The sequence below is a fragment of the Cajanus cajan genome, chromosome 5 (genome assembly GCF_000230855.2).
Source record: "Cajanus cajan strain Asha chromosome 5, NIPB_CcT2T_4, whole genome shotgun sequence".
NCBI classification, from domain to species: domain Eukaryota; kingdom Viridiplantae; phylum Streptophyta; class Magnoliopsida; order Fabales; family Fabaceae; genus Cajanus; species Cajanus cajan.
The window spans coordinates 66994135-67048512 of NC_138521.1; the positions used below are offsets into that span (position 1 = coordinate 66994135).

General features: G+C 31.1%; 5 protein-coding genes across 8 annotated transcripts; 3 read left to right on the top strand and 2 right to left on the bottom strand.

Annotated features, from left to right (window-relative positions):
- Window positions 1-2781: 2781 nt before the first annotated feature.
- LOC109808452 (CwfJ-like family protein / zinc finger (CCCH-type) family protein) lies at window positions 2782-8357 on the bottom strand. 3 transcript variants are annotated; one of them, XM_029273445.2, is made up of 12 exons: window positions 8175-8356; window positions 7811-8084; window positions 7604-7733; window positions 7118-7237; window positions 6480-6597; window positions 5313-5764; window positions 4810-5095; window positions 4390-4483; window positions 3982-4127; window positions 3549-3792; window positions 3403-3463; window positions 2782-3279 (listed from the first exon to the last, which is right to left on the bottom strand). In XM_029273445.2, exons 1-10 carry the CDS (start codon window positions 8244-8246, stop codon window positions 3664-3666), a joined length of 1821 nt encoding a protein of 606 aa, XP_029129278.1. In that variant the 5' UTR covers window positions 8247-8356; the 3' UTR covers window positions 2782-3279; window positions 3403-3463; window positions 3549-3663. The 3 variants fall into 3 exon arrangements, with proteins under 3 accessions (XP_029129278.1, XP_020227052.1, XP_020227051.1); XM_020371463.3 differs by lacking the exon at window positions 3403-3463 and having other exon boundaries at window positions 5322-5764; window positions 8175-8357; XM_020371462.3 differs by lacking the exon at window positions 3403-3463.
- An 8043-nt stretch (window positions 8358-16400) lies between these two features.
- Window positions 16401-17495, top strand: LOC109808780 (uncharacterized). Its single transcript, XM_020371919.3, has one exon. It carries the CDS (start codon window positions 16691-16693, stop codon window positions 17360-17362), a length of 672 nt encoding a protein of 223 aa, XP_020227508.1. The 5' UTR covers window positions 16401-16690; the 3' UTR covers window positions 17363-17495.
- A 7196-nt stretch (window positions 17496-24691) lies between these two features.
- LOC109807518 (cytokinin dehydrogenase 3) lies at window positions 24692-29233 on the top strand. The gene is made up of 5 exons (XM_020370055.3): window positions 24692-25421; window positions 27494-27621; window positions 27858-28124; window positions 28271-28539; window positions 28746-29233. The coding sequence occupies exons 1-5, from the start codon at window positions 24815-24817 to the stop codon at window positions 29032-29034; spliced, it is 1560 nt and encodes a 519-aa protein (XP_020225644.1). The 5' UTR covers window positions 24692-24814; the 3' UTR covers window positions 29035-29233.
- A 3125-nt stretch (window positions 29234-32358) lies between these two features.
- On the top strand, window positions 32359-34262 carry LOC145958435 (uncharacterized). 2 transcript variants are annotated; one of them, XM_083075762.1, is made up of 2 exons: window positions 32359-33848; window positions 34100-34262. In XM_083075762.1, exons 1-2 carry the CDS (start codon window positions 32648-32650, stop codon window positions 34123-34125), a joined length of 1227 nt encoding a protein of 408 aa, XP_082931888.1. In that variant the 5' UTR covers window positions 32359-32647; the 3' UTR covers window positions 34126-34262. The 2 variants fall into 2 exon arrangements, with proteins under 2 accessions (XP_082931888.1, XP_082931887.1); XM_083075761.1 differs by having other exon boundaries at window positions 32362-33848; window positions 34091-34262.
- Window positions 34263-41023: 6761 nt separating this feature from the next.
- On the bottom strand, window positions 41024-44960 carry LOC109807493 (cytokinin dehydrogenase 3). Its single transcript, XM_020370024.3, has 5 exons — window positions 44083-44960; window positions 43132-43259; window positions 42075-42350; window positions 41602-41870; window positions 41024-41497 (listed from the first exon to the last, which is right to left on the bottom strand). The coding sequence occupies exons 1-5, from the start codon at window positions 44708-44710 to the stop codon at window positions 41188-41190; spliced, it is 1611 nt and encodes a 536-aa protein (XP_020225613.1). The 5' UTR covers window positions 44711-44960; the 3' UTR covers window positions 41024-41187.
- Between the last annotated feature and the right edge of the window lie 9418 nt (window positions 44961-54378).

The following is a 54378-nucleotide window of genomic DNA, read 5'->3' on the forward strand; positions in this document are numbered from 1 at the left end:
ATAAGTGCTCTGCTCCCCCTCCCCCCTTTTCTAAACCAAATGTTTTTTATGGCAGTTCAGATTGCAGCATCTAATGAGTTTTTAAGGTTGATTATTACCTAACTATTGATCTGTGAATTTAACGAACATTGCAATCATAAAACAGTGATTCATTCTTTTAAATTTTAATTGACGCAACCAAAAGAAATTTGGGACTGAAGAGGCTGAAATCTGATGATGGTGGTGAATTGACTGTTTCCATCACGTGAAAGGTTCTCATAAGGTACTGAATGTCACAAGAGTCATAACCATTTAATACTTATTAAGATTTCAGGTACACACCAAAGTCAAATGTTAGTTGTAAATGAATTTTGTATGATGTTCCAAAATTAAAAGGAGACTGATAAGAAAAATATGATAAACTAAATTATGTAAAAATTATTCCAATAATTCATTACATAAATAATATAACTCCGTAAAAGGAAAAAAATGGTGCCCACAATAAGACCAAAAAAAAATTGACGGCTAATTGTATTATCTATCTCCCACCAAAAAAAATATCCGTGATTGTGTTTTTGGATTGTAGTGACAGTGAGTGAGTGAGTGAGTGAGGGGCACTACCCTCGAGACGAATACAAGTGGAAGCCTTGCTGTCATGGCCACCATAACAGGATTCATACCATTCCTAAACTTATTAAAAATGTCTTTCATTCACAAAATTGTCTCACTAAGCATCATTATCTTAGTGGAATCCAGCTCTTAGAGCCTTAAACGCTGTTTCCTGCCATAACTGATATTAAAAATGGAGTTAAGACAAGATAACATTTTACAGATTTTAAACGCATAAAAGTTTTTTTTTAATATTGAACGCATAAAAGTTTTAGACACAATCTAATTTGAATTTTTTTTTTTAACTCATGCATTAATAAGGCATAAGAAGAAACATTGCAATTTAATGTGTAACTTAATTTCAATTTGACCCACAGGAGCCAGACAATTGAAGAAAATATATAGCATGTGCTTTGATTCATATTTACGAAATTAGGGAGCATGATGATGATAGAGTTAGTCTGATGAAAGTTATTAAACATGGTGGTGGAGTCCCAAAATTTACTCAACGGGACTTAACGACAACTAAAAGCATTCTTGACATCCACCGACAGCTTCACTCGGGCTATCCAGTCACCAAATTCAATTTGGCACCTGACACCACCCTGCTGCTAGAAAAATTATTAACAATGATTTTAAATTGATATTCAAATATACACCATCTTTAATTAATTTATATATGATATATAACTAAATATTATTAAATTTTTTTGTGAATTAAAATTTTAAATAAACATCATATAAAAATTATATTTACAAGCTTTTTTTCTTCTTCATTGGAATACATGTTTTTCTATCGAACGATGATTTTAAATTGATATCCAAATACACACACATGATCTTTAATTAATTTATATATAATATGTAATTGAGTGTTATTAATTTTTTTAAAATTAAAATTTTAAATAAATATCATATAGAGATTGGTTAGGAACCATATAACTATTGTCGCATCATTTCTATTATTGCTATCAGCTTTGCTAGCAGTAATCACAATGATTGTAATAGTGATAGTGACAACTATTCTAATGACAGTAATCACAACAACTATTACCACCCTTACCATAATTATTGGTAACAATAATAATAATGACAATGACAATAATAACATCAATGATGATAATAGTATCACCAATTCCTATGAAAGTAGTAATATTAAAAATGATAACATATCACTCTATAATCCACTATTCTAATGTCAATAGTCACAACAACTATTACCACCCTTATCATAATTATTGATAACAATAATAATAATAATGACAATGACAATAATAACAACAATGATGATAATATTACCACGGATTCCTATGAAAGTAGTAATATAAAAAATGATAACATATCACTCTATAATCCTCATATATATATATATATATATATATATATAAACGAAGTCCATTCCTGAATTCTACCTTAGTGAAATGAAAGAAGAATAAACCCCAAGAAGTCCCCTTCTTTGGTCTTCAAGCCCAACCCCACAGAATATCCATTTTTCATATTTCAGAGCCTTGCCACATGAACCCAAAGGAACAAATTGTAGAGAACAATGAACGCAACACACGAAAGATCCCCATTCCTGTGTTTCCTACTTTCCTTGCTACTAATTTACGACTCTTGAACCTTACTTTTCTTTTACCTTTGCTGCCATTCCTTACTGTTTCGGCAAATACGCTAACAACCTTCAATGCATCATCGTCTTCGGGGTAGAAGTTTCATCCAACGATTCAAACTACATGCAAGAACATAATGAATTGCTTCCTCCTTTTCAAATATATATAGCATGGATACCTTCCTGCTCTTTTCTGAGTTTTGTTAGGTCTTTCCAACAAAGCCGAACACGGAAGAAAAATTAGCCTCCAGCAATACAATGGTCTAATTAATCATTAATTTTAGTCCGTTTAACATATTTATACTATGAATCTACATTAATCTCAGCCATAAATCTTTTATCGAAACGTGTACACAATCAGAATAATTGATTAAAGAAAAGGCCAATTGGTTGGTGTTCGTTGAAGCTGAGTGGAGAGGTTGAACAGGGTCCTTCAGGCCCACTGGAATAACATCAAGTTCAAGTAAATGTTTTGTAAACATCAAAAAGTTAACACTCTTAATTTTAAAATGCATATATATATATATATATATATATATATATATATATATATTAATGATTTTTTAAAGAAAAAATACAAGAAATAAAGATAACTACATACGATATATAAATAATGAAACCGATAAGTAAATTACATCGATACAGGAAAAGTTTAGAATTAGGACCAGCAGGTTGAAAATGGAAGCTGTTATAGTACCCAGAAGAATGAACAAAAAGGCACGGTAATTTGATAACAAAATATACCGAAAGGAGTAACGTCTAGTGAATTGAATTTCCATAAAAAGGTGGAAGCCCAACTTAAAGAAAATACACAAATTATAAAAAAACTTCAACACTACGCAAATGCAAGTACAAAGCTTGTAAGATCTCATTGGATAAATCACTAGCTGAAAGTCGAAGTGAATCTCCTCTCACCCTCAACCCACCTGCCTCTCGAAACAAATGTGAATAGCTTCTCAATTACGTACAAAAAGCAGGTGAAAAACCAGCCTGTTTCAAAACTTGAATGCAGCAGGTGCTTGTTGACTGATGCATATAGCGCCTAATGATAGAATAGCAACCTCGGCTAGCTGATTCTTGGCCTGAAATATAGCATAGCAAGGTTGCAGTGTCTGTATATAATGTGCATGTAACTTCTCATAATAAAGAAACAAGGTTTATACACACAAACTACAGGAAGTATGGGAAACGAAAGTGAAGCTTACCACATGACCTGTGGATGGAAACAAGGTTACTAATTGAAATCCAGCAAGACTATAAAATCTCCTAAGCACCAATTAATAGATAAAAATAGTTCACTCCAATAATCAAGTAAACAGGTTGATGATTACAAAATTGAACAAATATGCACCTTTCAGTCTGCCATCCAGCACCGAAGCAATTAGGACATATAACCGAAAGATGCACAAGGAACCACCATAATCATGATAGCATTGCAGTAAATTAAGAATTCAATGCATGAACAATCAACAGTTTGGATCATATTCTTGAAATCGTTTCTTGAAATCTTCAACAATTTTCATTTCTTCATCTTTGCTATGTTTGCGATTCCTCCAATCAGCATTATCTGCCATATCAAGCAACCCAGCCAGAACCTGATTCATGTTTACAAGTGTAAACTCTTACTAATAAATACAAAAGATTTTCTCTCAAAAAAAATAGAAAGTTGCAATCTTGTAACAAAAACATCTAATCATTGAAGACCTCTTCTTAAAAAGGAAATTGTTAAGAAATATATTGATACGATTCTATATTTACTCAGTGCATCACTATTGGACGGGTACCTCACGACCAAATTGGGCAGGAAACCTCTCTTTCTCTTCAACATGATGCAGCAGAATTGTGCCACCTGGGATTTGAGCATAGAACAAGCTTGAATCCCCATCAATTTGCGTCTTTAAAAACTTTCTTCCATCAGAAATACTATCAACTGGGTTGCATTAAAGACCAACATAAGAATGTAGCAGAATATAAATAAAAAAACCTCAAAAAAAAAATGTAGAGCATTTTCAAAATAAATAAATTGAAGTTTTTTTTTCAAGTCAGGTAATCAATGACTGAGAATTGGTAAAGAGGCAATGAAAAACAATAAAGTTAAGGGGAAATAAGGGTTAAGAACTAAATGGATCCAGGTCTGAAGCAGACCACATAAACAATGAAATATGAAACATGCTCTGAAGAATAATACTTACATTTCTTGGCCACAAATTTAAATCCCAACTTCTGTGCAGCTAAACTGAAAACTTTTTCAACCATAACTGCTTTTGAAGATGGAATGGGAATGGCCTACACAAAGGGTAGAGACTCAATAAGAGAGACAATCTAAAGTAACAGTCAATCAAATGAAAATTGAACTAATATAATCTTCCACGAGAGAAAAAACAAAGAAAACCAATTAACAAACTACTGTTGATAGAGCTGAAAATAGCTAATCAACAAAATGGAGAAGAGATTGAACATCCAGAGTGGAATTAGGCAAATTATAAAAGGGGAAAGTGGACAGGCAAGAAAGATAGGGAAGAGGGGAAGGGAAGCCAGCTCATCAATAAACAAAGAGCCAAGTGCAAAGATCATGCCCTTTTGAGAATTTCAACTATCAATAAAACTTCTACCTGAAGATTGGCATGAGTGCCACGTATGGAGGCCCACTCGAAAAAGATAACTTCCTTCTCTTGGCTCTTGCAGTAACTCTTGAGACTGTTCTGAAACCTAGAGAGTTCAATTTCAGATTCAGAAGACATAGATAAGGTACTAGGCATGTGCTCAACTGGTATTATCAGTACGTGGTCTTCAACAAGTGGACCTTTAGCCATTGCCAAGTAGTAATTTTCCCCAATGCTTATGATTAAATGTGACTCCACATTCGGGCTTGACAAACAAAACCAACATTCTTTTGATCTGCAGTTGTATTTTAGGATAGATCTGTTAATGACTAAAAGCCTAAAAGTTCAAGGGAACAGGGAAGAATCAAATAAACAAATAAGAGGAATAACTGAATAACAAAATCAAATTTTTATTTCATTAATATAATTATAATACAGAAACTTACAAATCGAGCATCACTAAATAACAGAATTCACATTGATTACAGAATATAGTAAGTCCTAAGACAAACCTGCCAGACCTAGTATTTTCAGATCCAGGCCTCCTAGAAGGATGTCTGTCACCTTCCTCCAGCAAGCTGTGTTTAAAGTTACAATCTGGACCCCTTTCACATTTTCCCTTGTTCAAAAAATCAAAACAAACACCTCTCACACACTGCTCCCTTGCATCTATATCATGTCGAAAGTTGCACTTCTCTCCTCGCGAACAAGAACCAGAAGAAACAAATTTGAAACACATCTTATCACCATGTCCCGCTTCATGTTTTTGTCGCTTTTGAGAAACATCATATCTCCAATATTGAGAATCTGAGATAGAATCACTGGATCTCTTTGTGGTGTCTGTTGGAGAAATTCTTTTCTCCACAAATGTGTATGGCGATAAGGTGGCATTTGTGGTTTTCATGGCAATCTCAGTTGAAGACATGGTGGATGCAGGTGTGGGGGAGATTGCATGAATAAACTTCTGGAATGCCGAAGCAAATATAATGTTAGAGCAGTAGCACTGAAAAGCTATTAATCTTTTAGGGAGTAACAATAATATCTTGACCCACTGGTTTAAAAATATGATGCATGATTTATAACCATCCAACAATAATTGTTGATCAGCTTAAATATGTTATCCCTGTAATACACTTGTTCTAAGCTTTTAGTCCTTATAAAAACTTTCTTGTGGTTTTGGTCTCTAAACTTTTATTTTACAGTTTTAATCCTTAATGGTATTTTTTTAGTCTTTATAAAGTTGTAAAGTTTTGATATTGGCCCCTCTTAAATTAAACGATATTCATTTTAGCCCCTTTTATTTAAGAAACATCAGGTCTGTTATCTAATAGATAGTTACCACATATTAGTAAATAGTGACAGGCACTAAGACCCTTAAATAAAATATTATAAGGACCAAGACAACAAGAAAAATTTTATAGCGACTAAAACTATAAAGCAGGGACTGGAAACATACTTATGCCTTGATTCAATATATCCAGTTCATTATGTTTTATTCTTATAATTCGGTAGATTTGTTAGATTTACGCATGAACAGATTGGGTGGTTGATGATAAATGGATACAATTGCCACTGCTACTATTACCATATGAAAATTTAAAAGAAATTGTAAATTCCAAATTTTCAAATAAATAATATAAAGTAACAGAAAGGAGTTCACTAGAGACGAATAGCTAAACCTGCTTATCTCTATTTCCAACAGATGCAAGCCCTATGAAACGAGTGACATGCACAGCATCTACGTTGGAATATGGTTCACGGGCATAGTATATACCTTTAGTGCCTGCAATGTGATAACTACCCCCAAAAAAAATCATGAGAAAAAACTGCAATGGCCAGAATCAGCCTTCTTTTACAGAGGCCACAAGAGAGTCCACAAAAGGCACATTTTGCATACCAAATTCCTCCATGAAATATGGCACAAATCCTGATCTATTCATGATTCTCGCATAGCCCTAGTCTTGTAATTTTAATTAATCTCATGCTTATTAACCCAACCAAATCTATTTACTTTTTACTGCTTGTGAAATTGTCATTCCCAGTTACAAGGACAACAAATGCAATATCAAAATTCACTATCCTATAACAAGTATACGGAACATGATAGAACACAAAAGCCCTCAAGTGAACAAGGAACCAGTGGCCTTACCCTGTCAAATCTCAAGTGCACAATCCAACCAAAAACTGTGAAATGTAGTTCACGCATACAATTCTATTCATTAAACATAAAATGCCTAAGATGTTAACTACCTTTATGGTAGTTCCACACAAAACTTTCAACAACAAAAAATGTAGCTGATGTCTATCTAACAATTACCGTGGTTTGATCTCTTGCACTAACTCTGATATAGTTGAATCACTGCCGACAGCCTCAGAGAGTCCAGCAGGAATGTCCGAAGCAGCAGCTCTATTGGTCACCCCACTTGGCCATTCGTTAGTAATAACAAATCAAGGAAGTGAACAAACAGAAACACATTACATCTAGCCATCTACTTAGCTTATATACAACGTGAGATGAGAAGTAACTAACTAAGAACCTGTTTGGATAAATTTATCCAAAAGCAGTTCTAAGAGAGAAAACTATGAAGAAAAAGAAAAAGAAATAAACTTCTCCATAAGCTAATTTATAGAAACTCTTTCCTTTTCTCTAAATTTTATTTTTAACTTATGGAAAAGCTAATTTTGATTTTTCTTCCTATTTATTTTTTCTTTTAGAAGTGCTTCTGAAGGAGTTTATCCTGGTCCTAACTAACTAATCGTATTCGTATCATTACATGAGTAATGCACATCAATTAAAGGATATGTCAAGAATAAATCAACAATTCCAGGTTCCTCAGCAATTGCTCGCAAAGCATCAACATCATCTTCAGTGTAAGTCCCAAACTGTTGAACACTGGAAGACTTCCTACCAGATAAATAGGCCACGGATAACCCTAACATACAACACACGTAAAACCGCTGAAGAAGAGAAACGCAAAACAAGATAAAAGTTGTGGTCGAAGCAACGAACCGAATAGGGGGAATTTGCCACTGCCTTTCAACCAATACAAATTATCGCAAATCTTCAAACCGTCCATCTTGAAGCCGCGGTTGGCGGAGTCCTTGGAAGCTTGCAAGAGAATCTTAGGGGCGGCGAGGCCGTAGTCGCCGATGAAGTAAGTCGGGAGGGGAACGACGGAGCCACCGTGGATGAAGGCCGTGAACTCCTCCAGATGCTCGGGCGAGTCAGGGAAGAACTGGCCGACGCACAAGAGCGCGTCGAATGGACCTGCAGATTTGTTGACCTAGAAGCGCATGAAGCGAATTCAGTGCCGTGGCAGTGATGAATGATGAATGATGAATGAAACCCTAGAAGAAAGGAAAGAGAGAGTAACCGATGAGACGCGCTTGAATAGCTGGTTGAGGCGCCCCAAAACGTCGCCGCATAGTAGGATTCGAGGGGCCATGCCAACACAGTTTCCGTCTACCTCTTCACTCCAACTCCAACTCTCTAAGCTCAACCTTGCCGTTAAACTACTACGGTCCCACACACAACCCTGTTTTTTTAAGCCTTTGGAACAGTTAATACTTTTCAGGTTAATTTAATTCATACCTAAAATTTATAAAATTGCACAATAGTCCTTCAAATACTTCAAAATATTATCATGAATAGACAGAATTGTCACTCAACAAATAAAATAACATAACTATACAGTTGCCAAAACTGAAATAGTAAATTAATCAATTTATGACATGTTTGGATAATTGGACTCACATTCAAATAAAAAGTATATTAATTGGAATGGAAGTTACTTTTTTTTTATAGGAGTTAATTATTTATATATTGTTAGTGTAAAGTTTTTTTATATTGATAATTAATCATATTTCTTAATAATGTCATGTTATTTGTTCATTTAATTAAATAAAAATAAAATAAAATAATTAAAAAAATATAATTAGTTATTAATGTAAAAAATTTTACACTAATAATATATAGATGATTAACTCTTTTTATAAATATGAAGAGCGAAAATGATTATCACATTCTGACTTAACTTCTAACATAAACTTAGTATTCAAATTTGTAATAATTATTTAAATAGACCCAAGGATAAAATTACTAAAATATAAACTTCATATCTATCAACTAAAATTTATTTGTTGTTAGATTTTGTAAAATAAACTATACCACATATATTGATAAAATAAAATATAAAAAATAAGTTCAACGGATAATTTTTTTTCTTTTATTTCAAGTATAAAAATCTCTCGTAACTTTTGCTTTATCTCATTTTTTAGTGAGTCCTAGGTCAAGTTGCTTTCAAAAACTAAAACAAATTATTATATTTTTTTGTACAACTTTCAAATTTTTGTAAATTATGTCTTTAAAAGAATTAGCATATTTTGAATTTAAATTTATTTAATGTCAAAAATGTATCCTAAATTTAGTTGGATATCCTAAATTTTGTCTCGTACAATTTAATATTTCGTGTATTTTCTTCTAAAATGCAATTAAATATTTAAAAAATGATAAAAATGATGAAGGTAGGATTTTCCTTTTTCACATGTATCAAAGTCACCATGAAATTTAAATTATTCAATATATATAAATGGTCAAAATAGTAAAATTATAATCATTAAATTATGTGATATTTTATGATATGTATGTTAAATTATACATTATTTGAAATATTTTATATATTTTATCTACCAATCAATATTATATATATTTAAATATCATATCATGTATTAAAATAAAATAATTTGATGAACTATTAGATAATTTTTTAAATGTATAAAGTTTTGTATATTTGATATAATTAATAAAAATATCAAATACAAGAATTAGATCAATTAAATTTGTATTATTTAAAAAATTATCAAATATGAGATTTTACTGACTTTAATACTTAATTACTGTCAATTTATCATGCAATTGTTAATTGCACATTTGCACTTCAAATTTCATAACTGCAGGTGTATGTTTATATTTGTATGAAAATTACTAAAAGTCAAGATAATAATTTTATTTATCGAAAACTTTTAATTTTAATTATACTAATTTATTTATTAAATTATATAAAAAGTTATTAATAATAAATTTTTTATACATCCCCAAACTTTTATTTGGATAGTAGTTATTCAAAGAAATTAAAATAGGATTATATTTTATAAGCTATTGTACAATTTAAAGAATAAATATTTTTATATGTTTAATAAAAATAAAAGTATTTAATAAATATTTTTTATCATATTAAACTTTAATATTTTCCATGACATAAATATATTTTTTAATAAAGAGGTGTAACTTATCAAATGTATTAATAAAAATTAAACGATTATAAGATTAAATTATAAATGAATAAAAGATGATACAGTTTTTAAAAGTAACCTATATTTTACGAGAATAAAATCTCATTTATTTATATCTAAAAAAACGCATTAGAAATTTTGCAAAACTCGTTAAATTTTTTTTTTTGTTTTTGGTTAATTTACAGTAGTTAGAACTTATCATCTCAAACATATTACTTTATAACCTCACTATCGAGCGTACTATAGTGGTTTGAAAAAAAAAATGTATTTTTTTTTCTCTATAACAATGAGAAATGTGAATTTACAAGATTCAAATAAATTTTTTTATATTATTTAGAAAAGTGACTTAAAAACATATATGTATGGAACACCGACTGTTATAATACGATATTGCAGGAACTACAAGAACATCCTGATTAATGATTAAAGTTTTGCTTTTGTGTGATAGTGGATGCTGATTGCTTCAACATTGGTTGCTCCACTCTTTATCTTAAAAGGAAATGAAATGACTGGTTGGTCTTCGACTCTCGGTCAAGCGATGACAGATGTCAATCATTTTAGAAAAAATATAAATTATGAATCGAGCTTTGTCAACATTCACAAATTACTAAAATTATTACTATGTAAGCTAAGTTTACTAATTTTTATAATAATTGTTTTTAAAATACATTAATAATATTTTTTAAATTAATAATGCAAAAAAATCATAATGATAAGGTATTACCATTAAATTTAACTTTTTGAGTAAAGTATAATTTTAAAGTTTATTACAATATTATTAGAGTTATTAAATCATTTATTATGTATAACACTTTGCGTTTTTTTTATTATGTGTTATTTTTATCAAATTTTTTTGTTGTGTTGTGTTGTTGAGAAATTATAGAAATAAGAAATTTCTTGTAAATTTTAGGTAGATGAGAGTTTTTTCAAGTAAAAGTTTAGTTTGACCTTGAGGAAAAAAATACTTAAAACTTTTATTTAGAGTTGAGTTTCACAAGTTCTATTCTCCAAAAATTTAGAGAGATAATCCTAGAGAGAGGAGCTTTGGTTTTTAAGAAGCTTTCTTCCTTTTTCTTTTTTTTTTCTTCTTTTTTGTAGCCCCTGAAGCTGTGGAGACTTATGGTGGAGTAACTGGTAAGTGATTTGAAGCTATTAGAGTTAAGGGTTTGTTGTTGGTAAGGAGTTTTCTCAGAGTTTGGTGTTCTTCTTCCTCATTCTTCCTCTTTTTCTCTATTTAGAGATTTCTAAGGTAAGGAAAAATATAATTAAAATTTTTGTTAAGTGTTGAGTTGTTATGCATGAATGAAGTATTATTTTGTTGGTTAGATTCAAATTGAATGACTGAGTTGGTTAAGTTTTGGTATGTTGAATGTGTTGGGAAAAGTTAATGATTTGTGGTGATCTTTGGTTGCATGTTGGATTTCTTGCCAAATATGATTTATTATAGTTGTATATGTGTTGTTGAATGCTTTGCATGCTTGAGATTGGTTGGCTTTCAAGCAAGTTGAGTTAAATTTATGAGTCTGCAAGTGTGGATTTCATTATTGCGTTGAATGAGACTCATGTTAGAGACTTTTTTGCCTCGTTTATATTGAGTTCATGATTGATGGCGCCAAGCATGGGTTAGGGAGAAGTTTTTGACTTGGTCATATCAGACATGATTTGAATAACATTGAGCATTAGAAGAAAGAATCATTTTCGGTTAAAATCACATCGAGCGCCGATGAAGTGATGTTAATTGTGGATTAACTTGAGGCTCTCTACTAGGTTGGGGTTGAGCATGGGTTTTTATCACACCATGTCTGAGGTCCTAAGGGTCTCTAGATAATTGACATCAAACGCAAGTCAAATGGTGTCGGGCATGGGCAAGGTAAAGAGTCCCTACCTCATATAGTGTTAGGCATGGGTTGAATAACGCTTAACATGGGTTGTTTTTATTTTAAATTGTTTTGTGATGAATTTGGTAAACATGTTAGGATAGTTGGACCTATTACATGTTATATGTTGTATATTGTTGTATGATATTGAATCTTTATACATTGGTCTAGGATAATATTTAATTGATTTTGTTGAGTTAAGTTTCATGTTATTTAGTTAAATGGCGGAAACTTGAGCTTAGTTGCATGATGTTGTTGAGTAGTTGAGTTGAGCATGCTTAATTTGGGTAGAGCTAGATGAAAAGTTGTTTTAAAAATTTCATATCCCATCGTGAGGATATTAAGTTGTAGTGTTCAAAGAGTCCAAATTTGTTGAAAAACCCTTTTTGAGAAGTTGAACCTTAATGAGGATAGCTAAATCTCTTTTACGACCTTCGTTGATGCAATATGTGGGTTAGGTTGAGACATACCTACTATAATCGACCAATTGTTGATCCGTATGCAGGTAAGGTTGAATCATACTTGTATAAGTGACCAAATTAGAGTAAGATACAAGGTTGGGGGCTAAAATCCTTAACTAAGTATTGAAAGAACATAATATATGAAGGATAATCGACGGTTAATCTCATATGTGACTTAGTTATGCTAACTAATATCGTCGTAAACTCACACCCAAATTGTTCCATCCTAACATAAATACTAGACTTTCTAAGTGGTGACATCCGAGAAACCATGTTGTTAGAGATTCGTATCTCATTTGGCTGTTGATCTATTTATATTGAAAAAATTAGATTGTTAGTTTAGTGAGGTCAAATTACTTAAATTGTTCACTTGTGTAATGTTGTAGAAGATGTCCTAATTGAAATGTGTGACGACACATATAGTTACAATTTTGTGCGTATGATGTGTTAATTGAATTGTGTTCAAATGCGATGTTGACTTGTGATGAAATGTGTTGTTGTGTTGTGAATTAAGATGTTGATGTTATGTTGTTCAAGTTGATAGTGTGTTGTATTATGTTGAAAGGTTGTAAATTGATATTGTGTTGTAGGAAGTTGAGTTGTTTATGTTGAATTTTTGAACTCTAGCTTACTGTTACATATTTTCATATATATTAATCTGTGATAGTTATATTTTGTATGAGAGCAAAACAATGATAAATTATGGTTGGAGACCATGTTTATTAGCGAAGCTGTTAATTTTGAAATTACTTGTATGTAATTATTTTGGTTGTATTTAGTAAGCTAGATAGACTATTATAATTATTATTTATTATCTATATTATTGTATATATATATTTATATACTTGTATAAAACTGTATTTTTGTTGAAAACTCTAATAGGTATATATATATATATATTACAATACGTCTTTCTCATATATGTTTAGTATAATAATTATAGATTTAGTTGATATTTTATACTGTTAATTATGAATCATTAAATATAAGGAATATGACGTATGATTACATTATGTATTGTGAATATTTTTATATAATAATTAATTATGTCTTTCATTTTAGGCCTTACTTGTTTTTTTTACGCTCCCTTTTTCATTTGCGTGTTACTATAATTTAGAGTTAAAGAAAAAATGTTAAATTTTATTAACTTTACTTACTTCAATTGCAATTTAAAATCTATTAACTATATAATTTGTATATAATATTTTTCACTTCAAATCAAAATTGATGTAAACTTATTGACACATTAGAAAATTCAAGAGTATAATAGAAAGGCACATCTGTTATCAAATCACACTTTCAGTATTTGTTATCAAATGCACATTAGATTAATTTGATCTCTTATATCCCTTTTATATATATATATATATATATATATATATATATATATATATATGTGTATTAAGTGAAAAAAAAATCAATGTTAAATTTGATGGTGGTCTTTGCACCTCAGAGACCTTCTTAAAAAGTCTGCATAAATTATATTTAAAATGTTTGATACAATATATATTCTTTTAGAAAAGCCGAATCATTCATACTTTTATGGGGTCAGGTGAGTCATTCATACTTATTATATCTAAACATTATAGAGAATTTCAGAATTATTAGCACTTTACAAAAAGTAATATTTTTTCAGACTAGTAAACCATGGGGACGGATGGACATGCAATTTCACTATAAACTTCTATTAATTAATTGGTTTTTTAATAGCTTTTTTTATACTACTTGGATACTTTTTGATTTTTTTTTTAAATTTTTAATACCGTTATTCAACTAAAATTAAAGGCTTATTGAGATAATTTTTTTTAATAATTTTGATTAAAAAGTAAAATCATAGACACTTAATTTTTGACATTGTATACCATTATTTATTTTTTTGTTGAAGAAAATACTATAGTTTTTTTTATCGACCCTTATTTTTTTTTTAAATTTAATTATGATACTTGAATAGTATAAAATATTATATTTGTTAGAAATGATTGTAAATTAGTAATTTAATTACACCTCAATAATTGAAGAATAACATAAAAAAGTATATATTAATCAAAATTGGATTATTTTTTTATATATTGATGAATAGAAATAAAAAAAATATAAAATATAAACCAACTTCAAATAAAATAAAATTTGGAGGATTTTTTCATTTAATAAATACCGAACTAAATTTGATTTCTCATCTGAATGATACAATACTATTCTCTTTATAAGTACTTTTGCAATATATTTATCAATTATGAACCAATAATTCTCTATGTTTATGTGGTGAACAATCATACTATTATCAAAGTGTTCCTCCTCTCACTGGTATGAAACTTTCTTGAAAAGATCATGGAAAAATTTAAAAATAAAAACAATAATAAAAAGTTAAGTGTGGAAAAGTTCATGCTTTTTATGATATGGATCTACCGTTGACGGTGGATTGTGTTTGGCCAAGTGGGTAGAACAGGCATGTGCCGCTCCCCGTGTTAACATTGGAAACATCGACAATTCAATATGAAATCTCAAATCTAAGTTTCTCTAATTATAGCGCCATCATAAATTTCACTTACAAAAACAAAACATAAAGTTATCCTAAAGCCTGTGGGTATATACGTTTAAGAAAAATCAAATGTTTTTTTTATTCTACTGAAAAGGTATTTATAGGTGACTTCTAAATATATAACTTAGTTAATTACATACCAAATGCCCAAAATACTCGTTTGAGAGTTACAGAGTATTAAGAAAATGAACATCGAAGGCATGTTGCAACTTTCAATGAGATTGGTTTGTAGAGAAAAAAAATAAAAATAAAAATAAAAGAAAGGTGAATAATAATGAATATAAGTGTTAATGTACTATGTTCGGTATGTTGGGTGTGAACTAATTAATTAATTAATGTGACTTATGAAGAGTAGACTATAACATGGTGGTCGTCGTCCTGTTCTGTGATTGATAATAAATAATATCATGTGGTAATCATTTACATTTTCTATAATATAAACAAAACTCACATGACACGTCACTATAAATATCACACCAACATGCATCACCATTGCACATGATGCCATGACAAGCTTTTTTAATCAATGCCAACTATTTGCAGATGCGAATCTAACTAATACTTTTAAAAGGTCGTCTAAAATGTTTTAACAGAAGAAAAGTGGTATGTTCTCGGCTACGTTAATTTAATACGCAACAACACTATCAAATAATAGTGTTTTTTAGATATTGCTAAATTGATGTAAAAAAAGTTGATAAAATTGAAAACTAAAAAAATAAAATTGCCAGTGGGTTTAGTTTTAATTACTTTTTATTACATACTACTATACTATTAAGTATTAACTATTAAAACAAAATCACACTAAACAATGAAGCCCCTCTTGGCTCTTGTACCACTCCTATGAATCATGATATAATGGCCTAAACAAGATAAAATATTATTTCAAAATGAATGTTGTGGATCCACACGCTTAATTAGATTCAATTCATCAGCATACCCCAAGAAAAAGAAATCAATTTAGCACGAAGTTTTGGACAGTCTGAGATCTAAGTTGACCCATGTCCTTTTTGTTGAACTAATTAGGACCCATATCCAAGACTCAAAGTTGACGAGTGAATCCTTAACACTTGCATGCTCACAGTTTTCATGGCAGCCGGAGGAATTCTAAAATATTTAACAGTTAAAAGAGTCAATTGGTATTGTGATTATTTTATAAAAGGGTTTGAACCATAACCTCATTTGGTAGCGAGATTTCTCCCGTGCTTCATAAGGAGGTGAGTGAAGCAGCAGAGAAAAAAACAACCCTTTGAAGGGATTAATAGTTGTTGCTTTGTCTTTGTCAGCAGAAAAAAGAAAAGAGGATGGCTCTAGAACTTTCCAGTTAAATTAATTAAACTTTACTCCACACGTTCATTGTTAACGGGCATACACTATTTTTTACCAAATTCTCTGACTTGGTACAAAATTTCCCCAACATGTATATATCTTTCTTTTTTGTTTTCTGATACAAGAGGATTCATTTAAAGTTTTTCCTCTCATCCATGCCCCATCCCATCCCCTGGGTGGGATGTTTAATGAAGAGTAAAGATTAGACGTGGAGGCCTTGAGAAGAAAAGAAAGCGACAAAGCTTTAAGGAAGTAAACGTCAACTATAAAAATTAAATTAAATTAAAGCATGTAGAGTAGTGTAGTGTGTATGTATGTATTAATATATATATATATATATATATGTGTGTGTGTGTGAGAATTGAGAAGACATTGAGAATGGTATAGATTGAGAAATGGGAGACCCAGCAAGTTTCATAGCGAACTGGTTAACTCCTTCTTACCTCTTCATCTTAGTGAACCTGGTCATAGGCACCATAGCAATCACTTGTCGCTTCGCTTCCACACCCGAAGACCAACCCCAACAACTCCTTCGCTCACCCTCTCTTCTTCAACGAGTCAGGTCCTTTACTTGCACTCATCATCAACCAGACACCACCGCTCACACCCAACCCCAACCCCAACCCCAACTCCTTCCAACTCCCTCATTATTGGAACGAGTCGCCTCCTTCAATCTCTCTCTCCACAAACAACACCCCGCACCTGCAGAAACACGACATCTTCAGCCCCAACCCCAACACAAACACCAGGGAGAGCCCGAGCCCGAACCTCAACCCGAGCCTCAAAAACCGGAACTGGTTCGGTGTCCGTCGCTGCTGCAGCGGATTCAGTCCATGAACTTGTCGCGGTTCTACAGATCGGACTCCATGCAGCGAGAGCCACAGGAGGAGGAGGAGGAGGAGGTGGAGAGGCGGAGGCCGGCGACGGCGACGGCGAGGATTGAAACGGCGTCGTGCAGAGAAGACGAAGAGGTGGACGCCAAAGCTGATGATTTCATCAACAGTTTCAAGAAGCAGTTGAGGTTGCAGAGGATCGAGTCCCTTCTCCGTTACAGAGGAACAACATAATCATTCTCGCCTCTGCGTCGTCGTTTAGTATATAATTCCTCTTTCTGTTGTAGTATGAAGAAACCAGTGTGCTAAACTTGTTGTTATTCTATTAATAATAATAATAATAATAATGCTCATCGTCTTTCTGTAATACTACATTCATTACTACTACTCTCTACTTTCTACTCTACTGGTCTGGTACTAACAAACAGCCGTATTACTTCACCGCTTACTGCACATAAAATTCTACTATGCCACTCTTTCATTAACAAGTTTAGAGGATTATTATACATAACTTTTTATGCAATCCGAGAGCAGCTCCTACATGTTCGAAATTGTAAACCGGACGTGATTTTTTTATGCCAGAATTGGGTGCATGCAAACAAGATAGAAGAAATTTGAATCACCTTGGGTTTTGATTCTACTTTTGCTGTGCATAGGATTGGGACAAGTGGTGGGTTGGCTATTCTTTGGAGGTACCCTGCTCGGTGTAAAATTATTCATCAAATTTTATAAATGTTGAGATGGAGCATAAGGAAGGGCGCAAGTGGTGATTCTTTGGTGCTCTTATCGGGAATAGTTTGGTTGTTGAGCTAGTCCAGTAAGATTCTTTCTTCTTCTTGTAATCTGACATTTAAAGATATGAACTCCTCTCTATAATTTGGGTCGAGTTACTGTAAAAAGGATATTGACAATTAAGTTAATCTAATATCTTAGTAATTTCTTTTACTATTATATTATTAGTTTAAATATGTTTTTAGTCTCTCAATTTTAAGTAAAATTTATTTTTTGATCTTTTAAATTTAAAATTATTATTTTTAATCCTTCAAATTTAAAATTATTATTTTTAATTCTTATAATTTCAAAAAATCTTAATTTAGTTCTTATATTCAAATTTTGTTAAGAAATTTATCAAATATTATTACATAAAATCTATCTATTAGTATTCTTAATATGAAAATATGACATTAAATTTGGTTGATATTACATAACTGTCTTAATTAGTCACTTTTAAATATGTTATTAGTGACCTAAGAGACTAAAACAAGATTTTTAAAAATTACAAGGACTTAAAATAATAATTTTAAATTTAAGAGATCAAAAATAAATTTATCTTAAATTTAAAGGACTAAAAATATATTTAAATCTATATTATTATGTATTTCTTTTCTTAACCGTAGTTAAGTCTCCATTTTTTTTTATAAGATATTCGTCCCCATTGTTGTATAACTAAACTATCTTCTTTGATTAAGTCTTATGATCGATGTGTTATACCGGGATTATTGGTAATTTACGTGATCGAGTTCTTATCGGTATATTACCTTGGTAAGATTCATGACCTATGTCTTCGATCAGATCGGTACATTTGGTTTTTATGGTTTTCCCGATAGGAGTCGGAGAAACGAAACCTGGGAGCTTCTTAAATTTCTGGCAATAGATAATTCTTTACCATGGTGTACGATGAGGGATTTCAATGATATGCTTTCAACTACAAATAAATGGGGAGGGCAGGACCAACCTCAGTGGCTGATTAGGGGTTTCAGGCAGGCTATTCAAGAAAACAATCTTATCGATCTCCCCATGGAAGCTTATCCTTTTACCTGGATTCAAAAAAGACATTCTTTAGATGTTGTGGAGGAAAGGTTGGACCTTGCAATGGTGACACAAGACTGGCTTGATATTTTTCCTCACTGTAGGTTGTTAAATGGGATAACAAAATAGGTTATATCATTCTCCTATTATCCTTTGGTTGGAGGATAATAGTTCTAAAAGAGGTATGAAAGTCTCCCATTTCAAAAATGCTTGGCTTGAAGAACCTGAGCTAGTTGACGTGGTGCAGCAAGGATGGAATAGAGACTCAACTACTACCCTTCTACATAGGTTGAGCCATTGTACTCGGGATTTAGATAGTTGGGGGAGAAAACTTCGAATGAGGTTCTGTTCCGAGATCGACAGTCGTAGAAGGAGGATGGATGAATATAGCGGATTGAGGGGAGAGATAGCCAGTAAGGAGTATACTGATCTGCACACATAGACGGATATATTATTGGGAAAGGAGAATGCCTTTTGGAGGCAAAGAGCAAAGGTTCACTAGTTGAGGGATGGAGACACCAGCTCTAAATTTTTTCATGTTGTTGCTTCAACTAGGAAGAGGGGGAACAAAATCACTAGTTTGTGAGGTAATTGAGAATTACTTTAAACAACTATTTACTAGTTCCTTAAATGAGTATAAGGTTGTTTTGGCTCATGTTAAAAGTAAGATACTGCAATTGATAATCTAAAACTTACTAGTCAGTTCACGGATTGCAATCAAGGGTGTGCAGTGTGTCCCAACTCTTGCAGTTTCTGTGGTAATAACATAGAAAATGCTTGGCACTATTTTGTGGGGTGTCTGGATGTCCAGAGATTTTGGCTTGAAGCTGGTTTGTGGAATAAGGTGGCGGATTTTTGTGGATATTGCTGAAGGCATATCTGATTTACTGTTCTTGTTGCTTGTTGTAGTTCCCATCCATTATATGAGCCAAATTGTTATGTTGTTGTGGTCCCTGTGGTGGAGAAGGAATTAATGGTAAGATATGGAAAAATGTTGACAGGTCTCCTCTAGTAATGATTCAGAGGGCATATGATTTTTTACGGGATTGGAAAAAGGTGCATATCAGTCCCAGAATTTGTCTTTCTATTGTTGTCACTTCTAGTTGGCAGCAACCACCCCTGTGTGTGGTGGAGTGCAATGTAGATGCTAGTTTGAAGATCAGAATATGATCAAGTGACTTTTATTCTTGCAAAAATGATATCTATGCTTGGTTCTTTTCCCCAGTGGAAGTTGAAGCTTTGGCGTGCAATGAGGCCATCACTTGGGTTAATGAAGTGGGTTTTCAAGGTGTCCTTATTGAGTTAGATTACAAGCAGGTTGTAGATGGGTTAAATCATAGAATTTATGCACAAACTGATTTAGGAGTTATACTTAAGAATCTGCAAATATAAGTTTTGTTAGGAGACAAGCCAATGTGTGTGACTCATCACAATTTTATTTTCGTCATCGTACTTTTGATTACAAACTACATTGTATCTATGATACTACTGACGATGAAATGCATTAAACTTTTGTTGTCAAATTTTTTTTTGACGAATAAGAATTGACACCAATGTGAATTATTCTATTCATATTCTACTTTTTAAATGTAAAAAAACACTTTTCATCTCTTTTTTTAATACTCTAATATTTCCTATTCAGTACACACTTAAAAATAAAATAAAAAACTCCATCGTTGTAAGGAGAATAAAACTAAAATGATAAAATTTTATCCAAACATTTGATTCATTTTCTCCTTCGTATCTTTCCTTATTCCCTTCTAAATTTCTAAGTTTGTTTTTTCTTTATAAAATATTATATATATCCTCCACTCAAGGTTGTGTAGAAGATTTTAGAGATTAAGACAAAAAAACAAAAACAAATAAAGACTTGATATAGTACTAAATATTGAGATAAAAGGTTAGTTTTCACACATTTATTTTTTTGTACTTATTACTGTGTGTCAAGTATCAGTTTCTTTTACAAGTAGAATCAGATACCTATATGTTAGATTGTTTTAGTAAGACAAATGAGGGAAAAAAATTACCAAGATATCCACAAATAGGTATAATAATAATAATCTTTATTTTTATTATTTTTAAAATCTTATTAATTTTCATTCTATTTTTTTCAACCAAATAACTTATATTTATATTCTATTTCTTTTTTCATTTTCTTACACACTTTCTCTCGTCTATTTATCCCTTTTAACCAAATACAATTTGCAAGTAAAAAAATGCGCCAACTTTGAGTATCATCATTATTTTAATATTTCAATTATTATTATAATAAGTTTTATACGCACACACACAATAAAAACATAGAAATTAGCAAAGAAAAATGTAAGTTTATAGAAAAAACTATAAAAAAAATTATTATTATTATTATTATTAAGAATAGACTTAAATATATTTTTAATTCTTTAACTTTTTTAAAAAATTCTTATTTTAGTTTTTTTCGTCAAATATTGTTACTAAACTTGTCAAATAAAACTTATTTATTGTACAAAATGTACTTCTTAGTATTCTTATTAATAGTAAAAATATAATGTTAAATTTAACTAATACTGCATAATTGTCTTAATCTATCATTATTAAGTTGGTTTGAGGTAACTAAAATAAAGTTTTTTTTAAAATTATAGATTAAAAAATTAATTTAAAATTTTTAAAATTTAAAAGAGTAAAAAATCATATTTAAGCAATAAGAACATGAAAAGGAGACACAAACAATTGCAATGAGGAAAAAAAGGGAAAAATAAGTTGTGAGGAAGATACAAATGGAAAGAAGAGCCACCAGCTTGTGCGGCGGGCTCAGAAACAACATTGGGCCCATCGAGAAAAACAGGGAAGGATACAAATATTTGCTACACTACTACCTCTTACACTATTGGGAAGGAACTTTTTTACTACATCTAACCCAATTAAATCAATACTAATCCAAAATCCAACACTAAATTAATTTAACTTAACCATTACCTTGTCATTTAGTTAATTTAATTTTCCCATTTATATCTTCTTTTGTTATGTTCTTATTAACTGAGTACCTAACTTTCCTAGAAACTAATCCAGTGTCTAAGTGTAGCAAATAGTTACCAAGAATACAATTTCAAATATATAGTAAAAAAAATAAAGTTGGTCAAAGTTAAAATAATATACACAGAATTTTAAGTTCCAATCTCGATGTCATTATTATAATTTTAATACATAAAAAAAAGAGGGGATTGACTTTCTTTTTTTAATGGATCGACCTACCTTTAAGTCCTGGATGCGAAATCAATTTTAAGTCTTTGGGCCTTATTATTGGGCTAGCCTGATTTGGCTACTAATATTTACACCGTTCATGATATATACACTTCCTTTTTTCTATAAATACACCTTGTTTTTTTAAAAAAATTAAAATTAAAATTTTAAAATATTCTTAATTTTTTAATTTTTAATTTTTAATTTTTTAATTTTACATCTACAACATTTAATTTATTATTTTTTTTCACACATCTTCCCTTTTTTTTTCTTTCAATTTTTACATGCACCTCCTTATTTTTCCTTCACCCTACCTATTTTAGTAGTATGTGAAAATTAAAAGAGAAAAAAAAGTGTGTGAAAAAGAAGAAGAAAGTAGCAAATTGAAAATTAAAGGTGTAAAAATAGAAGATTTAAAAAAAAAACTACAATATTTTATAATTTAAAAAAAAATATAAAGGAGGTGTACTTACAAAAAAAAAAGGAGGTATATATATCATGAGCCTATCTACACAATACTATTCAACAATAAAAGGTCAAACACAAAAACCATTGTTCAACAGTACGTTCTTTGTTTTGTATAAACCCCAAAACATTTTTTTCTTCTCTTTTTTGTTCATCAAATTTAATTTTCACCATTGAATGAGTATCGCCTTGCAAATTCAATAGTTAGGATTTTGGATAATTTGAACGAAGTTTTAGACTCAGACTTCATTTTTGTCATTTTACACAAATAAAGAGCATCAACTACCACTATCACGTCTTGATCTCAAATTCTACTCCACCAAGTCCAAGTATATTTAACTAGATATAAAGTTTAAAATTAAAATTCCTATGAACATTCAATTTTGTTATAAGTCAACTAAAGACTTTAATTTGTTTTACAATGATCGTGGTTGCACTAACAGAAATATTTTGTGCAATCTTATATGGGCCACCCTACCATTCAAGGGTGATGGTCCCAACTTTGAGAAATTCACTCTAGTATGATTTGTCTACTCAATACACATGAGACACATGTATACCAACGTGTTTCTGATTTTTCTTTTTTACTTCCATTTTTATTTTAATTTTATGGGAAACTCATTTTTCTTCCCAAATTGGGATGTTTGTTTTCGAGTATGTTACTTACTTTCTCGGTAATCACATTCCTGAAAATATTATTATTGAAATGTTATTCTTGAAAATATTTAAAAATGTGTTTGGTGGAATTTTAACATTTTTGAAAATATTTTAAAAAATTAAATTAAATAAAATAAAAAATTGAGTTGAAAAAGTGGGTTAAAATATAACTTTTCACACTTTTATGGGAATACAATAACTTTCCTATCTTCCACCATGAGAATCAAAATGAAATGAATCATATTGTGACTATTTTTTAAAAAATAAATTATATCTAATTTTTTTTCTTCAAAATTCTAAACAAATATGAGAATTTGACATTTTCAACTCAATATTTTCATAAATAAATTTTTAATCGGTGAAACAAAGACACTCAAAGTTGGAAGAAATTTTGCACTTGAAGTTGAGGTAGCAAGTGGCACATACGGTTCAGTACGTACAAGATACTTATATATATATATATATCTTGTTTAATGTTTAATTTCGTTCATTTTGGTTCAGCACGTGCAAGATCTTCTATTAATTCTATTCTTCAAAAACAATTCAACTATATTTATTAATTATATAACGTTTACCACATACATACGTGATGAAGTGTAAAGGGCTATGTCCTAGACTGGAGTTAAGTTGTATAAAACCTCCCTGAATGTTACTTCACGTTGCAGGATAAAGAAAAAGAAGCAAAACGTACAAGACGATTACTTCAACTTCAAAATAAATAAAATTTAAGTGTATTGGGAACTAGAAGATTATCATTTTTTAAGAAGTCAATGTACCAAAATTATAAATACGTACTAATAAGTGTGTTAATGGAGGTACACTAACAACATACGTGGTTATCTAATAAATTTCACACAAATGCTAATATAATTGGTCAAGTGTAGACTTCGAGCATTGTCAATACATGATTTTTCTGACCTAATAATATTCATAATATAATTTGTGTGTCAGAAATGTTTTTCGTTACAAGAATGTTGTTGTAATCAAGAAACTGATTTGCATGTACATACACCTCCTCGCGTATCATATGGATACATAGTGATAGTATGTCAACTATTTTACAAATTGTATATTGGTTGACTTTGACAAAATTGTCACACGTACCATCGTTCACTAATTAATTATATGAAGTCTCCCCGCAACAAATGAAAATAAAAAGAAAAAAACAAAGTGCGACTTCAACGTTTGACTATGATTTTTAAACCGTCCAAGAACTAATTAATGGTATATAATATATGTACGATCGGAGAAAGAGATAAGACAACTAAACAAGTGGATGAAAATCCAACTTTCTGCCTAATGCGTGCAAATGAAAAAGGAAATTTACAGATCCAAAATTACAATAAGGCGTACAATTCAAAGCAACATACATAAAATATTACACCACGACGTCGTCACATCAAAAAACATAAATAAAAATTAGCAGCCTCTTCCTAAATTTCCTATAAATATGTAACCAAACAAGAAACCTTTCATAGCCAATTCGAAGTAATAGTGAGCACGAACCAAATAATTAACTTCTCTTCTCTCCAAAAAATGGCAAGTTATTTTAGACTTTCAAAACCTTTGATTATGCTATGGTTAACCTACATAGTGGTCACACATGCAGAATCACAACCATGGTCATTACTCCAAGCACCAAAAGAGCTAACCCTAAAGCTTATTCGTGACCCCGTGACCCTTTCACTAGCTTCAACAGATTATGGCCACATAGTTCATGACAACCCTTTTGCAATTTTCGCACCATCCTCCATTAGTGACATATCCGACTTGATAAAATTCTCAAATTCTCTGCCCATCCCTTTCACCATAGCTCCTAGAGGGCAAGCACACTCGGTTCATGGACAAGCCATGACAAGTGATGGCGTTGTGATGAACATGACCGAGTTGAACGAGTTTAGAAATGGTGCTGGAATTGTTGTAGTGTCTGATGATGCAAGTGCTCCATATGCTGATGTGGGTGGTGAACAAATTTGGATTGATGTGTTGCATGCAACACTTGAACGTGGACTCACACCCCTCTCTTGGACTGATTACTTGTTCTTATCGGTTGGTGGAACTCTCTCCAATGCCGGCATAAGTGGCCAAACATTTAGGTTTGGTCCTCAGATTTCCAATGTTCATGAGTTGGATGTTGTTACAGGTATGGATTGTATATTCTCTTCCCCATCTCATATTCATATATTTAACTTTTCCAAATGAAGCTTTATATTAAGTTCACTATAGTTGAACTAAGCTAGACAAAGAATTTAAATAAAAATATTGAAAACCAATATTTACATATGGAGAAAATGAGAGCATTTGTTTCCTGCTCACACATGTATATAAAGATCATGATCAAGTTTAATTCTATGGTTGAATCGAAAGTTTTATAATCTAAATTATATATATAATATATTGTCATAGTCTAAAATGATTTAATATAATCCATACTTCATTGATGAAATAAATCCTAATATATATATATAGAGACTCATAACTTCATCGATTTAATTTATTAAAAATGTAATATATTTTTTATATAAAAATAATAATTATTTGATTTCGTTACTGTTGTTTGTTTTTTATATAATATTTTACACAAACAATTATAACTTAATGGTTAGAATGATGAAAACAATATTTGATATAAATTATTAAATAAATACTATTGCCAATGTATAAATTAATATATTCATCCTCTCCCTCCTTTCTCTGTGTACATATATATCAACTAAAAAAAATGGGGAAGGATCAAACAATAGCTACTAGCATCTCATATGTACGTCCACACAAATTAATGGAACAGATATGATGTGTAATAAATAGTTCTGCTATGACTATCCAATTTTTAAAATTTCATAAATACACCCATTAGACTAAGACCCTTTAAACATCTTAGGTTTATTATTATAAAACAAAGCCCGGATAAATATGTTTTATTAAATCAACTCAAAATTCAATGCAACAAGTTGATTATGCTAGCTTGATTGGTCACATCATATCTTTACAGAAGATTTTAAACTTGTCTCTTTATGAAGTATGAATGGACCATGTCATTAAGAAATTGATGTAGGGCTATGAGATTTAGTAGTTCTTCGGAACTTGCTAGGTTCCAATCGAATGATGTCTAGTTGAGGCTTATCTCTTTGTCTACAAATTGAATTTGTCCATCGTCAATGTTAATTAAAATATACGTGTACTGTAGTATATTTTATCCCTATCTCTTTGTCCATGCGGCTTAGGTTATAACCAAAATAACAGAAGAATTAATGTCCAATGATTTTGATTCGATCTACACCAGTATTGTAATTTATTTTCCGTGTGCTACTTTGTTTATGGTCGATTCCTTAACAGTCTAATAGAATCGAACATATATACAAATAGAAATGAAAAATATAAAATTAAAAGAAAGTAATTGTCACGTGACTTCATCATATATTTGCCAAGATTCCATATGAATCAATGATTAAATCAAAGATAGAGTGCGACATGAAATACTATACACTGTTTATTATGCTATTCGACCGGCTTGGATTGTATACGCTAATAATCTTCTGTCGACCAATCTTTAATTTGGTCTTAAATAAGTCGTCAGCCAACAAATTGTCAGCACGCACTCATTCATGCTTCTCTTTCTTAACAAATCTTCAGTTTTGTTGAAAACTATCTCTTCAAATTAATAATTGAACTTAATTATTCCCTGCCTAATTTTTGGGAAAATCCACTATAAAATATAGAAGTCAACTCTATTATAGGTCAAAGGAAACTAGGAAAGATCTTTTCCTGCATGCATTTTCGATTTTTGCCATTTGGTAGTCTGGCAAGTTTACTGAATATTCATTTATTAAGTTTAGTATTACATATATAATTATATAATGGTTGTGTAGGACAACTGAGAATTATTTTTCAAGTGGTAAACATAAATAATGGTCTAAAAATTAATTGAATGTAATTAGCGTTTATGCCAGTTTGTTGCGCATTTTGTGATGTATTATCCTGATCCTGGTGTGCTTGTAATTACAATGATATTTATTAATAATAACAATGATAATTCTAGAAGCATTAGTTCATGGAGTGGTTCTTTAGTGCATCTAAATGTTTTTTTTTTAATTTATTGAAAAGAAGGGATTGGTTTTTATACATCAGTAATTAGATTTTCTTTTTAAATTGTTCATGCTTTTTTTTTTTGCAATATACACTTCATATACATATGTTTAACGTTGAATTCAACAGGGAAAGGAGACCTAGTGACTTGTTCTGCGGAGAACAACTCAGAGTTGTTTTACAGTGTTCTAGGAGGTTTAGGTCAATTTGGGATTATAACGAGAGCAAGAATAGCCCTTGGCCCCGCACCAACCAGGGTAAGTGTATTAATGTATCATCTTCTTTTATTTATTTATTTATAATATATAGATCTTCTTGTATTCTCAAAACCACCAATTAATAATTGATCATATGTAAAACAAAAAAAATTCCCAGCATACCTTTATATGGTAATTAGTAAGTCACAAAGCTTGCAAAAACATTGAAAAATATTTACAATAATCGATCTTCAATATTACAGCTAATAAAAAATCATTTATCTGATTGCTTGCAGGTGAAACGGCTCCATTTGTTTTACAACGACTTTTCTGCATTTTCTGGAGACCAAGAACACTTGATTTCATTCAATGGAAGAAATGAGACTAATGCAGCTGATTATATAGAAGGGTTCCTTATGCTAAATCAGTCACCATTGGAGCTTTCTTTTTATCCAGAATCTGATCGTCCTCGCATAACTTCCCTTGTAACTCAATACGGAATCATCTACATCATAGAGCTTGTCAAATATTACGACAATAGTTCTCAAGAACATGTTGACGAGGTAGTTAACTAATTTAACTTTAACTTAATTAAACTCATATATATATAACTTAATTAATAATTCTCTTCTTAGGAATTATCTTTTTTATGATAAATTTGTCTATGAAAGACTTAACTTAGTTATTATGTTTGTTATTTGTTGGACAGGATGTCAAACTTTTGGTCGAGGGGTTGAAGTTTGTTCCTACGTTTATGTTCGAAAAAGATGAATCGTACGAAGAGTTCCTAAACAGAGTTCATTCTGACGAGCTTATACTAAGATCACAAGGGCTTTGGGAGGTTCCTCATCCTTGGTTAAACCTCTTTGTTCCAGGATCTCGAATCTCGGATTTCGATGAAGGTGTGTTCAAGGGCATTATTCTGAAGCAAAATATTAAAGCAGGACTTGCCATAATCTACCCCGTGAACCAAACCAAGTAAGTTTTATGAAATTAATTAGAGATAATACTATCAATTGTAGTTGGGAGAAGACTCCTACTTAAAATAGTTTATTTTGTGATAGAGATTAGTCATCAATTAGATATTTCATATTAATATGATGATTATATGAAGAAAAAAAAAGTTACAAATTGTGACAAAAAAGTATATTTGGTTAATATAATTAATTAAAATGCATTCACAGGTGGGATGATAAGATGTCAGCAGTTACACCTGATGAAGAAGTTTTCTACGTGGTGTCACTTCTTCATGCAACTGGGTTTGATCAGTTAGAGGAATTTCAGGCACAAAACCAACAGATATTACAGTTCTGTGTGGACTCTGGTATTGGTATAAAGCAGTATCTTCCACAGAACAAAACACACAATGAATGGGAGAAACATTTTGGCCCGAAATGGAAAATTTTCAATCAAAGAAAAGCTCAGTTTGATCCCAACAGAATTTTGTCACCCGGACAGGGGATTTTCAATTAAATAAAAAATAGTCTATGATTCAATTTCCCATATTTTATCCTAATTTGTTGTACAGGTTATCAAAAGTAGTTTACCAGTATGTTTGTATTTTATGAATATTTGAATGTCTGTATAGGGCTTAACTGGCTCAAAACTTCATACATGTACCAAATAAAGACACTATAAATATAACGCATGTCACCATATATTTCTGTTCGGATATTGAAATTTGCCAATTTGGGTTTTACTGGATGGTTCTTTGTGAAGTTCTGATCGATTAAAAATTCTAGAGAAATTCTAGGACATGCTTATAAATTTTAGGGGTTTGGGGAGAACAATTGGTTTATAGACTTACGTTGTTGTCAAAATTAAGATCAAAGAAAAATCACCCTTACATGATAATATCTGGTCGATCAAAAGCAAACATTTGAATTTGAATAATATTAGACTTATAACCTACATTCTAATATGACTTATATTCTAAAATTTTAGAAAGTCATCAATTACATGTTAAAAGTATGAAAAACATATTATGAATTTGTTGTGAGTGTTTGAAATATAATAATTGAAGAATTATTGATGATTTGATATTCACAATTAAATGGTGATTTGATACTTACAATCATGATAGAATTTCTTGTAAATTTAAAATTTGTAAGAAATTTAACAAAAAAAATTTACACAAAAATTAATTTTTCATTATAAATTTGCAAGAAACGTTCTGCAACAATTTCTTTAATTTTTTTTCACAGAAGAGTTTTCTACAAAATTCCGCAAAATCCTAAATCCTAAAATTCACATGAAACTTTTCTGAGAAATTTTTTACAAGAAATTCTGCAAAAAAATTTTTGTGAATTTTAAAATTCAAAAAAAAATATTATTTATGAAGATATTACATGAAGATAAAATTTTGCAAAAAAATTTGTAAGAATCATATTTCCTTCAAATTTTTATATAAAATTCACATGAAAAATCGTATATAATTAGAAAAATTATAATAGTGAAGATACAATATATGCAATCAAACATTTTTTACTCCACAAAATATATTACTGTTTTTTTAAAGGAAAATCTAAGCATGAAAAAACATCAGTGTTTGCACGGTAGAGAAAGAAAAAGGAAATTAGACTTCAAAAGGAAGAAATTGAAATAGTTATAATTTTAAATTAAAAAATTACTTAGTTAAGGACTAAATTAAAATCAATAACAATTCTTTACTGAATAGTAAAATAGATGACATGATAACAAATTATTTTTTATTAATCTAAAAACCAATTATGTAGATTGTAAAAAAAAACAACTTATGCTTTATCTGCCCTCTATTGTTTTAGAAAATTTAACTAACCCTAACCTGTATTTATTGATGTACATTCTTAAAGCACAAGTTAAAAAAAATATATATATACCATTTTTTATTAACTATTTAAAGAAAAAGTATTCAGATATTTTTATTTCTAAGATATCAAATATTTATTATAAATTATAACTATATATAAAATAAAAATTATCCTATAGGTTCTACAAGTTAAAATACCAGTTTTTAACAAATCCATTATAATTGAAGTCAATTTATATTCAATTTATCCATTTGATACCTCTAATTAACGTATATTCCGGTAAAAGAAATAATATTTTATTTTATACTTAATCTAATACATATTTTATGCATTATATGAATAATTTTAAAGTAAAAAAAATGTATTAAAAGTATTTGAAATCTTCATAAAAAGTTTTAAAAAATTAATTTTAGTACCTAGTATATATAAACAATTTATATCATAAGAAAGAGTATATATATATATATATATATATATATATATATATATATATATATATATATATATATATATATATATATATATATATATATAAACAAATGCGTAGCTAGTTTAAAATATTATAATATAAGATTTAAAGTTCTCACTCTTGAAGAAAGAAAAAAAGATTAAGCCACTTTAAAATATATTAATAAAATTTCCCAAGGTTTCATTTAAAACCTAAACAAATATTTAATTTGCAAGAATCTTTTAAATTATTTTCTTACCTTTTTATTTTATTAAGTTTAATATTTTTAAGGTATGCACAACACAATAATTAAATTCTACGTTCTTCTGTATTTTACTTTTCCAATTACTAAAGTTGGTGAGATCGATAAGCTTTACACTTAATTAATTTTTCTTAGTTATGTTATATTAGTGTAAAATATCTATAAACATTGTTAACATTATAAGAAAATTGTGATATAGTAATACATTTTTTATAGTAATATAATACTTATTACTAAAAATTACTTTTATCCATATAATATATAAAGTATATGTTAGTATATTGTTAAAAAATATGGATATAGACTATAGTAACACATAAAATATATTATTAAATTTAATTTAAAATTAACATTAAAATTGTATGTGATATGTCAAATAGATATATACTTACATATATTGTATTATATTGATACTTTTTTATATCACTGTATGTAATATTTTTTTCTAATGTAATAACTAATTTTTGTCAAAAAGAAAACTAATTGATAATTGTCTTTATAGTAGAGTATAATCTGTCAACTATATTTTTCATTTATAAGACATGAATTTGAATTTTACTTAAAGAAATTAGGTCTAATTCTACTCAAATTAATAACTTATGTATAATTTAATTAGTTAAGTAGTCTCGTATACAAGAGTATTTTTAATACCAATAAAGTTAGTGAATAAAGGGAAGGTAAAAGTGCATGGAGCATCCTAATACCGGTGCTTCTTAATGGTATTGTAATCTTAAAATGTAAAGATATATTTATATGATTAGTCAACCCTAATTTTTGTAGGATGAGACGAATGTAGTCAATTTAATATGAGACATTAGTATTTGTTGTTGACTTTGTCGTCTATCCATCTTTCAATTTGTTTGTGTTTATTTTGTTTGACTCATGTTTTTGGTGAGAATGTACATTTGTGAATACTTTCAAGTTAGGTATTCGAGGTTTTATTTAGAGGTTTGTTGTGACTAACCAAGTAGGCTTGTGTATATAAGTTTAATTTATGATTCATTTGAGAGAAGCAGACTTAATATAGACAACAAAGTTGGCTTCGTTTGTTATTTGTTGTTCTATATTAAGTCTGCTTCTCTCAAATGAATCATAAGATTAAACTTATATACACAAGCTACTTGGTTAGTCACAACAAACCTCTAAATAAAACCTCGAATACCTATATTTAGTATATTGTTTCCTAGATTGTAGCCTAACGTGAAGGCATTTACATTGTATATATTCTGACCAAATCAATGAGAATGGGGAGGAAAACATTACTAATTCTAACATGGTATCAAAGCCATTTAGATCCACTTTAAAAATGGGCCACCCACCATTGATGCATGCCTCATAGGCATGAGGGGGTGTATTGGGAAAAACTCAAGTCCCGCCAATCCTAGATCATTAAAAAGGGCCACCCACCATTTATCCACGTACCAAGCCCAATAGTGCTGGACGTGAGGGGGTGTATTGGGAAAAACCCAAGTCCCACATCGACTAGAGATTAGGGTTCTTCATCCTCTTCCTTCCGCAGGCCCTAACTCTGTTGTTCCTTGCCCACGTTTTTTTTTTATTCCCTCCTTCTCTCTTTTCTCTATCGTCATGGCTTCCACCACATCCTCCTTTCATCCTGCTCTTGCTGTATCAAACATCAAGAATCATGTTTCCATTATTCTTGAAATGGAAAATGTTCAATATTCCACGTGGGCTGAACTCTTCAAGATTCACGCACGATCAACCAAGGTGCTTGATCATATCCTTCCTCCGGCCAACAGCACGACGCCGGCTCCTTCTACTGCCGAAGAGAAGGAGCTTTGGTCCACTTTGGACGCCACGGTTCTTTCGTGGATTTATGCTACCATTTCTAGTGACTTACTGCACACCATTATCGAACCCGATTCAACGGCTATGGAAGCTTGGGATAGATTGCGTGATATATTCCAGGATAATCAACATTCTCGTGCTGTTGCCTTGGAGCAAGAATTCTCTGCCACTTCTATGGAGAATTACTCAAATGTCTCCTCTTATTGTCAACGTCTCAAATCAATAGCAGATCAGTTGAAGAACGTTGGGGCTCCGGTGTCTGAAAGTCGTTTGGTATTGCAACTGGTTGGGGGTCTTGCACCTCCGTACCGTGGTGTGGGAACGTTGATCCGCCAAAGCAACCCTCTACCTCCTTTTTACAAGGCTCGGTCCATGCTCACTCTTGAGGAGGCTGGTTTGGCAAAGGAAGCAGCCACTGAGTCTGCTATGCTCACCACTTCGACTGATGATGGGTCCTCACACACTGCCAAATCTGGACAGTCGAAGAAAAACTATGGTTCGCACCATTCAGGCGGTGGACGGCGCAATCATGGGGGTGGTCGCAAGAATGGAGGCGGAAGGTCCTCCACTGGCAGTAAAGGCGGTGGTCGGGGGCAGTTTTCTGGTGGCCAAGGACGCTTCATTTCTCCGCATTGGCAGCAGCATGACCAAAGTGGCAACCGTCCTCCGCAATGGCAGCAGCAACAACCTGTTCCATGGGGCTGGTATAATCCTACCCGGCCTATTCCTCCTTGTCCCTTTCCAACTCAAGGCTGGGCTCGCCCCAATACTCCTCCACCTCGCCAAGTCGGTATCCTTGGTCCACGACCACCTCAACAGGCTTATGTGCATCCTGCCGCATCCCCTGCACCTCTTGAGCAGTCTACTTTGTCTGCTCCCACCGATATTGAGACAGCAATGCACACTATGTCCCTTCAACAACCAGATCAGTCTTGGTACATGGACACCGGTGCTACATCTCACATGACGTCTTCTATCGGTAATCTCTCGTCTTATTTTAATTTGAGCAATCATCCACATAATCACATTATTGTTGGTAATGGTCACACGATTCCAATTCATGGATATGGTCACACGAACTTGTCTTCTCCATGTCAATCCCTCTCCCTTATAAATGTTCTTCATGCTCCTAAACTGATTAAAAATCTTGTTTCTGTTCGAAAGTTTACAAAAGATAATTCAGTGTCTGTGGAGTTTGATCCTTTTGGTTTTTCTGTGAAGGATTATCAGACTGGGATGTCAATAATGAGATGTAATAGCAGCGGCGATCTGTATCCTATGTCCTCTTCTCCCAACATTCAAGCTTCCTCCTCTACCTTTGCCGCCATCACCCCTAAGCTTTGGCATGATCGTTTGGGTCACCCAGGATCTCCTATCTTGGATGTGCTGCGAAAGAATAAAAGCATTGATTGTAATAAACTTTCTAGTTCTAGCCTTTGTGGGTCATGTGTTCTTGGGAAACATATTAAGTTGCCTTTTGTTAATTCCTCTTCCAATACTACTATGCCATTTGATATTTTACACAGTGATCTTTGGACCTCTCCAATTTTGAGTTCTTTGGGACATAAATATTACATTTTATTTCTTGATGATTTTTCAAAATATTTATGGACTTTTCCTTTGTGTCGGAAATCTGATGTGTATGAAATTTTTTTGGCGTTCAAAACTCATATTTCTACTCAATTTGAGTGTAATATAAAAAATGTGCAATGTGATAATGGTGGGGAATTTGCTAACAAGTCTTTTGGGCAGTTTTGTCAAAAACATGGCATGTCATTCCGGATGTCGTGTCCACACACTTCTTCTCAAAATGGGAAAGCCGAACGCAAGATTCGAACTATAAACAATATGTCTCGTACTCTTCTTGCTCATGCATCTCTTCCTCCATCTTTTTGGCATCATGCTCTCCAAATGGCAACCTATCTTCTTAATGTACTCCCAAGTAAATTGTTGGGTAATAAGTCTCCACTAGAGGTTCTTTACAAAAAGGTTCCGTCTTATGATCATATCCGGGTTTTTGGGTGTTTGTGTTACCCCCTCATTCCATCCACCACTATTAATAAGTTACAACCACGGTCTACTCCTTGCGTCTTCCTCGGGTATCCAACCCAACATCGTGGCTACAAGTGTTATGATTTCTCCTCTGGAAAAATAATTCTTTGTCGCCATGTATTGTTTGACGAACATACTTTTCCTTTTCGTAGTATACATTCCCTCAAACCCCATACATATGATTTCCTTGACACAGGTTACTCTCCTTATGTCATTCACCATCTTCAACAATGTACTCCCACTCCTACGACTCCGCCCAACGTGCCACGTGAGCCTGTTTCCCCCATCATGCTAGGTGACTCTCATTCACCTTCCGAGTCCAATTCCTCACCTCCTGCCCAAACACATATTAATCCATCTCCTCCTAATAGTCCTATCCAACCGCATAAAGTTGTGACCCGTAGCCAGCATGGGATATATAAACCCAATCACAAATATTCCCTGCATACTACGTTTAAGAGGTCTCCGTTGCCTCGCAATCCGATTGAGGCACTTCGTGATCATAATTGGAAAATGGCCATGGATGATGAATATGATGCTCTTATTAAAAATAAGACGTGGGAGTTGGTGCCCCGTCCTCCACATGTTAATGTCATTCGTTCCATGTGGATTTTCACTCATAAAGTCAAATCTAATGGTGTTTTTGAGAGGCATAAAGCCCGTCTTGTAGGTGATGGGAAAACACAACAGGTTGGCTTTGATTGTGGTGAGACTTTTAGTCCCGTGGTGAAGCCTGCTACGATCCGAACTGTTCTTAGCCTTTCACTTTCGAAGGCATGGCCTATTCACCAATTGGATGTCAAAAATGCTTTCCTTCATGGGGAGTTAAAGGAAACAGTGTATATGCATCAACCATTGGGTTACAGGGACCGTCATCATCCAGATTATGTTTGTCTCTTACGTAAGTCATTGTATGGTCTCAAACAGGCACCCCGCGCTTGGTATAAGCGTTTTGCTGATTATGTTTTCTCTATTGGGTTCGTTAATAGCAAATGTGATACTTCTTTATTCATTTACCACAAAGGGTCGGCTGTGGCTTATATTTTATTATATGTTGATGACATTATTCTAACTGCTTCTTCTGATACACTGCGATGCTCTATCATGGATCTTCTTAGTTCTGAATTTGCTATGAAGGATCTTGGCCCTCTAAATTACTTTCTTGGCATTACGGTCACTCGCAATACAAGTGGTATGTTCCTTTCCCAGCACAAGTATGCCAAAGAAATCATCTCACGGGCAGGGATGACTTCGTGTAAGCCATCTAAAACACCAGTTGACACAAAATCCAAGGTTAGTGCTACATCTGGGTCTCCTTTTGATGATCCTACTCTCTATCGGAGTCTCGCCGGGGCTCTACAATATCTCACTTTTACACGGCCAGATATCTCTTATGCCGTGCAACAGGTGTGTCTCCATATGCATGATCCACGGATTGATCATATGTCAGCTCTCAAAAGGATTATTCGCTATGTTCAGGGTACATTAGATTACGGTCTTCATTTATATTCATCACCTACTTCTACTCTAGTCTCTTACACTGATGCAGATTGGGGTGGGTGCCCTGACACGCGACGCTCTACGTCCGGTTGCTGTGTATTTTTGGGTGATAACTTGATTTCTTGGTCGTCAAAACGACAACCTACATTATCTCGTTCTAGCGCTGAGGCCGAGTATCGTGGTGTGGCGAATGTGGTCTCCGAATCATGTTGGATTCGGAACTTACTATTGGAGTTACAGTGTCCAGTTCACCAAGCCACTCTTGTGTATTGCGATAATGTGAGTGCTATTTATTTATCACGGAATCCAGTTCAACATCAACGTACCAAGCATATCGAAATGGATATCCATTTTGTTCGTGAGAAGGTTGCCCGCGGACAAGTACGAGTGCTTCATGTGCCATCACGCTATCAGATCGCGGACATTTTTACTAAAGGTCTTCCGCTAATTTTATTTGAAGATTTTCGAGCCAGTCTCAGCGTCCAAAAGCCTCCCGCTTCGACTGTGGGGGTGTGTTAAATATATTGTAAATATATTACTGAAACAAGATAAATAGTTTCCTATTTCATAGCCTTCCGTTATAGCATATATTTGATTGCCTTCTGTTATGGCATAATTGCCTTCTGTTATGGCATATGTTTAGTATATTGTTTCCTAGATTGTAGCCTAACGTGAAAGCATTTACATTGTATATATTCTGACCAAATCAATGAGAATGGGGAGGAAAACATTACTAATTCTAATATATAAGTGGTTTGTAATATATTATTCTATTTTCAACTCGGATCCCCTTCTCCCTAAGGGATATATTGGGAGATATTTTCTTTATGTTTCCTTTTACCCCTTAGATTATTTGATTTGGGTCGGTTTGTATCTTGTCATTCTCTTCTCGAATGTGTTGATTTTCTTGTTGTAAGTGTTCTATTTGGGTTATAAGTTCCAAGAGGGTTGGTACTTGTGGGTTAATTGACTACTCTCAATTATTGCGAATTTGTATCATGTAGTGTTAAAATCATTTTTTCAAATATTTATGAAACGTTTGATAGAGGAGAAATTTTTTTTTATATGCAATAATATAATTTTTAAGAATTACAAATCTTGAAAATTGCAATTCTTAAAAATAACTAAAATATATTTGGTTACTCATAAAAATTCATGAGAATATTTATATAAGATTTCTAAGAATTAAAGATTTTCATGTTTAGTTACAATAGTATATTCTTAAATATATAAATATTTTTTGTAAAAATATTTTTTATTAAAATAAATTTATTAGATATATTTATTTATTCAAATCTTATTATAAACATGACATTAAACTATTTTTAAATTTTAAAAAATTATTAAAATTATTTAATTATTATTTTTTGAGGTCCATCAATTGTCTCGTTATAAAGGACTGAGTGGTCAAGTCATATTTGAGACATATGACACTTTGGTTACTATGATTAAATAGAAACAGTTATATCTTGATTATTGGTTATAACTTTTGCCTTAATGATAAACATTCAATTCAACAATTAATACCAGAGTCAAGGTCGACTATTCAATTCCTAATGGGTGTAATCTCTAAGAGGGGATGAAAAAGAGAAATTAACTTTTTTTTGTTTTAAAAAGATATAATGATTTTTTTATATGCATATTTTTTTTCCTAACTCAGAAAAATTAGATTTCTACCTCTCATAAGAGTTTTTTTTATGAAAAATTGGGATAAAAATGATTTTCAACAAAATTATATTCTTGAGAATATTTTAAAAATAATTACTAAACATGAAAAATCAAGATTGTTGATTTAAGATTTATAGAAAAATAAAAACATGTTATGTACCATACACCTTTTTAAAATAGAGAAATTATTAGATCGAGTTTGTATATATGTTTATTTCTAAGCATTTATTTTTTAAAAGTTTTTTTTTTATGAAATAGATAAGGATTGTTTCTTTAAAGAAAACTACTATATATATATATATATATATATATATATATATATATATATATATATATATATATATATATATATATAAGTTAAACCAGACATATATATATATAATTAAAAAAAGGACTTTAAAAAAATAAACAATATAGAATCATTAAGTATTTATGATTCAAACAAATCATTATATAACTACCGATAATATTAAAAATGTTCTTTTTACTATCTAGTTAACCGACGCAAGATAAAACAAACTTCTTAATAGACCATACAAATTAACTACCGATAATATTAAAAATGTTCTTTTTACTATCTATATATAGACAAAATGATCGGTGACTTTAAAAAGCTATTTAATTTTTTGTTGTCTTCTTCTCGTCACGGCTCTCCTTATAGGAAAGTTGCGATAAAGTTTAAACATATGAACCCTAAATTAACTCTCTCTTTCCTAATTTTAAAATAAAAGAGGAAGGTTCCTATAAAAAAAAGAGAAAGGGACAAAATTAAATATAGAGGCATCACACCCCATATTTTAGAATCACTGGAAAAGGAAGGAGAGAAAGGAGCTAATGATTATCATTAGGTGCTACACGATGATGCTGTTTTTCAATCTATTGTCAACATTAGTATAATTCACAGCGTGTGAATGTTGGGATCTTGTCCTGGATTTTCCACAACAATGAGACATGAATTCTGAAAGCATATATAGTGAATGGAGGCACCAAAAAAGTCAAAAAAAAAAGAGGAGAAGGATGGTGGGAATGGAATTCATGGGGGCAGCTCCTAACTTTTCTTGTCTCCTAATTGCCTGCAAGCTGGAATTAAGTGTTGCAACATAATTATGCATTCCTATACAATAGCCTTCCTAATCCCTATGGAGGCCTCAAACCAAATTAATAACCTCCAATTAATTAATCCTCCATGTTTAGTATTTTTAATTAAAATTAAGCTTTACTAGCTTATATTTTTACATTTTTTAATATCATTCTTTTTAACTCAGTGATTGGAGTAAAAATATTCATCGATTTTTTAATGATTAATATTTAAAATAAAAAAAAAATAATTTAGCTATATATTTAGCAGAATATCTTTTTTCTGCTTAGAAATTGACTTCAATTTTAATCGATCTAATAACTTATTGGGTAATATCAACATTTTTTAATTTATAAATTATTAATAAATTTTAATTTAAAACATCAAAACGACGTAAATTAATTATGGGACACAATTCTGTTTTATTTAAAATTTTGAGTAAAATATCTCATTTTATGGATAATAAAAACTAAAGGAATTGGATTTTATAGATTTTATTATAAAAAAGTATCATATATATTGACATATAAAAAAAATGTCATTATAAGTATAATATATATATAATATATTTATATATAATTTTACTATTAATTTTAAATGAGATTTAACAATATATTATATATATAATTATAATTTATATTTATATTTATTCTTTTTAATAATATATAAATATATATTATATATATTATGTGGATAAAAATAAATTTTAATGATAATTATTGTATTATTATAGAATGCGTGTTACCATATTGCATTTTTTTTAATGTTTTATTATCAAATCTTCTTAGTTAATTTAAATGATTAGAATGACAGCTAAATTATGTTCTATTTTAATTAATTTAAATCATATTTTGATTAGTAGAAGAACTCATTGCTTTATACTTTTGTGACAACAAAGGCCCTCGTGGGTCTATCTGAATCAAAAGTCAAAAATTATTCCTATGCGAGAACGACAAAATATAAGCCAATCTGATGGTTTTCGTTGATGTGACTTATTGTGACTAAACGAAAAATGGATTTTTGTGATATTCTTTTGGATATCCATCGTACCAACTCACTAAGAAAATTGTCTTTTGCTTTATCAACTATAACCTACTTTGTGCCTATAATTAATACTGCGCGTGTGTTTTATTTTAATTTAATTGACATGCAAACATCCTAAAGTCATGAGTAGTAACTTAATTGATACAATGTTAGTTTGCATCTGTTAGATACATAGGCAAATATGAAACTTTTATATAAGAGGAAATTTATTTCATTAGAGGCGTATAATCTGTTTGCAAGTAACCTAAAATCAACGTCTAGGTTCATTAACTATGAACATAAGGATTATATCATTGTTTATGGTCTCTATTATAATTGAATGGTAATCTTGTACTTGTATTATTTTAGCAGCTCGAGTTAATCTACATCCATCTGTATGTAATACAAAAGAAAAAGCTTACGGTGAAGATTATAGTATATATTATTTTATGTTATCATACCTAACTAGCATAACTTGATTGATTATGGCATACGAGACGTGATTATGGATTCGAACTTTCCACATTTCGAGTGTCATTTTAAGCTAATAATTATAGTTTTCACATTCCAAATATGAATTCTTCTTCTCAACGAATTTCCAAATACACTAATTAACTAAAAATCATTTATATGTTTGCCCCAGTACAAAAGTAATCATTCATATAAAGAAAGACAAAGCCCTTAAAACTCCTTAATTGGAACATCTTCAATACGATCCTTATCTACCTAGCAAGTTGGGTGACAGACAATTAATGCAAGAGACAACTGTGCTCCTTGTACATACGACTTTGTCAACCTAACATATCTAAGATATATAAGTATGTAGCATGATAGACGCCAAAGCCACTTTAATTATAACCCCACATTAAATTTTACAGCAAAAACATACTCTTGGTAGTATGTACAAAACCATGTGCCTAGCTAGCCATCTAATTAAGGTAGTCCCACCATAACAATTTACTTGTTTTATTTATTAGGGGAATTGGAATTAAAATATTTAAAATGCTTGTTGTAATTGTTTGTCGAAGATTTTCTGCCCTGGTGATAGAATCATTCTTGGATCAAACTGACGTTTCCTTTCTAAGAATGTAACCCATTTAGCACCAAAATGGTTTGACCAATCTTCTTGTGTTGTGTGATTGGGAAGATATTGCTTAACCTCAATGCCAGCATCACTACAGAACTCCAAAATTTCTCTGTTTTGAGCATCATATTCCTTCCAATTATCAAACCCACTTGAGTGCAAAAAGCCAACTGTGTAGAACACATCCTCTTCTGGTATAGATGCTGACATCCTATCGTCCCACCTGGAATTAAATTTAATGTAGTTGAATGGTCAGAAAATAAAAACAATTACATCACACTCCTGAAATATACTAATGACACAAAATGTGATCCATTCAACGCTTACTTGTTTCTATTCATGGGGTAAACCAAGACTGGTCCAGAGGAGATGTTTCTTTTAAGAACTATATCTCTGAACACTCCTGAATCAAAATCCAAGATTTGTGATTTTGGTATAAAAAAGTTAAGCCATGGGTGAGGAACATCCCATAGTCCTTGTGACTGAAGCTTCAACTCTCCACTTCGGACTCTATTCAGGAACTCAACGTATGAGACATTTTTCTCATAATAAAATCCAGGGATATAGACCAGTCCTTGGAGCAAAACTTTAATTTCCTACAAAGGCCAGCAAAGGAAAAGAAAAATATTATTGTCATCTCTATTAATTACACCTAGTAACTAATTACTGTTTTTATCTTTTACTATATATTAAGGTGCAATCCAAGAAAACCCTCAAAATCTAGGCATTTGCTTTTGACCAACTTTTTATTTTTTGAACAGAAATATGATCTAACTAGAATATATATGACTAGACGGTACCTTGTCCACATTTTTCTCGGTTTGGTCATCATAATATTTAGCCACTTCAAGGCAATAGATGATGCTGTGTTGAGTGATTAAAGAAGCTATTCTAGGATGGTCAGATATAGGGAAGAAAGAGGATCTCCAATTATTTATGGGGCCTTGGTTCATTAGCAGAATCCCTTCCAGAAAATCCAATGCAGTCTTTTGTTTCCTTCCATTGATTGAGATTAATCGTTCCTGGTCTTTGGTAAAAGCAGAAAAGTCACTATAAAGTAGCCTGACCCACTTAACCTGCATGGCAACAAAAATTCACCATTGATGTCTTATACCAGTAAACTTACTAGCGAAATAGAATATAATAAAATGAAATATAAAGAGAGAGAGACGTATTTGTGTATGTATGAATTAATGTATATATGTGCTCGAGCGCTCACAACGAGTCCCATCAGAATTGGAAGGATAAATTAATTAATATAATTTAAAAACGGCAGTAATATGTACTAACATGTGGTGATGATCAATCCCTTGACTCTCTAGACTTCAAACTTCTTGTGCTTCATGTGTTAGCTAGACGTGTCCAGATGTAAGAATATATATGCATAGACTTATTTGAAAGTCTTTTTGAAAAGAGCCCTTGTGTGTTGGGTTTAATAAAACTGAGATAAGATTTTAAATCATTGAAAGAAGGTGATAATTCATAATATGACCTTTTCTAATTCTATTGGTTTAATATAGCTTAAGATCTAAGAGTCATTATAATTTCAAGAGTGGCTTCTGCTTTTTTTTTTTTCCTTTCAAACTCGTATTATGCTTTCAACTTCAAAAATCCACATTCAATGGTTAAAACTTTTACGTACGTATAACTCATCCTATTTTCATTTGTGAAGTGTTTATCATGGGTGACTAATACACCAACATAAAATGAAATGTGCGGTACCTTTGTGCCAGCAGCCACGTGGTAGATAAACAAAATGACAATTCACCGTAAAAAATGACAATTTGATTTGGTGTCACTATGAATTGGTGGAGGGAAACTACAAGACAAAATTCTAGTCAATCTCTATAAACGTACCCTTTTGGGGGCTGGCTCGAGAGCAATTCTCGCTCTTGCTATAACTCCAAATTGTCCTAAGCCACCAAGAACCGCGTGGAATAACTCCAAGTTCTTCTGCCAAGAGCATGTTACGAACTCTCCTTTTCCTGAACCACACCAAGTAGATGACAAAAACTATTTATTAAATTAAACAATTTAGATACATGCATTCGTCAATTATAAGATGTAACATTTTCCATGTTGGCATTTCAGTCTTTTAACTATATGAATGAATTAATTGACCAAAAGTAAAAGACTAGACCAACATAAAGTTAATCAATAATAGAAAGCTATGACCGTGGACCTGGTTCCAATTCTAATCCCATGGAAACGTTTGCATCACTCACCCATATTGTAGACAAAGACTATTATGTTTGAGTTCAACAACCACACTAATTAACTAGGTATCAATAAAACATGTTATTAAAGAATTCAAATATGATAATGTTTAGCGGAACATCTACGACACACCGTGTCATGTCATAATAGAGAAAACGGAAACAATAATTGTTGTGCATTAAGTGGTGGATAGCTTAATACAGAAAACGGAAACAATAATTGTGTGCATAAGTGGTGGGATATTGCTTATGAAAATTTACCTTTCTATTTTTTCAAGTTTCAACACAATGAACTCGTTCTCAAAGAAAATGAAGCAATAGAAACGCTCAAAGTTAAATACAATATAAGGTATTGTTTCTAATTTTAGTTAGTAAGAGTCGTGTGTGGATACAATTTATTAGAAGGTCTTGTAACAACTTGTCTACTATAAAATAAAGAGTTTTTTTGGCATATAGAAATTCTTAAAACCGTTTTTAGACTTGGTATCTGAACATGTTCTAAGATGAAAATAGCAGCCAACAAGATGACATGTGAATTTTAATTAAAAATCGTTATGTATGAGAAACTTCTAAGAAATTTATAACTTCATACCAGTGATGACATCCATTTCGTGAACGTTGCTGATTTGAGGACCATAACGGAAACTCTGGCCACTAATCCCAGCATTGGAAAGTGTCCCTCCCACGGTCAAGTACAAATAATCAGTCCAAGAAACTGGTGCAAGTCCATGTTCAAGCGTGGAATGTAGCACATCAATCCAAAGTTGTTCCCCTCCAACATCAGCATAGTGGCCAATCAAAGGGTCCTTAGAGACATTAATGGCAACCCCATTTCTTTGTTTTCTGAGGGTGGCCATGTCAACCACGACCCCTTCACGAGCCATGGCTTGTCCATTGGTGGAGTGGCCTTGGCCCCTCGCAGCTATGTGAAAAGGGGAAGGGCTATTGTATGAGGATTTTATCAAGGTGACTATGTCGTCTATGGAAGATGGACGAAACACAGATCTTGGGAATTCATGCACGATGTTGCCATAGTCCCTAGAAGCTATTTGAATGGTTTCAGGGTCGTCGTGGAACTTAAGGGATATATTGTCAATGTCAAGCTCTTGTAGAATAGGAGCTTTCTTCCACTGCTCGGTTTTACCTACAATGGATATCAAACGGGTTATGGTTATCAGCAGTAGTATGAAGTAGGTTGAAAGAGGGTGGTTTAGAGCCATTTTGAAGAGAGAGAGAGAGAGAGAGGAGGGTTATGACTAGCTGTGTTGAAGAGGAAGAGAAGAAGAGGAAAAGTTTGGTGTTGTGGTAGAGGATGAAGGGGGGAAGTGGAGATATAAATAGAGAATGGAGGAGCTTGCATGAGAAAGAGAGGGTTGGAAATACAAAAATGATTTTACACATATTTTGGGGCTGTATACATATCTTGGTGGATCATGGAAGACAGAAATTAGAAAGGAAATGAGAAAAGGTGTACACGTAAGAGGTGATGCGATAAGAAAGAAAAAAAAAAGATAAAGGAAAGGTGAGAGTAAAAAAAGTTAAAAATGTTGGATTTGGAAAGAGTTGATATCATATTACATCTTTAAGATAAGAAGTAAAATTCACATTGGGGTGGCAAAATGTCAAATTCAAAGATACGATGGAAATGGGAACCGGGTAATAGAGTATGAAGTTCCATGTTAATTGTGAAGAAACTATTGAAAGGAAAATAATTAATTAATATTTGCGTACGTGTTTCTTGTGATTGTGTATGAATCATCATGATCACGAAGATTCCCAGCAATTGAACATTTGAACCCACAGATTTGGACCATTTTTGTGGGCCTTTGCGGGGAACAAAATGGGATCAGTGAGATCTGGCCGTTGATTGTCAATATTGGTCAAGTTTCGTCAAGTACTATACAAATTACGTACCCCACATTGATTTTATATTACCACTTGGTATTGGCATTTCCTATTTTAAGGATGAAGGTGAGTCAAAATTAGGTAATTATCAAAAGGATCTCTTAAGATATGTTTTTGGGATCGGAGAACTTCTCATTCATTCATCAAACTATTTGACATTCAACTTTTGTGGTTCATGGAAGGGTAAATATTATGATAAGATCACAGCTATGGGAACGGAGGGAGACATGACACCGGATTTTCTTCAGGCCAAGATTTTGTCTGTGAGCATCTAAAGCAACATGTAATCAATGAAAAGTCAAGCAGGGAAATGAAACTATAATTATACCCACCAATGTGTTTCTCTCACTACAGTTATAAGTTAACACGTTTCCATGCTATTATTTACTTTCAGATTAATTTAATTTGTTCAAAACCAAATAAAATAAATATGCCCTACTTCGTGCCATTATTAGATTGGTAATTAAGAAGGATGTTCATTATCATTAATAATTAGTTGGCCCCTGGAGTAAATATACCAAACTCACCAATTCTTTTTGCCCTGATTTATATGATATGCGAGTACTAAAAAAATATTACAAGCACCCTGGCATGCATGTATAAAAATATGGGAAGAAAACAACGGCATGCCATGCACATGCATTAATATAGATAGCAATTTAATTTGGTGATGATGAGAGTTTGTGTATGTATGCTAGCAAAGGGACAAAAATATGTATTGCGTATACAGAAATGACAGGATATTTTGCACCATATACATAAATTATAATATATGCATTGAATTGTTCTTTTGTGGATTACTAGTTAATTAAATTAAACAAATTAGCCAAAGACAAATAAGTGATTTGAGTTCCTAAACTAAGAATTCTATATACAAATTTGACTAAGAACAAAAGGGCGTTCAATGAACTATCTTTGACCTATAGATCTCGCAGGTAGGAGGAGCTATCAGCTGATAACAAGACCCTCCACCATGCAACGCTATTGTGGAACCATATTCTACTAATGCTTCCTATTGAAGATTGCAATCTTTGACGATAATGTGCTACATGCATGACTAATAAATATGAAAGAAAAAAAGACTTACAAGGCTAAGGGTTCATTAATAGGATTGACTACATCTAGAGCTAATTAATGGAAACTAATTAATAACACTGATTGGAAGATGCTCACATTTCTGGACTCGGTGGGCACAACAGAATGTATAATTTTCCTCATGTTCAAACAGTGGTAGTTAGGTCTTCTACCTAATGAAACGAATATATCTCTCGTATACTTGTTCCTTCAAAAGTAGGGGGCAAAACCGGAAGTGTAAAAGGGTTGGTCTTGGTATTATAAATCCTCTTGTTTTTAACATATATGTCGTATCAAAATTGAATATATTGATATATAGCACCATCTTTTGAAATGTTAGGTAGAATTCATATTCAACATAACGAGAATTGCAATGTGTCTTACTTTGATACACTTTTTCTAGTACTATGACTCGTGAGAATGCAATGAACTTAGCCTTTCATGCCAATATTTCTGTTTCTGATCAATCCTTGTAAATGACTCTGGTAAACTAAGCCATGTCACACAGATGCATATACATATCTTCACCAATATACATAGACATATACGAAAAGGGGCGAGGGTTGTCTCCTTGTCGTTTTGTCCGAAGTGGAATTGTGGCAATGTGGCCATCTTTAAATTTTACTAGTTGTTGTTTTGCGGGTTCAGTACAAACACACAAGTTTTCGCATGCTAGTTAATGCCAATAGAAGGAATGAAACAAAGTAAGACAATGCCGTGCACTGCAGTGGTAAGTAGGGGGGATACTGTTTCATAGATATTCAAGATCTTTTTGGGGATCAGCCAGACCCCCCAAAGCAACCAAATCACGTGGTCCAAAATACAAAGGTAACGAAAACATTAACATTTCAAACAAAAATATTCATTTCACTTTGCAAACATATCATCTGATAGATTCTCGAATTCCTTGCCATGAAAATGAGATCTTCTACCAGACGATCAGTGAATTTTTTAAGGGTACTTTTGAGGCACCAAGCAATTAAGAGATGAAAGTTACCATTACTAGTAGTATTGTGTGCATAGATGTATAATGACACTTAATTTTCTCTTGGACTCAAATTATTTACTTTACTTTTCCTCATTTTCAACTTATTGAATTAATTTTTCAGACATATTAATTACTTTAAAAGATAAATTAATAATATGAAATTAAAATAATTATTATAAAATAATGTTACTAATAAATATAAATATGTTACAATTAAAGTAATTTAACTTGATCAATTTGTTAAATAGGATTTGTGAGTTATTATAAAAAAAAATTTAGTATCAAGTTCGAAATCAAAATTTTTTTAACATTGCGATTAAAATTAATTTTTAGTCCACGTGAACTAAGAAGTACATGTGTAGAATAAAAAAAAAAATTGCATGAAAACATACAACATGAGAGAGGACCTAATGTTGCCTAACTCAATTATGACATAAAACCCTACTATAAAATTAATCACTATCTTGCAAGAAACATGGGAGAGGACCTAATGTCTCTTAACTCAATTATGACATAAAATCCTTCAATAAAATCACTATTGAATAATTTAAACACAAATCAGCTAAACCACTTTTCTCTTTCTCTCTTTCAAAATTCCCTTGTTATTTTTTCAATTCCTACCTATCAACTGTTGTGATGCGCGATGAGAAAAATGATGAAAACAATAACAGTACACAGGAGCGATAATAGTTGTATGAATCATCAAAAGAGGTACACGAAAACAATGATCTGTTTATTATATAATTAAAAATAAAAACATAATTTTTTACTTGAATTAAAAGTATTTTAAAATTATGTTAAAAATTAATTTAATCCTATTTTAGTCAAATAAATTTTATCTTAAAAATTTACATCAAATAAAAAATGATAACCACCCACTTCGGTCATAACCTTAATCAATCTAGTAATTAGAAAGATATTTTGCAGATATATAATTATCATTTAAAAACTAAGAAATAACACTATTTGTCATCGTTAAAAACTAACTTGAAATTGCAAAGAGTTAAAAGTACACAATTCCTACTAACATTGTTCCTGTGCTAGGATATACACTCCAATTATCCTTGTTGTAGCGAGTTGGGTCTCAGGTCGAAGGTCTCGGTCTTCTTGTTCTTTTCCGAATAGTCCGAAGTGTAGGGGGGGCCTGCAAAGACACTCTGACGCTCAAGTTAGTGGTCGGCGTAATAAATGCGGTAGGTGAAAAACTAACTACGTACCTCGTTGAGGCTCTATTTATAGGTGTTCGTATTGGGCTGCGATTAAGGATTGGGCCCCGGAAAATTAGGGGGTTAATCCGATAGATTACGGTAATTAAGCTTTTCGTAATCGTTCTGACAGATGCGCTGGCTTGGCCGACCACACCGAAACGTTTTAGTCGTGTACGAGTGGTTGGCGGGCACGGTTAATCGGACTAGTTTCTGCGGGTTCGGCCCGGTCGGCCTTTCAAGTGTTCGGCCCGGTCGGCTACCATACGGTATAAACATTGATCAACTAGTATATATAAAGTTATTCCAACTTTAACTAGTGGTCTCCAATTCAAATTCTACATATACAGTTTGTTCAATACTAAAAGAGTTTAACGTTCATAATACTTTTACTATATGATTTTCTCTGACAAAAGATGTTTGTATCAAGGAAAAAAAAACAGCAGACAATATCTTAAAATGCATCACCTTAACTATTTAAAATTTTGTCAACGTATACCCTAATCATTCTGCGAAGAGCCTATGTAGTATACACTAGTTACTGATATACTAGGGTTGGTACATTTGCATTTTGGTTTGTACGTGTATATCAGTTCGAGCCCCTTCAATTTTACGAAACTTGCCATCAAGCACAAGTATGGAGGTTAGAATAGCTAGCTAGTAGTCTCTGATCAGACAAATTTTACCTGGAATCATAGAAGTTTGAATAATCTTAAAATCGTTGGTTATTTTTTAAGATAGATTTTTATATGAAAAAAAAACCATGAATATACTTTTGTTGTATTTTTTTTTTCAATTGAAAGTGATATTTAATCTTTTTAGACACGATTAAGTGTTAAAATTAATAGATACTCTGCTCCGTAATACTTTATATAAATGTCACAATTAGACGTAAATTATTCCTTATTCAAGAGATCCATGAAATAGGGATACAGGTGTGTACCAAAAAAAAGGTGCAGGAATATAATTTCTTGATAATTCATTCGTGCACACATGTTAACTGATACAGCAAATGGAATCATTAGTGCTGCTGAATTTCACTGTCGAATATATGTTTGCAACACTATGATTATGAGGGACCAGTTCGGAATCAAGCATCGACTTTTAAACTGACAATTAGTTTGCTTCCAACTCACTCTTTGCGACTGGATAGATATTCATAGGATGTACAGCATATTAATGAGGCGATAATTGATGTTCAATATATACATAGGGGCCCTGCCATTGAATATAGAAGGAATTTACTCCTCGAGCCAATTGATGCATAAAGTGAAGTGTGGTGCATGCCGTTTAAGTCGCGAAAAAGTTAGAAGGAAAAAGAAAACAAAAAGTAATGCGGTATATATAGTAGTAGTGAACGTAAGGAGTTGCCCATCAAAAGATTTTTTTCAATGCAATTTATATAATATATAATTAAAGTTGTGAGTATAAGTATACATTAATCACTAGGGGTGAATGAAATGAATTGAGATAGATTAGGCTGCTATGAAAGGCTTCAGTGTCCTCTTAAAATTTATTTAAAAGTTATTTTGTAATAAGGGTACATTAAATGGTTTGTTAGTTGTATATCTATTAACATCATTAGAATTGTCGCATATGAAATGTTTTTCACTTTAAATGTTTGTTTGCTTGTCATAGTTTTGTTTTAATACATCTAAAAGTTTTACATTACTTAATAATTAGGGTTAATAATCGTTTATAAGTGTATTTCTTCATTAATATATTGAGATGCCCTTTTGAGTACACAATTGTAATATTTAAATAAATATTAAAGTCGACAATATCTTAATTAGATGTAGTAATTCTAATAATGTCAACAGACTTAAAAATGAAACATTGACACTAAAATAATGACCTAAATTATTCTTGTCCCTTAGTCTCAATTAGTAAACTTCTTGTTAATTTATTACGGTACTTTTTCAATGATAAAATTGTGACAAGCGGACAATATTGATAATATCTTAAATGTAAAGATCCTAACAATATTAGTAAACTTACCATTGGAACAAATGTGTTTAAATGTATGTCAATAAATTTAAAACTTTACATATAAATAAATAATCTAAACATATTTATAAAGGAGATAAAACTTTTTATAACTGCTTTATTCTCCACTTTTATTGAAAACTACTTTACCCCTTATTTATTTTTATCTTTTATCATAAGCCCTATAATTGTTTGTCCTCTTCCAAATACTTGTTAGTTTTTTTTCTTTTCTCCAAAAATATTCCACACTCACTTTTTTGAGTAACTATCTACTATTGCTTTTCTATTTTTATTTTATTTTTTAAAATAGAGAAAAACATGTAGAGTTTGTTTTCCCCTAATATATATAATCTCAAATTATTGTCATATAGGTATTGATCTTTCATGCCTAAGTTTTTTAAATCAAATAATTTTCTTACAAACTTTTTAGTCTAACTTTATCAATAAATAAGTATATAATTTAGTTTTTGTGAAGTAGGTTTTGCTAAAGCATTTAGGTATGCATTATTAAAATTCTTTATTGCACAAAAAAATATATTAAACCTTTTCAATTAATATAATATAATAAGGCAGAATCTGATAACAACTATCTATTATTATAGTAATTAATAATAAATAAACTATAAGCCTTCCACGAGTTTTGAAAAGCCCTTTTTTTAATTGAAAAGGTATTAGATGAATTTATATTTAGTTATTTAATTTAATTAGTAGTACTGCTATGAAGGGCAAAAAAGAAGAAAAAAAAAAGAAATTAAACAATATAGATCAATTGGGGGACATGCTTCTAAGGCCCCCTCAAGGAGATCACGAGAAGGACTCTCCCAAACTCTCTCTTTTCTTTCCGTTTAACTAACTATATTTTTTGGAAAAGATAATTTAAAATGAATTCATTTTAAGACGTCGAAATTATTGAGAAAATGTTATTTTTTTTAATAAAATACTTTATACACATTATAAAAGAATCGTACTCATATGTGAATTACTTAAAAAACTAAACTATTTATAAGCAAAATAAAATAATCTATGACGTGTCAATTCATGTGCTGAATAATGAATACATGCGCAGATGCACGAGTGAAGTATGTAATTCAGCAGGCGAATAAAGAGAACTAGCTAGACTTTTGTTACGACAACATCATATGCCAATTGATTAAATTAAAACAATTATTATTATATAATAAAATTTAAACTAAAGTGGTTCCATCGGTGGGATCACTGTACTTTCAGCCAATGAATTTTATTTACTTTATATAAAATAAATTTACATCTTTGGTTGGATCATAGATTTTTAAAGATCTTTTTTCTGTCTGAACTGTGAATCTTTTCTCCCTCATCCCACCCATGCAAAGTTCAAACTTCTGCTGTCACTGAAACAGATATATATAATTGTTCACCATTTTAGTTTATCATTGCATTGATACGTCTTTTATAACTTCATATTTTACGCATTTCAATTTGTTTGAAATTCGATTCAATTAAAAAGTTAAATATACAAATACATAGTTTTAATTTTGATTTTGAAATTTCTGTATATAAAATGAATAATAAATCCTTTAAAGTACTCAAAACTATTATTATTTAAATTATATTTTAGTAATTAGTATTTTTATTATTTAGTATAATATTAATAATAAGAGCATTGCAAGGTAGCTATAGATTCAAATAATTTTTCATTGCACGATGCATTATGGTGACATGCAATGACATTCATACATATCTTTTTCTTCTCTTTTGAAGGTAGTAGATATATTTTTCTTCATATATATATATATATATATATATATATATATATATATATATCGGATATGAATATATAACTGATTGTTAATATTAGTTTTAATATAATAATCATTCATTAAATTTTGTTTGGATAAATGATTAATCTATTAAAATTGATTTTCATATAAAAATATTATGATTGTGAAATTTTTTTTACTAAACACGATCAATCAAATTTTTTAATAAAATTAATTATTTATAAAATTGATAAATATTTCATAATAATAATATAGTTAAAAAAATAAGTTATTAACATAGATTTATAATAGATGAAATTGATGTCGGTACATATTGATTCTGACAAATAAATCTTTTTGCACAATTAATCTAACTAGATCTATTATGCAAAACTCATTTACCATACAAGTAATCAATTTGTCCATGCTATATGTGGCTATTAGAGATTTTAATTTTTTCTAAAAAAATATATAGAGATTAAAAAACTAGTTTTAATTTTTTTTAATAAAAACTTATGTAAACATTGGTCAAACAATAGTCAAATTTTGGAAGAAGATAAAAGAGGAAAGTAATCAGTCACTTCCCTTTGGAATTTTCTGGCAGAAACGTACAGCTTCCGTCAGAAAACTTTGGTATCTCATTCTCACTTTATTCAAAGTCCAAAAGCCCCGCCATGAAGGTTCACAGTAAAGAATTCAAGACGGTAAAATGTCCATTTTGTAGAGAAAAAAAAACTTAATTATTTTTTACATAACTTTTATAGTTTAATCTGTAATCTATAAAAATTCAATTAAAATATTTATACTGTCCTCCAATTAAATCCAAATTAAAAATTATGGAATTCTATAATTATTTTAAAATATATATTTAAGTTAATTTCTAAATATTTAATAAAATAAAATTAATTTTAATTTATAAAATATAGTAAATTATTAAATTAAAAAAATGATGTGAAATTAAATTTACCATTTTCAGCAGAATTGTTATTCAGCTGAATTTGAGCACTATAGGTCTATGTTTTGGTCTAATGAATCTAATGTGTATATATTAGAAAGATGTAATGTCAATTCGAAGGTAAAGTAAAGGCTGTGTGTTTCCCAGACCCCTGCCTATTTCCTTCCCAACGACCAGAGTGACAGATGAAACTTCCTAGTAGTATCCACCAAGACATCTTTTACCATTTCCAACTCACATGACACTATATTTATGTATCCATCCATATTCCTTAATTTTCCATGGGAATTGGATAATTATCAAACTCCAGCTCCACCTCATTTTACGTCGATTTCAATGGAGAACAAAAATAGAGAAAATTATAATTTTGATGGAAAAAAAATATAAGAAAAAACTAATATGTGTTCATAATAATTCTCATGGTTTGTTTGGAAAGGGTAAAATAGAAGAGAAAGGGAAGAAAGTGTGAAGAGGGAAGAAGAAGAAAGTGTAAAAAAATTAATGTAGTGTGTTTGAGAAGAAGGAGGAAGAGGAAAGTGTAAAAAAAATTAAGATTTAAATATGTTTTTAGTGTCTTAAATTTATGGTAAATTTATTTTTTTATCTTAAATTTAAAATTAATTTTTTAGTCTTTATAATTTTTAAAAATTTTATTTTAATCTTTTAAGTCATTAATAATATATTTAAAAATAATAAATTGAGAAAATTATATAATATTAAGATAAAAAAAGTATATTTATATATCTATTTATAATTATAGTTATATTTATTTTATTATTTTTTTCATCATGTCGCATTGTTTACATTTATCATTATGTAGAGAAAGTTTGATAATTTGATACCACAATGAATGATTACATGATATATGTAAGAATTATTTTTATTTATCAAAATCATAATAATGATTCAAGTTTCGAACTTAACCTCATATACATATATTTAAGGATTTATATATAAGAGAGATAAAAAAAAATGACTATAAATGTAATAATTGATATAAGAAAAATGTAAAATTAAAATGATAACAAAATTATAATAT

Bases quoted from the DNA above. Each gene is read 5' to 3' on its own strand.
- LOC109808780 (XM_020371919.3), top strand. From the start codon at position 16,691: ATGGGAGACCCAGCAAGTTTCATAGCGAACTGGTTAACTCCTTCTTAC.
- LOC109807518 (XM_020370055.3), top strand. From the start codon at position 24,815: ATGGCAAGTTATTTTAGACTTTCAAAACCTTTGATTATGCTATGGTTA. The intron at 25,422-27,493 runs GTATGGATTGTA...TGAATTCAACAG, and splicing joins TGAGTTGGATGTTGTTACAG to GGAAAGGAGACCTAGTGACT. The intron at 27,622-27,857 runs GTAAGTGTATTA...GATTGCTTGCAG, and splicing joins TTGGCCCCGCACCAACCAGG to GTGAAACGGCTCCATTTGTT.
- LOC145958435 (XM_083075761.1), top strand. From the start codon at position 32,648: ATGGCTTCCACCACATCCTCCTTTCATCCTGCTCTTGCTGTATCAAAC. The intron at 33,849-34,090 runs GTAATCTCTCGT...TTTTCTGTGAAG, and splicing joins TCACATGACGTCTTCTATCG to GATTATCAGACTGGGATGTC.
- LOC109808452 (XM_020371462.3), bottom strand. From the start codon at position 8,246: ATGGCCCCTCGAATCCTACTATGCGGCGACGTTTTGGGGCGCCTCAAC. The intron at 5,765-6,479 runs GTTTAGCTATTC...TCGGCATTCCAG, and splicing joins TTGGAAATAGAGATAAGCAG to AAGTTTATTCATGCAATCTC. The intron at 3,793-3,981 runs GTACCCGTCCAA...AACATGAATCAG, and splicing joins CTGCCCAATTTGGTCGTGAG to GTTCTGGCTGGGTTGCTTGA.
- LOC109807493 (XM_020370024.3), bottom strand. From the start codon at position 44,710: ATGGCTCTAAACCACCCTCTTTCAACCTACTTCATACTACTGCTGATA. The intron at 43,260-44,082 runs GTATGAAGTTAT...GGTGTGGTTCAG, and splicing joins CGAAATGGATGTCATCACTG to GAAAAGGAGAGTTCGTAACA. The intron at 41,498-41,601 runs GTAAGCGTTGAA...ATTTAATTCCAG, and splicing joins TACCCCATGAATAGAAACAA to GTGGGACGATAGGATGTCAG.